At 39.4% G+C, this 72,089-nt stretch overlaps 1 pseudogene; it reads left to right on the top strand.

Moving 5' to 3' along the window:
• The first annotated feature begins 21,953 nt into the window (after positions 1-21,953).
• LOC149209719 (serine/threonine-protein phosphatase PP-X isozyme 2 pseudogene) lies at positions 21,954-70,096 on the top strand (annotated as a pseudogene).
• The last annotated feature ends 1,993 nt before the right edge of the window (positions 70,097-72,089 follow it).

Raw genomic sequence — 72,089 nt, 5'->3', positions numbered from 1 at the left:
TCACAGATGAGGCAAGGATATCTTTGCTTTCTCTTAGAAGCATCATCAGCATATGATTTAGGTGGATCCTGTTTCGAGGTATCAGTTTTGGCTTTACCTTTACCCTTTTTATTACCTTTGGAGGCTTTATCTACTATGGTAGACTAGACAGCATGTACCTCATAGGTTTTACCTGGATTTGATGGATTTTTCGAAGGATTATTGGAACCAGTGTTTGAAATAGATTTCTACTTCAAGGAAGTTGTTAGCTACCTATATCAATAGGTTTCATATTTCATGATTGGTTATAAAAAGGTCCAAATATGCTCTGCTTTGATGATGCAAAGATCCCATATTTTCATAAGGAGACAAGGTGTGTATATATCTTGATGAGGACTCAATTTTGATGGATGGTCCAACAGCCTAATCTGGATCATGCCATGTTTTAAATTTTCAGTTGTAGAATAGAGAAAGAAGTCTGTCCAAACTGTTTAATCTTGGCAGACAAGTAGTGTAGGTAGAGAAGTAAGGTTCCCAACTGCTTAATCTGGGACCTTGGAAGAAATAAGGATAGAAGTAGATAGAAAGTCAAAAGGAAAAAAGCCAAAGAAAGAAAAGGCAAATAAGGGTCTGCAAGCCTAAGTGCACCCTCCAAGAAGAAAACAAAAAATGCTAGGCAAGTAGATGGGTAGGCAGCTGGGGTTGCAGGAATATCATTTCTTACAAATCAAAGGTGTGCTGACCTGTTTCACAAAGCAAAGTCAATGGATTGAGAAGTCCTTTTTCTCTATCAGGATGCAGCAAAGAAAAGAAACATGTCTAACTTCCCAAATTTTCCCCTTTTCCATTCATAACTAACATCCCTTCAGTCATGGAGATTGATGAAAAGATCTCAGGTTTTATGGTGGTTCCTGTTCCTTTAAAAGCCACATTTCTTGTGTAAAAATCTTTTCATTTTGATCTACTCCCTAAGCTAAGTGTTTTTCAAATAAACTTAGTATTGTTTCCCCTAATCCACTCCTTTCATCCATATTAACCCCTAACTCTATTATATAAAACCCCGTGTTACCCTTTCCCTACTATAGTAACACTATGGTGTATAAACCCCCAAGCATTCTATAAATATCCTCCTTTTAGCATTATAGCTAAATAGGTTTGTCTAAGGGAGACTTTAGTCCACCTGGGACTATGCTCAACCCTTTCAAGGGATTACTCTAACCCCTGGTTAGGAGTAATAACCTCTCTATAAGCCCTAACCTCACCGCTGCTAAAACCCTCCATAAACCACTTTTTCACAAATTAACCCAAAAACCCCAAAAAACTCACGAAAACCCTCAATCCTAAAGTTTTCTGCCAAAAGTATTTAATTGAATATTTAAATAAACCAGCGGGCCCCCCCAACCTGCACGATCCGTCGGAGGACCCGCCAGCCGTCCGATCTCTGCCGCCCAGATCTAACGGTGGGCGGTCATTTTCGCTCCCCGACTTGCCGACCTTTAGTGTCCGGGGAAAGTGGTTTTCCACCCCGTACAAGGGACGCGTGGCAGGCGGTGGGGTTGTTCGGAGCCCCCCTCCTCGATACCGCCTTTGCCCAAAGGTGGTGCGGGGAACCCGCTTACCACCATCCCATTACCGCCTCCCCCTTGCGTCATGCTTGCGTCATCTTGACGTGGCGCCCTTCCCGGCCCCTGCGCCGTGTGGCCCTCCACGTAACCCTGCCACCCTATCCACCCGCCACCGTGTCCTGCCACCCTGGCTTACACCTCAGCAGCCACGTCACCTCTGTACCCGGGCCCGCCATGACGTCATGCTGACGTCATCGGCGGAAAGGCGCCAATTACCTTATTTTTCCGAAATTTATCGTTAAAGTCATGTTTGAGGCATTTTCAATGTCATTTTTGTGTGAAGAAGGAGATAGCCGTTGCAGCTGCCAAAGTGATTCCAGACCTCCAAATTCAAATTGCAACCGCTCAGACTCATCACTTCAACCTTCAGAGTTTGGCCCGCAAGTTGTCTAAGCATTCTGTCCAGGTATTCACCGTAATTCCTCTGTTTGGCCCATGCTTACCAATTCTCTGTAAATTGCCATTAGAATACCTATTGAAATTCATATAAGCTCTACACCTATTACCTAAAGTAGGCCAAGGCAATCTGCATTGCCCCAGCTCTGTAATTCGACATAGAAACAGTCAATTTGCGGGTAAAAACTGTCAAAATTACCTTTGAAGCGCCCGACATTGTTCCCTTTTTCCGGGTGTACACACCAGCTGCAGCCTTTCACCTAAATAATTCCTCATACCCTCTGCAAATTTCCCTGAGTAGTTCACAATCCCTCTGAACTTGTCAAAAAACTGCAGAAACAAGACTGTGTGTTTTTCATTATAAGACACAGTTCAGACGTTGACTACAATTGACCTGGCAGTTTGAGCTCTTAAAACTTTGCAAGCCATTTAACTCCTTTTTACTCAAAATCAAATCATATAATGGCTGCTTCTGCATCCTCATCCCTCAGTGTGGCTCCATTAAATCCACCAAATAAAGAGCTGGAGGCCTTGGCATTTGCTGACAAGGACTATCTTATAGAAGACTGTGAGGGTAGCAGGGACTTCTTGCAAACCTTCTGTCAATTGAGAGAGGACTATAAGGATGGTCATGGTACACATGGGATATGGGAGTCAAACCTACCATACTATTGTTTCCCAGCTGTAAATGTCTTCCCTGGAATCATTCACCTATTTGCTGAAAACTATGATGTGCAGCACAGAGCTATTAGCACTCCATCTGGGAGGATCCTTTTTTACATTAATGCTGAGTCCATCAACAAAATGTTACATTTTGATCAGACAGAGTTGCTGATCCCGTTTTCCATGAACTATTTGCTGGAGACTGGTGAAAAGATGACCAGTGAGGAGATTCAAAAGGTCACCAGGACATTCATGAGACCTGAGTGCCAGCCTACAGGGCCACCTCCCTACCTGGATGTCCATTTCAATGATGTAGGCAGGCTTTTACTGGACATGATTTCCTATGTGTTGGGATACAAAAACAGTGAGTATGTGGATAAAACAATGCTGGTATTGCTATCTGCTTACAGCCCATGCCAACCCCCTACCCGCAAATATAACTTTGCTAAGTTCATAGCTAACAAGATTCATGATCAGTTGAGCAGAGTGGACAGACAGGGGGTCTTCAAGTACTCGGCCTATATTTACCACCTGTTCATGTACTATCATTCTGAAGCCTTCCCATGCTACATCAAAAAGCTGGATCACAGAGGGGAAAGAAGATCTGTCATCTTCTGGACCTCTGTATATCACAAAGTCACAAATTCACCCTATACCTACTGTGAATTTGTTGACCAATTTGTATACCCAGTCTCTTGCCTGTTGATGAGGTCCCCTCCTCCCAGAATATCAAATGAGATCAAGAAAGCTCTGCAGCTTTCCAAAAAATATAAATAGGTGACTGGTACCTATATGAGAACCATATTGTCATTAGGATCTATGGCTGTGAGCTCTGTCCATACAGGCTCCCAAAATATGTACCTATGAGGTTATTCACCTTGGAGTATTACAGGCAGTTGATTCAGTCCGACCTCACCCATTTCCACAGCGCCAAAAAGAAGGTCCACCTCAAGTTCAAACACCAGTTGGGCCCCTTAATCATGAACAAGAAAGAAGGGTGGGAAGATGCAGACCTAATCCTTAAGGATAAATACAAGCTGTCCTATAGTTTTCGGTGGGTCCACTATGACCCTGAGGGTTTCATCACTGCTAGGAGAAACAAGTATAGGCTTATAGGCATTAAGCATTGCCAGTACCCACACATTGAAAACTATGCCAACCTGCAAGAATGGCAGATGGATACTTTAGTTGAAAATCTAACTGAGGAAGAGACAATCCTAAAGAATAGGAGGGAGCTTGAAAAAACTATTGACCTAGACTATGTGCAGCAGGTACCTTTCAGACCGCCTTATTCAGTGGGAGAAGGGACCTCGGCCACAAGGACTGCACCACAGGCACCATCTACATCAGCACCGGTGACAGACAAAGGCAAAGGCATAATGGGTGCAGAGGAGGAAGCAGTGAAGGAAAAGTCTGCCCCTGTAACAGAGCAGCAGCCAGAACAGCAGCAAGGGCAAACTGTCCTACCACAAACTGGGCTGCCAGCAGCTCCAGCACTGCAAATTCCACCCCCACAAACTGAGCCAGTAACTGCCCCAATTTTGCAGACCCCAGCACATGAGGAAAGGGGTACAAAAAGAGATAGAGAAGAGTCCACTCCCCTCAGTGGATCCTCCCACCAGCCAGAAGCCAAAAGGCAAAGAGCAGACTCCCCAGAGGTAGAAGACATTACTGAAGATGTCTTGGACAGTGCAAGAAAAGACAGGGAGGGAAGTCAGCATACAGGTACAAGCTCCTTTCAGCAGGAGCAAACTTTACAGCTCAGTTTGGAGGTGTCCTCTTCTTCCCAACAAAGCAAGAAGCCCAAGAGCACCAAGGCTTCTTTCAAACAAATAAAAGCTCAGAATGAGCTGCTGAGGGCCGAGGTCTACAAGCAATTCATAGATGCAACACCAGCCCAGCAAGAAAGGCTAATGTCGGTATATGACATTCAGCAGGAAAAATAATCCTTAGCCACTTTAAGCCCAAAGGGCCGCAGCCTAAGATAGCTACAGATTTTGTAAAGACAAGGGTGGAGGTCCTAGCCAGAGATATACATCCCATGGACCATATTGAACTCCATAAGCAAGCTGGGGAGATGGTCTACGCAACCTTGGTGGAGAAGGCCACCATGGCCCATGAGCTGAAAGAGTCCCTAAAAAACACCAACACCCAGTTGGATTTTGAGAGAATGTCCTCTCAGGCCAAGGACAATAGAATAAAGTCTCTTGAGGAGATCATCATTGATCTAGGACATGATCCTAGTGATCCAACGGGTGTGAAGGCCCTCATGAAGAAGAAGGATGATGACCTCAATGCATTAAAGAAGAGGTTGAAGCTGCAGCCCACAGAGCACCCTCAAACAGCAGAACTTCAAAAGCAAAAACAGGCTGAGGACCAACTAGACCTCCTAATGCAGCAGGACCAGAGGATCAGAGAATTGGAGAAAGAGCTGGAAGGAGCACTACAAGATAAACAGGTAGAGTCCACTTCCCAAGCTCCTTCAACTACTTCGACAACAGCAGCAACGTTAGGGACAGCAGTGGCCCCCACAACAGAAGCAGCAGGAACAGCAACAGCTCCAGATGCCAGCCCAAGTGTAGAGGAATTGACCAAGGCCGTCAAAGAAATGGAGATCCAGGCAGATGAAATAAAGAAGGCCAAGGAGAAGTTGGTAGAACTGGATGCCAAGTATGACAAGTCCAAAGTGACTGTGGCAGAATAGGGCAGAGAAATAAAGGCCCAAAAGGAAAAGATAAAGGCCTTAGAGAAAGAGTTGAATTTGGAGACTGCTATGGCCGACATAAAGAGAATCCTATGGGCCAAAATTGGCCAATCCATCAAACAACAATGGAGGTCAATAAAAATAATGCATGAGCAGATGGATTTAATGGGCCAAGCTCAAGCAGAAATTTAGAAGGCCAAGACAATGCTAGGGAACAGAGCAGAGCAGGCAAACAGAATGATAGACTTCCTCTACAGACAAGAAAGGGAGGAATTGGCAGCTATAGGCATTCCCAACAGAACAGAAGCTATCCTCTCTGCCAAGAAGGTACTAACTCTCAGGAACTATATACAAACAGTGGAGAGGAAGTACTATGAGATGCAAGCAGATGTGGAGGAATACAAAGTTAAAATGGGAGTGCTGCAAGCAAAAGGCTTGCCCAGCTTACTAAATGGTGCAGGAAAACTGATCTCTCCAGATCAAATGGCCAACAGAATGGCAACCACTATTGAAAATTAGATTATTGCATCTGGCAGTTCATCTGAAGAAACAGGGCCTCCCACAGGACAGAGCTTATATGACAAACTTGAAGGCATGTTATTCATTGAGAATGAAGTGAATCACCTGTTTGAAACCCCTCCCAATCTTTATAGACATACAGAGGCCGAGGAAACATTGATAAAGATGCGCAGACATCAAATGCCTAAGGAGGATTGGTGGCAATTTATGCTTCAGATTTTGCCACGATAGCTTCAGTCATTTGGCCACTGCCAGCTCCAGGTCACTACAAGACAAATAACATGACAAGTGTCAATAGTTAAAACAGCTAAAAAGTGACTCATCACTTAGACAACGACAACTATCCAAGTTTCAGACAGCGCATCTCCAGCCGACTCTAACAGCCATAAATTCCAAATATCTTCTGACTATTTTGACAGCTGAGGCATTAAGGAATTACTGCAGCATTCACTCCTTCAGCTACTGCATTCCAGAGATTAGCATATCATAAATGAGATATTAACTCATTCGCTGATATTTTCTTATGTAAATTTTGTATATATACTCCCCTGAGTAACTCATAAGGGGTTGGTGATTTTCTCTATGAGACAAATGTATTGTACACTTCCAGAATTATCTAATACAAAGGGCTGGATGAGCTCAGTGATTTCCTGAAATATTTGATGTCTGGATGATGCCCCATGTGCTGATGCAGAATTCCTGTGCTGTCCGATAAAATAACAAGTTTTTTCCAAACTCTGTTCTTGTTTTACTTATGTTTGTCAAAATCATACTCATCTTATACTAAGCTAGTACTAAAAAGAAAGAATAGTGCAGGACTTGTTTCACTACACCTTGTACTCAATTTTTACTACTGTAAATGTTTGTCTTCAGAATTACTATGCACATGAATTCTTAATTGCTCATGTCTATATTGATTCCATAAGTATGAATACTACCTAGAAATTCTTAATTGCTTCTAGGACAATATTCCCCTTTGTATTTCCTCATCAGTTCACTGCAAGATTCTTCACTGCCTTGCATTAACTGGATACACTCCACTCAATCACTATTATAAGCGTTATTCTCAGACACTAATCTGGCTCTACAGCATCACCACAGCTAATCACTCAACACGTCAAAATAACTAAAGGACCATTGACTCCATAGCCCAATGGACTAGAACACTTTGGAGAATGCATAAGCACCTTGACTGAAATTATCATCCAACCAAAACCGTAAACAAACCTGAACCTATAGCTAGCCTAAAATTCTATCATAACAGAGACAAATCATACAGAGAGAGCCCTCTCTGATTACAGTCTGGCTAGATTACTGTAATCCAAAGATTGGTTAGTGGTTACCCCGGCCGTATTCCCTTGGGAGTCATAGGGAACAACCTGGGTGTTAACATAATTGGCGACTCCACTGGGGAGTTCCTCAAGATTTTCTAATTTCTGTTTATTTCTTGAAAGCTGCTCATTCCCTTTGCTGCTAGCTTTGGAAAATATACAGTAAGTTCAAAATCTTGTCTGGCCTCTGTAGACACAAAAATATCCTGCAAAACACCAAAAAGAAGTTTAGAAGCTGGCTCCTAAAAAGGAAACCAGGCACACTAGGTCAAATCCTGACCCCAATCCACCAGCAGTTTTTGAAAATCCTAATATAATCCCTAGAATCATTAGGAAGCAGCAAAGGCAGGAAAATCCTAGTGATTTCAGTCCTGAGACAGCTCACCCTGAACCTGTTCCAACCCCTATTAAGGTCCTATTTCGTTCCACCCCTGTCTCCCCAGTTCACCATCTACATCTCAAAGCCCTCCTTTCACATCTTCACCCACTGCACATATCCCCTTGAACAGCACTCTAGGTGCTGCCACACCTGTTACCCCTGTAGTACACACCGTTCCTTTTATCCCAGTTGCCCCTATAAATCCCCCAAACCTTGTGAATATGGCTAACAGATATGCACCCTTGCAGATACCAGCTAATGCTGCAGCTCTACCCCAAGACTACCAAACCAAAATCTCATATTTTGACTCTAATGGCCCTTTGACAGCTGTTCAGCATGCCAAAAGGATGCAAGACCATTTTGAGACCTATGAAATAGATGATGACAGTGTTAGAATGAGGATGTTTGTTCAAAGTTTAACTGGGGATGTAAGAACTTGGTTTAGATCCCTGAATGCAAATTCCATTACAACTCCTGATGAGCTGTATCAAGCCTTTACTAACAGATGGGAGAAAAAGAAAGATCCTCTGCACATACTTGGGGAATATGACACTATCAAAAGAGGTCCCCAAGAGACTGTTTTGGAGTATTGTGCAAGACTCAACAATGTATATAACGCAATCCCACAAAATTTAAGACCCCCTCCTGATTTAGCCTTATACAAATTCCCTGATGGTTTTGACCCTGACATGGCCTATCAGTTAAAGGAAAGGGACCCTCAAACCCTTGCAGAGGCCCAAAGGGTTGCTGTCACAGTAGAAGCTAACCTGATTGCCAAAAGAAACAGAGCAAGGTTGGAAAAAAGGACTGCTTTCAAAGAGGAACCATCAGCCTTTGATCAAAAACTGGATGCAATACTCACCGATATGAAGAGATTGGGGGATAGAGTGGAATCGGTTGAGAGAAAATCATCATGGGAAGCACCAAAAAACAACCCTCCTAGGAATCCAAATTTCAGGAGAACTCAAAACCCAGGCATTGGCAAGCCCAGTGCTGATCAAGACATAAGACCCCCTTTCCAAGAGAATTATGCAGAGACTTCCACATCAAGTGAACCCAATGAAGATTCTCAGATTAATTTAATGGGTCTAGATGGTGAAAGTCAAGTCTTTTTGACACAACAAGACCATGAGGATGAGGTAATCAAGCTATTCCCAGTCAAATCAGGTGAATCCTTTGACTTTAAACAAGGTTATGACACTGCTGTGTATGAAGTCCATAAGCAATATAAGCTAAGGAGCAGAACTGTGAATATAAATCAGCCTGAAAAGATAAAGGATAATCAGCAGCCTAAAAAAACCATAGTCACAGAGCCTAATGACAAAACAAATTCACCTACAGAAGAAGTAATTATTGAAGAGATCACTGAACCATTGTCCTTAAATCAGCAGCCTGTGGCTATTTCATCCCCCCACCTCAATCTAAATATCACTCCTCAAGAGTTGAGTAAAAAGGACAAGTCCCAAAATCAAGATAAAAATCAAGAAGAAGATCTAGTGAACAAGGAAAGGACTGTTATCCATAACCCTAAGACCCAATCTGAAAAACCCTTTGACCTAGAAACTGAAATTGGCAAACTAAAGATAGCAATTCCTCTCTCAGAACTAGCCAAGCATGACATCTATAAACAACAGATCAAGAAGTCCCTCCAACTCACTAGCAACAAAGATGATGTCAATGTGTTGGATGACACCCCAGAATTACTGTTTGGCCCAGAAGTGGATGGAAAAACAGTAGTTACAGGGGTATTACCTTTTTATGTCAGCTTACATATTCATGATAAGATACTACACAATGCAATGTTTGACTCAGGCGCCTCTCACAATCTCATGCCAAAAGCAGTCATGGAAAGATTGAATCTAGATATAACAAGACCATACAAGGACCTGTTTTCCTTTGACTCCAGCCAAGTCAAGTGTTTAGGTCTCATAAAAGATTTATGTGTGTCTCTGGTTCAATACCCAAACAAAACAATTCTAATGGATGTTGTAGTTGCTGATATCCCACCTAAGTATGGGATGTTGTTATCAAGATCATGGGGAGCTAAACTCCAAGGTTCCCTACAATTAGACATGTCATATGCCACCATTTCTGTTTTTGGGCAACCAAAAAGACTATACAGAGAAACACTCATGAAATACATGGTCAGCAGTGAAGAAAAGCCTCAAAACTTTCCCATATATGCTGTCCATTCAGACGTAGACTCATACATTCTCTTCAATGATAGCACAACTCTTTCAAATAATGTTGTTGAAACCAAGACACTCATACAAGAGGAAGACACTAATGAACAAACTGCTACCCAAGAAACAATGGTCCAACCATCATTAAGCCAAGCTGCTGCTCTAGAAGTCACATTGATTTCAATAAGTGAAGAGACTGCCCTAGAAGACAAACAAGATGGCAAACCAGAACTTCAACTTGCATTGCCAGCCCATCAACAGACCTTCAAATCTCCTTCACAACAAGATATTCTATGGTTCCTTGAATTTGATGATTCAGTCAACAAATTAGGGGCAGGGGCTGGAGTTTGGGTACACAATAACGAAAACAGTCATGCAAAAGGCAAAGCCTATAGATTAAACTTCAGATGTACTAATAACATGGCAGAATATGAAGCTCTTTTGCTAGGCCTCAAGTTAGTAAAGTTCTTGCAAGCTGCCAGGGTCTCAATCATGGGTGATTCAGATTTAGTTATCCAACAAGTAAACGGAAATTTTGTCACCAATGACAAAAGACTAAGGTCTTATAGGTCTGCTGTTGCTGAAGTACTAAACTTCCTCTCTGAATTCCAAATTACTAAAATTCCTAGGACCCACAATCTGCATGCTCATAGTTTAGCCACATTTGCAAGTACCTGCAAGCTACCTTTTGAGCCCCATCAGTGCTTTACAGCTGAGATAAAACACAAACCCTCCATTCCAAACAATGTCCAAGACTGGCAGGTATTTGAGGATGACATGCAAATAAACAACTTCTTGACATTGCAACAAGAATTTGCAGGACTAAATATTGATATTGAAATAGCAAGTCAATCACAAATACTTGAAATAGCAAGTCAATCACAAATACAGTTTGAACAAACTAACTACCCAATATCACCTAGAACAGCAAAACAAATGTTAAATCCAACTATTTTCAACAAGGAAAACATTCAGCAAATTCAACCTATCAGTTGTGAAGAAGTGACCAACGCTGAAACTGAAATCATAGAGCTGAAAGACAATTTTCTACCAACAGGCCTAACTCCACTAGAGGACATCTTTGATTCAAATGACATCCCCAGAAAACCAAAAATGCAGCCCTTAAATACATCCATTGAAGAATGCAACATTGGCACCATTGACAAGCCCAAAATAATAAAATTGTCTGCATCTTTACCCCGCGAGAAAAAGCCCAAATACATTGACCTCTTTAAAGAATTCCAGGATGTTTTTGCATGGAGTTATGAGGACCTAAAGTCCTATGATACCTCTGTTATACAGCACACAATCCCTCTCAAGCCTAATCAAAAACCCTTTAAACAAAAATTGAGGAGAATCAATCCTATGCTTCTCCCAGCAATGGAACAAGAGGTACAGAAAATGTTCAAGGCGGGCATCATAGCACCTATTAGATTCTCTGACTGGATTTCAAACTTAGTCCCTACAAGAAAGAAAACTGGTGAAATAAGGCTGTGTGTGGATCTAAGAAATCTGAATCAAGTATCCCTCAAAGATAACTATCCCTTACCCAAGATGGATCACATTCTCCAAAGAGTGGTAGGGGCCTCAAGGATCTCATTACTGGATGGATTCTCAGGATTCAATCAAATCCTGGTACACCCTGATGACCAAGACAAAACAGCGTTTACAACCCCATGGGGAACTTTCAAATATGTAAAAATGCCTTTTGGACTGAAAAATGCAGGGGCAACCTTTCAAAGAGCAATGGATATTGCTTTTGCAAAGGAGATTCATGACTTTTTAGTCATTTATTTGGATGACCTAACACCCTTCTCAAAATCTGACCAAGAACATTTAAAACATTTGAGACAGATCTTCCTAACATGCAGGAAATATGGAATTTCATTGAATCCCAAGAAATCCCTGTTTGGTTTAGAGGAAGGTAAATTATTGGGCCACATCATTTCTAAAGATGGCATTAGGATAGATCCAGATAGGATACAAGCTATCCTACAAATGCCCCACCCAAGAAATATCAAAGAATTGCAGGGATTTTTGGGAAAAATCAATTTCTTGAGAAGGTTTATCCCAAACTTAGCAGAACTAATCAGATTACTAAATAACATGCTAAAGAAAGATTCAAAAGTAAAATGGACAGTGGAAGCCAACCAGGCCTTTGAAGGGATAAAACTGGCCCTCACCCAAACCCCAGTCCTAACAAATCCTCAATTTGATAGGGAATTTATCATATTCTCTTTTGCTTCCCAACACACAATTGCTGCTGTCTTGTTACAGAAAGATGACCAAGGAAATGAGAAGCCAATTGCTTTCTTTAGCAGAGCTCTTAGAGATGCACCTTTAAAATATCAAATCATGGAAAAGCAAGCTTATGCTTTGGTCAAAGCCATTAAAGACTTTAGGATTTACATCCTTTATTCCCATATTGTAGCATATGTGCCAAGTCCTATCGTGAAAGACATACTCACTCAAGAAAACCTAGAAGGCAGAAGAGGAAAATGGATTGCCAACATCTTGGAATTTGATATTGAGATAAAACCTACAAAACTAATAAAAGGGCAAGGTTTGGCCAAACTAATGACAGAAGCCAATTTCCAAGCCTTAGACATCAACCAGCTGGACAGTGAACCGGAGCTGGCGACTCCAAAGATCAATGTAGCCTTTGAACAATCCCCTTGGTACTCTGATATATGTTATGTGTTACAAAACCTGTGTGCTCCCCCAGGATTGTCCAAAACTAAATGTAGGTTCTTAAAAATGAAAGCCTCAAGATTTTGTGTGATGGATGGAAATTTGCTTTGGAAAAACCATGAAGGGATACTACTGAACTGCTTAATTGAAAATGAAACTAACAATATCATGAAAGAATTTCATGCAGGTGACTGTGGTGGACACTTATATTGGAAGTCCACTGTGGATAAAATACTGAGGGCTGGTTACTACTGGCCCACTATGTTCTCTGATGTCAAGAAATTTACCACCTCATGTCATAAGTGTCAAGTGTTTGAGGGAAAGAGACAGCTACTGCCCCTTCCCCTAAGGCCTATTGCAACAGAGAGACCTTTCCAACAATGGGGCTTGGATTTCATTGGGGAAATTCACCCCTCATCCTCAGGACAACATAGGTGCATTCTAACAACTACAGACTACTTCACTAAGTGGATTGAAGCTGTTCCATGCAGACAAGAAAATGATTCAACAATCATTCAGTTTTTGGAGAACAACATACTGGCTAGATTTGGCTGCCCTGACAAAATAATAACAGACAATGCTGCTGCTTTCAGATCCAAGAAAATGGTGAATTTCTGCCACAAATTCCACATTACCTTGGGCCATTCTACTGCATACTATCCCCAAGGAAATGGCCTTGCTGAATCATCAAATAAAAGCCTAGTAAACATCATAAAGAAGGTGCTGGAAGAAAATAAAAAGAATTGGCATAAGAAGCTTGTGAATGCCTTATGGGCAGATAGACTAACAACCAAGAGATCAATTGGGACCAGCCCATATGAGTTGGTTTATGGATTAGAAGCCAAATTTCCTTCATCACTAGGGGTGCCTGTTATGAAACTTCTTCAAGAGAGCCAAGCTGAACCAAATGATATGCAAAGAAGGATCAATCAAATAATTTGTTTACAGCAAACTAGGGACCAAGTTTTCAGCAGAGTCCAAGTTTTACAAGAGAAATTAAAGAAGGCCTTTGACAGAAGAACTAAGGCAGAGGACTTCAGCATTGGAGACAAAGTCCTCAAGTGGGATGCAAGAAGAGAGGATAAAGGAAAACATGGGAAATTTGATTCCCTTTGGAGAGGACCATTTGCTGTCCAAGCAGTGCAAGGAAACAACACTTATTTCCTTAAAAGTCTTAATGAAACTGACTTGGATGAAGGTCCTGTGAATGGTAGGATGTTGAAGCACTATTTTGACTACCATCCCTAAGTGCAGCCCGAGTTCCCCTTGTACATATCTACATGTATATATTACTTTCTATTACTTTCTGTTAAGATGTAAAAATGTAGTTTCTCAAAATTTTATTGACTATCAGCAAAAGGTAAAGAGGATCAGAGGTTTGCCAAGAAAGAAAGTACACAATTCTGGCAGTTCAAGGCAGCATACTGCAAGTTTGGTAAAAGCAGTCAAGGGCCAAGGCATTCTGACCTGCTGTTCTTGGTCTTTCAAATGAAAAACCATCCCCATGTGGAGCCACTGTTAGCTACCTATATCAATAGGTTTCATATTTCATGATTGGTTATAAAAAGGTCCAAATATGCTCTGCTTTGATGATGCAAAGATCCCATATTTTCATAAGGAGACAAGGTGTGTATATATCTTGATGAGGACTCAATTTTGATGGATGGTCCAACAGCCTAATCTGGATCATGCCATGTTTTAAATTTTCAGTTGTAGAATAGAGAAAGAAGTCTGTCCAAATTGTTTAATCTTGGCAGACAAGTAGTGTAGGTAGAGAAGTAAGGTTCCCAACTGCTTAATCTGGGACCTTGGAAGAAATAAGGATAGAAGTAGATAGAAAGACAAAAGGAAAAAAGCCAAAGAAAGAAAAGGCAAATAAGGGTCTGCAAGCCTAAGTGCACCCTCCAAGAAGAAAACAAAAAATGCTAGGCAAGTAGATGGGTAGGCAGTTGGGGTTGTAGGAATATCATTTCTTACAAATCAAAGGTGTGCTGACCTGTTTCACAAAGCAAAGTCAATGGATTGAGAAGTCCTTTTTCTCTATCAGGTTGCAACAAAGCAAAAAAACATGTCTAACTTCCCAAATTTTCCCCTTTTCCATTCATAACTAACATCCCTTCAGTCATGGAGATTGATGAAAAGATCTCAGGTTTTATGGTGGTTCTTGTTCCTTTAAAAGCCACATTTCTTGTGTAAAAATCTTTTCATTTTGATCTACTCCCTAAGCTAAGTGTTTTTCAAATAAACTTAGTATTGTTTCCCCTAATCCACTCCTTTCATCCATATTAACCCCTAACTCTATTATATAAAACCCCATGTTACCCTTTCCCTACTATAGTAACACTATGGTGTATAAACCCCCAACCATTCTATAAATATCCTCCTTTTAGCATTATAGCTAAATAGGTTTGTCTAAGGGAGACTTTAGTCCACCTGGGACTATGCTCAACCCTGTCAAGGGATTACTCTAACCCCTGGTTAGGAGTAATAACCTCTCTATAAGCCCTAACCTCACCGCTGCTAAAACCCTCCATAAATCACTTTTTCACAAATTAACCCAAAAACCCCAAAAAACTCACGAAAACCCTCAATCCTAAAGTTTTCCGCCAAAAGTATTTAATTGAATATTTAAATAAACCAGCGGGCCCCCCCAACCTGCACGATCTGTCGGAGGACCCGCCAGCCGTCCGATCTCTGTCGCCCAGATCTAACGGTGGGCGGTCATTTTCGCTCCCCGACCTGCCGACCTTTAGCATCTGGGGAAAGCGGTTTTCCACCCCGTACAAGGGACGCGTGGCAGGCGGTGGGGTTGTTCGGAGCCCCCCTCCCCGATACCGCCTTTGCCCAAAGGTGGTGCGGGGAACCCACTTACCACCATCCCGTTACCGCCTCCCCCTTGCGTCATGCTTGCGTCATCCTGACGTGGCGCCCTTCCCGGCCCCTGCGCCGTGTGGCCCTCCACGTAACCCTGCCACCCTATCCACCCGCCACCGTGTCCTGCCACCCTGGTTTACACCTCAACAGCCAAGTCACCTTCGTACCCGGGCCCGCCATGACGTCATGCTGACGTCATCGTCAGAAAGGTGCCAATTACCTTATTTTTCCGAAATTTATCGTTAAAGTCATGTTTGAGGCATTTTCAATGTCATTTTCGCGTGAAGAAGGAGATAGCCGTTGCATCTGCCAAAGTGATTCCAGACCTCCAAATTCAAATTGCAACTGCTCAGACTCATCACTTCAACCTTCAGAGTTCGGCCCGTAAGTTGTCTAAGCATTCTGTCTAGGTATTCACCGTAATTCCTCTGTTTGGCCCATGCTTACCAATTCTCTGTAAATTGCCATTAGAATACCTGTTGAAATTCATATAAGCTCTACACCTATTACCTAAAGTAGGCCAAGGCAATCTGCATTGCCCCAACTCTGTAATTTGACATAGAAACAGTCAATTTGCGGGTAAAAACTGTCAAAATTACCTTTGAAGCGCCCGACATTGTTCCCTTTTTCCGGGTGTACACACCAGCTGCAGCCTTTCACCTAAATAATTCCTCATACCCTCTGCAAATTGCCCTGAGCAGTTCACAATCCCTCTGAACTTGTCAAAAAACTGCAGAAACAAGACTGTGTGTTTTTCATTATAAGACACAGTTCAGACGTTGACTACAATTGACCTGGCAGTTTGAGCTCTTAAAACTTTGCAAGCCATTTAACTCCTTTTTACTCAAAATCAAATCATATAATGGCTGCTTCTGCATATCATCCCTCAGTGTGGCTCCATTAAATCCACCAAATAAAGAGCTGGAGGCCTTGCCATTTGCTGACAAGGACTATCTTATAGAAGACTGTGAGGGTAGCAGGGACTTCTTGCATACCTTTTGTCAATTGAGAGAGGACTATAAGGATGGTCATGGTACACATGGGATATGGGAGTCAAACCTACCATACTATTGTCTCCCAGCTGTAAATGTCTTCCCTGAAATCATTCACCTATGTGCTGAAAACTATGATGTGCAGCACAGAGCTATTAGCACTCCATCTGGGAGGATCCTTTTTTACATTAATGCTGAGTCCATCAACAAAATGTTACATTTTGATCAGACAGAGTTGTTGATCCCGTTTTCCATGAACTATTTGCTGGAGACTGGTGAAAAGATGACCAGTGAGGAGATTCAAAAGGTCACCAGGACATTCATGAGACCTGAGTGCCAGCCTACAGGGCCACCTCCCTACCTGGATGTCCATTTCAATGATGTAGGCAAGCTTTTACTGGATATGATTGCCTATGTGTTGGGATACAAAAACAATGAGTATGTGGATAAAACAATGCTGGTATTGCTATCTGCTTACAGCCCACGCCAACCCCCTACCCGCAAATATAACTTTGCTAAGTTCATAGCTAACAAGATTCATGATCAGTTGAGCAGAGTGGACAGACAGGGTGTCTTCAAGTACTCAGCCTATATTTACCACCTGTTCATGTACTATCATTCTGAAGCCTTCCCATGCTACATCAGAAAGCTGGATCACAGAGGGGAAAGAAGATCTGTCATCTTCTGGACCTCTGTATATCACAAAGTCACAAATTCACCCTATACCTACTGTGAATTTGTTGACCAATTTGTATACCTAGTCTCTTGCCTATTGATGAGGTCCCCTCCTCCCAGAATATCAAATGAGATCAAGAAGCTTTGCAGCTTTCCAAAAAATATAAAATAGGTGACTGGTACCTATATGAGAACCATACTGTCATTAGGATCTATGGCTGTGAGCTCTGTCCATACAGGCTCCCAAAATATGTACCTATGAGGTTATTCGCCTTGGAGTATTACAGGCAGTTGATTCAGTCCGACCTCACCCATTTCCACAGCGCCAAAAAGAAGGCCCACCTCAAGTTCAAACACCAGTTAGGCCCCTTCATCATGAACAAGAAAGAAGGGTGGGAAGATTCAGACCTAATCCTTAAGGATAAATACAAGCTGTCCTATAGTTTTCGGTGGGTCCACTATGACCCTGAGGGTTTCATTACTGCTAGGAGAAACAAGTATAGGCTTATAGGCATTAAGCATTGCCAGTACCCACTCATTGAAAAATATGCCAACCTGCAAGAATGGCAGATGGATACTTTAGTTGAAAATCTAACTGAAGAAGAGACAATGCTAAAGAATAGGAGGGAGCTTGAAAAAACTATTGACCTAGACTATGTGCAGCAGGTACCTTTCAGACCACCTTATTCAGTGGGAGAAGGGAACTCGGCCACAATGACTGCACCACAGGCACCATCTACATCAGCACCGGTGACAGACAAAGGCAAAGGCATAATGGGTGCAGAGGAGGAAGCAGTGAAGGAAAAGTCTGCCCCTGTAACAGAGCAGCAGCCAGAACAGTAGCAAGGGCAAACTGTCCTACCACAAACTGGGCTGCCAGCAGCTCCAGCAATGCAAATTCCACCCCCACAAACTGAGCCAGTAACTGCCCCAATTTTGCAGACCCCAGCACATGAGGAAAGGGGTACAAAAAGAGATAGAGAAGAGTCCACTCCCCTCAGTGGATCCTCCCACCAGCCAGAAGCCAAAAGGCAAAGTGCAGACTCCCCAGAGGTAGAAGACATTACTGAAGATGTCTTGGACAGTGCAAGAAAAGATAGGGAGGGCAGTCAGCATACAGGTACAAGCTCCTTTCAGCAGGAGCAAACTTTACAGCTCGGTTTGGAGGTGTCCTCTTCTTCCCAACAAAGCAAGAAGCCCAAGAGCACCAAGGCTTCTTTCAAACAAATAAAAGCTCAGAATGAGCTGCTGAGGGCCGAGGTCTACAAGCAATTCATAGATGCAACACCAGCCCAGCAAGAAAGGCTAATGTCGGTATATGACATTCAGCAGGAAAAGATAATCCTCAGCCACTTTAAGCCCAAAGGGCCGCAGCCTAAGACAGCTGCAGATTTTGTAAAGACAAGGGTGGAGGTCCTAGCCAGAGATATACATCCCATGGACCAGATTGAACTCCATAAGCAAGTTGGGGAGATGGTCTACGCAACCTTGGTGGAGAAGGCCACCATGGCCCATGAGCTGAAAGAGTCCCTAAAAAACACCAACACCCAGTTGGATTTTGAGAGAATGTCCTCTCAGGCCAAGGACAATAGAATAAAGTCTCTTGAGGAGATCATCATTGATCTAGGACATGATCCTAGTGATCCAACGGGTGTGAAGGCCCTCATGAAGAAGAAGGATGATGACCTCAATGCATTAAAGAAGAGGTTGAAGCTGCAGCCCACAGAGCACCCCCAAACAGCAGAACTTCAAAAGCAAAAACAGGCTGAGGACCAACTAGACCTCCTAATGCAGCAAGACCAGAGGATCAGAGAATTGGAGAAAGAGCTGGAAGGAGCACTACAAGATAAACAGGCAGAATCCACTTCCCAAGCTCCTCCAACTACTTCGACAACAGCAGCAACGTCAGGGACAGCAGTGGCCCCCACAACAGAAGCAGCAGGAACAGCAGCAGCTCCAGATGCCAGCCCAAGTGTAGAGGAATTGACCAAGGCCGTCAAAGCAATGGAGATCCAGGCAGATGAAATAAAGAAGGCCAAGGAGAAGTTGGCAGAACTGGATGCCAAGTATGACAAGTCCAAAGTGACTGTGGCAGAACAGGGCAGAGAAATAAAGGCCCAAAAGGAAAAGATAAAGGCCTTAGAGAAAGAGTTGAATTTGGAGACTGCTATGGCCGACATAAAGAGAATCCTATGGGCCAAAATTGGCCAATCCATCAAACAACAATGGAGGTCAATAAAAATAATGCATGAGCAGATGGATTTAATGGGCCAAGCTCAAGCAGAAATTCAGAAGGCCAAGACAATGCTAGGGAACAGAGCAGAGCAGGCAAACAGAATGATAGACTTCCTCAACAGACAAGAAAGGGAGGAATTGGCAGCTATAGGCATTCCCAACAGAACAGAAGCTGTCCTCTCTGCCAAGAAGGTACTAACTCTCAGGAACTATATACAAACAGTGGAGAGGAAGTACTATGAGATGCAAGCAGATGTGGAGGAATACAAAGTTAAAATGGGAGTGCTGCAAGCAAAAGGCCTGCCCAGCTTACTAAGTGGTGCAGGAAAACTGATCTCTCCAGATGAAATGGCCAACAGAATGGCAACCACTATTGAAAATCAGATTATTGCATCTGGCAGTTCATCTGAAGAAACAGGGCCTCCCACAGGACAAAGCTTATATGACAAACTTGAAGGCCTGTTCTTCATTGAGAATGAAGTGAATCACCTGTTTGAAACCCCTCCCAATCTTTATAGACATACAGAGGCCGAGGAAACATTGATAAAGATGCGCAGACATCAAATGCCTAAGGAGGATTGGTGGCAATTTATGCTTCAGATTTTGCCACGATAGCTTCAGTCATTCGGCCACTGCCAGCTCCAGGTCACTACAAGACAAATAACATGACAAGTGTCATAAGTTAAAACAGCTAAAAAGTGACTCATCACTCAGACAACGACAACTATCCAAGTTTCAGACAGCGCATCTCCAACCGACTCTAACAGCCATAAAGTCCAAATATCTTCTGATTATTTTGATAGCTGAGGCATTAAGGAATTACTGCAGCATTCACTCCTTCAGCTACTGCATTCCAGAGATTAGCATATCATAAATGAGATATTAACTCATTCGCTGATATTTTCTTATGTAAATTTTGTATATATACTCCCCTGAGTAATTCATAAGGGGTTGGTGATTTTCTCTATGAGACAAATGTATTGCACACTTCCAGAATTATCTAATACAAAGGGCTGGATGAGCTCAGTGATTTCCTGAAATATTTGATGTCTGGATGATGCCCCATGTGCTGATGCAGAATTCCTGTGCTGTCTGATAAAATAACAAGTTTTTTCCAAACTCTATTCTTGTTTTACTTATGTTTGTCAAAATCATACTCATCTTATACTAAGCTAGTACTAAAAAGAAATAATAGTGCAGGACTTGTTTCACTACACCTTGTACTCAATTTTTACTACTGTAAATGTTTGTCTTCAGAATTACTATGCACATGAATTCTTAATTTCTCATGTCTATATTGATTCCATAAGTATGAATACTACCTAGAAATTCTTAATTGCTTCTAGGACAATATTCCCCTTTGTATTTCCTCATCAGTTCACTGCAAGATTCTTCACTGCCTTGCATTAACTGGATACACTCAACTCAATCACTATTATAAGCGTTATTCTCAGACACTAATATGGCTCTGCAGCATCACCACAGCTAATCACTCAGCACCTCAAAATAACTAAAGGACCATTGACTCCATAGCCCAATGGACTAGAACACTTTGGAGAATGCATAAGCACCTTGACTGAAATTATCATCCAACCAAAACCGTAAACAAACCTGAACCTATAGCTAGCCTAAAATTCTATCATAACAGAGACAAATCATACAGAGAGAGCCCTCTCTGATTACAGTCTGGCTAGATTACTGTAATCCAAAGATTGGTTAGTGGTTACCCCGGCCGTATTCCCTTGGGAGTCATAGGGAACAACCTGGGTGTTAACAGAAGCTTTCATGGAAGTCTAATACACGGAACCAATTACACCATCAACAGGTGGTACATCGGGAGACTTTTATGCTGTCAGATTTGAAGATGGTCTTAGAGCATCAGGAAACATCTCATACAACATGACAGATTGTGAATAGACAATGTCTAGATACTGAGCATGGGAAATAGCTTGTGATTCAGTAACACATCCACCCATAGCTATATCCTTACCAATCTTGTTAACGGATGATTTTGTGAAACATTCAGTCAACAACTCATCAGCAATCTCAAATTTTATGAGGCGACGCTGACGTCTCCATTCATGTATATGATCGGAAATGTGGATTGTGGTATCTTGCTTAAGGGATGTGAGAAAATGAATGTCAGTTTCATACTGAACCAACAATTGGAAGTGAGTGAGGAATTCCATAGCTAGAGAGTTAAAGTCAGCATAGGTGGCTCGAGGAAACTCGATATACCATTTTGCGGCAGCACCTATTAAGGTTCTTTGAAAGAGGCGAAGATGGATAGAATCATCAACATATGAATTTGAAGAGCACCATAGGTGATATGTCATCACATGGTCTTCAGAGTCCTCTTTAGAATTTCCTTCGAATTTAGGGCAATCACTTGGAATTTTAGTTGGAACTAGAGGCCAGTAAGGTGAATGAAGAATAGGATCATTTTTTAGCCTCAAGACATCAAGTAGTTCCAACATAGCCAAGAAAGGCAATTACATATTGGATGGCATGTAGGGCCTTTGAGGAGACCCAAACGGTGGGTTCCAACCTTGTTGGTAAGGAGTTTTCCCCCATAGTGGAGGATTTTGTCCATACGGGATTTGATTTTCCCCCCACTGAGGGTTACCTTGACCATAAGGTCGATTTTGTCCAGGGTAGGTTTGTTATTTCCCTACCATAGGCCATTGATAAGAATTATACGTGGAATATGGATTGTAAGGTTGTTGAACTTGTTAACCTTGGATCTAAAGAGTTTGGCCCTGTTGCTGCAGGGGTTGACCATGTGCTTGCAAGGGATGACCTTGTTGATACGCATATGAAACTTGTTGCTGCAGAGGTTGACCTTGTTGCTGTAAAGGTTACCTTTGCTGCTGTAAAGGTTGACCTTGCTACTGCAAAGGTTGACCTTTCTGCAGCAAAGGTTGTCCTTGCGAGTACAAAGGTTGAGTAGACTACTGAACAAACTAAGGTTGTTGCTATAAAGGTTGTTGAGACTGCGGCAAAGGGTGCCCCTGTTGCTGTAATAGTTGCCCTTTGCTACTGCAATGTTTTCCCTTGTTGCTGCAATAGTTTTCCTTGCTACTGCAATGGTTTCCCTTACTGCTGCAAAGGTTTTCCTTACTGCTGCAAGAGTAATTGGACAGTTCCTTGGGATATACTTGCGGGTATTAGTAATTTCCGAATTGAATCTGACCATATCCACCAGGAATAGCGGATTGACCAAGCTGGACATAAGCTCCAGCTTGAGGAATGTAAGATAGATTGACCAAGGCTTGCGAACAATATGGGAAAAAAGCCTGTTGGAGTGGAACCTAAGCCATATAAGGCTATTGATCTTGGATGTTACCTGATCCAGATGGATCAACCAAATTAGGAATACTTCCATAATAAGGTTAATTAAATCCAACCATGTAAGTTTGTAATCCACTCATAGTGGTCTCACCTGATACAAGAGGAATATTCATATTTTGCCCCCTCAGGCAGTGGCACATTATGTGAACTTTACAAAGGGGTAGAAGAACTAACTAAAACCTAACCTGAAACAGTCGGTTGTACCAGAAGAGTCATTTGAAATGACGATACAGGCTGCGATGGAATTGCAGGTTGTACAGGAGTTGACATGACAACAGTTTGTAAAAAAGTTTGATAGGTCACATTTGGAATGAATGGAATGAACGTAGGCATCTCATTTGAAGACCAAATGGGATTTTGATACAATGACGAAGCACTAGGAGTACCCGAAACTACCTGAGCTAAGGTTGTATAATCGAGTGGAAACATATGTCCACTAGTTTCAGGAAACGTGAGACATAGGACTCTTCCTATAAAAGGAAAGCCTTCTGGAGGAAATTCATACCCTTGTTCATCATCGACATGAGGAGTATGGGTAGCGGAAACTTCTGAATGACCCAGAGAAGAGGTTGGGATTTCACCCTCTGACTCCATAGATGGAAACAACTGGTGAGGAGGAATCTGAGATGTGCAAGGAGATAAATCCAAAGGAATACCATGTCGATCATAAGGACTATAAGGACGCTGAGGAGATATCACAACAGAATCGAATAACAGATTCGGCGGATGAATAACAAGCCTCTGCAAACTCTCAGGGGTCTGAATAGGATTTTCTGGGGTCTCAGGATTAGATTCTTAAGGTGGCCAAGAATCTGATGGAGGTGAACGATAAGACGGGGGTTGGATACTTGGAATAATCCCAAGTTCAAAACCTTAATCTTCAAGTGACTAAGGAAGCTCCATATGAACTCCTTGGGAGGACCATTCAGTATCAGACAATGAAGGGGAACTGTGAGATGAACTCAATGATCTAACCACGATGACTTCCTCTCAAGAGAAGAAAAGGAGAGGAGATTCGTTGAGGGCTTATTAAAAATCTTGAAATTAACAGGGAATTACTCAATATTGGTCCAAGAAGCAACTACTTGGGTTTGACATGTTCATCATGGGCAGTTATTTTTAGAAACAAAAACTTTGCCTTTTCATCTTTTAAGATTCGAGAAGAGGACAAAAATGTTACTCTAGTCACTTTCAATAGTTTAGCGAGCTTGAAAGGAAAAGTGCTCGAAGATCTCTTCAAATTTAAGGGGTCAGAAAAGATCGAAATGACCAGTTAGGTAACTCTAGGAAAAAAGGAGTACCAAGTAACTGTGAACTACAATATACATGATCCGAATCGGATCCATAAAAGACTGTCAAGAAACCATGGCTGAGTCAGGTGAGAACAAATCTCTAAGGAAATCCAAAACAACGATCAAAAACACCATGAACCAGTGACAATGGCAACCGACGTGGAACGACGAAGACCTCGGTCAAAGCGCGCTGACCGAGGCCTATGGAGACCCTGCAGGAGGTCAAAGTGGCCCCTAGGAGCCCTGGAATGGGAAAAAGAGGTGATTTTTGATGCGCGATTAGCTAATTGCGCATCACTAGGCGAACAGGGTCGTGAAGGAAAATCCCGAACACTCGGTCGCGTGGGGGGAACGGGAGAACTGCGGGCGGAAAAGCGAAAAGCGCTAACGTACATAGGTGGGACCCGCGCTCTAGAAAATCGGTGGTATTGATCGAGGTGCCCTTGAATAGTAAGAGGTTTTGGATAGGAGCGGAGCGATTCCATACACCGATCGACGTGTGGCAAGCGGAGGTGAGAGAAAATTGCCATTGATCGCGTGTTATCAATCAAGCAGGTTAAATGTGCGGGACGTGCGTATGACGTTGGATTTGGGGAATCTAGATCTGATGGCTGAGTTCGCGCCTGATGGGGGAAGCGGAATCGACAGGGAATACGTTGTGTTTTTGAAGGGATTTGGAATCTGTTTGACTGCCACGGTGGAGAAATAACGCATCCACGACGTAACTAAAGAAATGAACCGACAAAGCAGGCTGGCACTGTTTAAGGAGGACATGTGGCCACTTCCTGAGCATTCATGATGACGCTGAACCAGGGACTCCAAGCGCAGTTGCAGAAGGTAAATCAATAGAAGTGGAAGAAAAACCGAAGAGGCATGTGAGTGAATGGCTAAAAGCCATGAACAGAGGAAGAAGTCGGATTATCAAGAGATAGAGAAAGGAACCAGAATCCCGAGAGGAGGACAGAACACAGAGAAAAGTAAAGCCAAAGAAGAAAGAGATAGAGGGCCAAGCTGACCAACGACAGCATCGAGCACCAGAGAGCTTGAAGATTCAAGCCATCCCATAGAGGAATCTGTCTGGACTGAGCACCTCATTTGGCTCTTTCCACTGTGGACTACAAGGTCACAAAGCTGGTAGGAAGAAGAACAGTCTGTGTACTCTAGTGGCTTGGGGAATCCAAGAACCACCCTGCAAAGCAAACCTGCTTTAGGAGAACTCACATTGAGTCCCTGCACTGTAATTCGCTGCTTAAAGGCACAATAAAACAAAGCCACCACTGAGAGTTGGACCGGAGATGTAGCCCTGGAGAATAGGGTGAACTCCTTATTAAAAATTCTTGTGTCTTTCTGTTTGCTTACTATATTTCTCTGCTGTCTTTCCATTTAATGTCTGTGTATTGGCAATCTTATCGATCCGTTGCTTAAATAACACAGAACGCACACCAGTACAGGAGTCTATAATACCTTTTGTTTAATAAATCTTCAATTGGTGTCACTCATAGGGTGATTATCAGATCAGGTGGTATCAGAGGTCTAGGTTGTAAGATTAGACAAGCTTATGTTGGTTTAGCTGTGAATGCTCACTAGATCAAAGCTCAAATTAGGAGAAAGAGGGTTGGTGGAAACTAATCCTGAAATTGGGAGAGTCTATTCTCAGAAGACAATGTCAGAGGAAGGTTCTGTGGGGCCAGACCCTCAATTCATAGAGAGTTTCCTAGCTATAAATTCTATGGTAGAAGAAATGTATAGGGACTTTAGAAAGCACAAGGATGAAGATTAATCAAGTTCTAAATGAGATAAAGAAGAAGATAAGTCTCATTCCCATGACCACTCCAAAGGAAAAGGGAAAGAGGAAAGCTTTCTCACACCTCCTAATAGCCTTGTGCATAATAAGAAAGCATCTTTTATTAAGCTAGATGTTAAATTTGATTTGCCTATATATGATGGAGTTAAATGTTGAGAAGTCAGACAATTGGATTAGACAAATTGATGTGTATTGCAGGGTACAGAACATAGACTCAGACAAGGGTAAGATTCAGCTGGCAAGCCTACACCCAGGAGGCACTACATTGGTTTGGTGGGAAGGCAGAACCCAAGCTGATATGAAGAAACATGGCAAGACCATCTCTGTCTGGAGTGAATTTGTTGCTGCAATCAAAAAACAGTTCTATCCATTGGCCTACATGCAACAAGGCATGATGAGCTGGCAAACTCTTCGGCAGCTAAAAGGGAAAAGTGTGCAAGGGTATACTCAAGAGTTCAGAAAGAGAGCATTGATGTTGGGTATCTCATTAGACTCACCAGAGACTCTTTTGAAGTACATTGGTGGTCTACACAGCTACATCAGGCATACCATCCTCATGTTTAATCCCACCAGTATAGATGAGGTATCTGTACAAGCTACTCATCTAGAGGTTAGAGGAAAGAATGGAAATCCAGAAGTTGGGGGATCTTCCCAACCCACTATAAGCAAGAGCAAGGAGAAAAGAAAGAAGAAGTGGAAAGCAAGGAAGGCTAACACTGCACAAAAAGGCAAATCTTCATGCACTCACTGTAAAAAGGAGGGGCATGATGTTGAGCACTGTTGGATTCTGCATCCAAAGCTAAGACTTAAGAAGTCCGAGGGCAAGAAGAAGAAGATTGCTGCAGCTATTCAGATAGATTTGGGGTCAGACTCGGGAGATGAAACAATCATTGCAGCAATAGGTATAAAAGGTAAGAATTCTGAAGCATCTACTAGTAATTCTGCTCAATCTGTTATTGATAAAGAACATGAGAGAAAAAGACATGAGCTTTTCCATATTCGAGTTATTTCCAAAAATCAAAAGATTGATACTTTGTTTGATAGTGGCTCACAAGTAAATCTAATTTCCGAAGCAATCGTAAAGAAATTGGGATTAGCAACTACACCTCACAAGAAACCATACCCATTAGGATGGTTGAATGATAAAGCACAACTACAAGTGACTAGACAGTGCAAACTCAAGTTTTCTTTTGGGTGAGCATTTGTAGATGAGGTTGAGTTAGACATAATTCCTTTGGATATACGTGGAATTGTTTTAGGAAGCCCTTACTTGTATGATAGAAAGGCTATTTTCTATAGAGCTGAGAACAAGTATCTGCTTTTTGAAGATGGAATCGAATACTTTGTAAGAGTTCATAAGCTCAAGAATAATTATACTCTCATAAACTCAGGACAGATGAAAAGAATGATAAATTCATGCAAACAGTTCTTACTAATGGTTGTAAAGGAAAAGAAACTTGATAAAGCCAATGTATTTGAGGGCTGTAATGCTGATCAGAAAGCTGATATAGAAAAGATTGTTTCAAAGTATGATGTTCTGTTTCAAGAACCTAAAGGTCTACCACCCAAAAAGGAAATAGTACATGATATTATTTTGCAGCAAGATGTTCCATTGCCTAACATTGGGATGTACAGGTTATCCGCTTTAGAGAATGCTGAAATCAAGAAGCAAGTGCAGGAGTTGCTCGAGAAAGGGTTCATCAGGCCTAGCACATCACCATGTGGGTCACCAATCGTTTTTGTGAGAAAGAAAGATGGCTCGTGGAGAATGTGCATTGATTACCGAGCACTGAATAAGATAACAATAAAAAATCGTTATCCCCTTCCTCGCATAGATGATATTTTAGATCAATTAAAGGAAGCTATTTATTTCACCAAGCTGGATTTACATAGTGGATACCATCAGGTCAGAGTTGCAGAGCAAGATGCATGGAAGACTGCTTTCAAAACAAAGCAGGGATCAAGGAAAATTTTAAGGATGGAAAATTTTCTTGAAGTTTAAAACATTGGCGAATCTCACTAATCCCTAATATGCAAATTATAAATGTTTATTGATATATTTGTAAAATTATTCAAATTTATAATTATTTTATATATAGTCTCTATATAATGTTGGCGATTTTTAAGGTAAAATAATTTTATATTCTAAAATTTGGGCGAATCGTCTTTTATAAAATTGGAAATTGGCGAATCTTTTTTGTGGAAAAATCATGGAAAATTAGCCCACTGGGCGAACATTAGCCCCTAAAATTTTCCATGGCAGGGATTGTATGAGTGGCTAGTTATGCCTTTTGCCTTGACCAATGCCCCTGCTACTTTCATGAGATTAATGAATGATGTACTCAGACCTTTTCTTGATGATTTTGTTATTGTGTATCTGGATGACATTCTGATTTTTAATAAAACGTGGGAAGAACATTTAAAGCATGTTAAGCAGACATTAGATGTTTTTAAAAGAGAAAAACTTTATGTTAAACTCTCAAAATGTGAATTTGGCAAAACATATTTAAATTATTTGGGTCATATAGTAGGGGGTGGTGAATTGAAAATAGATCCCTCTAAAGTGGCAGTCATTGTGAACTGGCCTAAACCCAGGTTTGCTACAGAAGTGAGAAGCTTCTTAGGAGCAGCACAATATTGGAGGAAGTTCATTTCTAATTTTTCCTCAATTGCAGCTCCCTTACATGCTTTGACAGGATTGAACAAGGTGTTTCAGTGGGGAGGCAAACAGCAGAAAGCCTTCGACACCTTGAAAGAAAAAATTAGTATAGCACCTATATTAGCACTACCAGATCTACAAATACCATTTGAGATCCAAACTGATGCTAGTGACTATGCCATGGGAGCAGTGTTGACACAGCACGGTAAACCCATATGTTATCATTCTGAGACTTTTAATCCTGCAGTAGTTAACTATCCTACATATGATAAAGAATTGTATGCATTAGTTCAGAGTGTGAAAAAGTGGAAACATTACTTAATGGGCAAAGAGACAGTAATACATACTGATCATCAACCACTTCAATACCTACACTCCCAAACTAAGTTGCAGCAATCAAGACATTACAAATGGATGGGTTTTCTACAACAGTTTCATTTAGTCATCAGATATAAAAAGGGCATACATAACAAGGTTGCAGACATGTTATCTAGACCCATTATAAATGCATCTACCATACTTAAGCATAACTTTGTGCTACATGAAAGCTACATAGAACAATATGCTCAGGCTATGGAATTTAAAGATGTATATGCAACTTTGAGTCAAGGCAAAAGAGTAGAAGAAATGGACTATCATGTGAAGGACCGACCCTTATATCATTGTGGGAAACTCTGCATTCCACAAACAGAGAGAGTAAAGATAATTAGGGAAGCACGCACTTCTCTGATATCAAGTCACTTTGGGGTAAGTAAAACAGTTGCACAGTTGCAAAGATTCTGCTATTGGCCGAAAATGAATGAGACAGTTTCTAGATATGTAAGAGGGTGTGCCATGTGTGCCAAAAGCAAGCCCAGCAATAGGAAACTAGGTTTGTACACTCCTTTACCAGTTCCTTCTCACCCTTGGGAAAGTGTTTCCATGGATTTTGTTGGAGGACTGCCTAAATCTAGGAAAGGTCATGATTATATATATGTTATTGTGGATAGGTTTAGAAAAATGTGTATTTTGATACCTTGTAATAAGCAAATTACAGTTGAATAGACTACAAAATTGTTCTTTGAACATGTATGGGTTCATTTTGGATTACCCACTTCTATTGTATCTGATCGAGACACCCGATTTGTGGGGAAGTTTTGGTCAAGTCTGTGGGAATTTATGAACACCAAATTAAAGAAAAGCACAGCTTCTCATCCACAAACAGATGGCCAGACAGAAGTAGTTAATAGGACAGTGATCCAGTTACTGAGAGGATATTGCAACAAACATCCTAAGCTTTGGGATGAACACTTATGTTATGTGCAGCATGCTTACAATAGAGCCAAGCACTCTTCTACACAGAGATCTCCTTTTGAGACCTGTTTTGGTTTCACACCAAGGTCTCCCTTGGATTTTGTCTTTGGTAAAGATACCATGGTTGATGGGCACAGTGATATGGATTTTGTCTTTGGTAAAGATACCATGGTTGATGGGCACAGTGATATGGACAAGGCAACTAGGTTCATTGAATAGATCCAGGAGATCCACCAGGTAGTACAGGAACAGTTGGAAAAGAGCCAGGCCAAGTACAAGGCTAGGCATGATAAGCATCAGATGGAGCATAGTTTTCAAGTTGGAGATAAATTTTGGTTGTATATCAGCAAGGATAGGATGCAAGGTGAAGGTAAAAAGCTAAAACCTATCAGGTATGGACCCTTCAGGATACTTGAAAGGATTGGTGAAAATGCTTTTCGCCTTGATCTACCAGCTTACATGCACATCTACTCAGTCGTAAATGCAGATTGCTTGAGATTATTTGAACCTTCAATGATTGAGGACCCTGAAGAGAAAAGTCAATTGCCTTCTATTGATGACCTGCTACCTGAATATTTGAATGAATTGCAAGAAGACACAGTCTTGGATAGGAAGGTGAGGACAACACACAGAGGAGATTTTGAGTACCTCAGGATTAGGCTCAGAGGTTCAAAGCCAAGCAGTGCGAAGTGGATTGAGATTGGACAAGTGAGAAAGCAATACCCTCACTTAGTCGATGCTTGAAAGAAAACCAACTTTTGGTGGTCCAAAAGCTTTATCAATTGGAAGGCCGTGATCTAAATTAGATCCATAAAAGACTGTCAAGAAACCATGGCTGAGTCAGGTGAGAACAAATCTCTAACGAAATCCAAAATAGCAATCAAAAACACCCTGAACTAGTGGCAATGGCAGCCGACGTGGAATGACGAGGACCTCGGTCAAAGCGCGCTGACCGAGGCCCATGGAGACCGTGCAGGAGGTCAAAGTAGCCCCTGGGAGCCCTAGAATGGGAAAAAGAGGTGATTTTTGATGCGTTATTAGTGTTTAGAGCTAATCGCGCATCGCTGGGCGAACAAGGCCGTGAAGGAAAAGCCCAAACACTCGGTCGCGTGGGGGAAACCGGAGAACCGCGGGCAGAAAAGCGAAAAGCGCTAAGTACAAAGGCGGGACCCGCGCTCTAGAAAACCGGTAGTATTGATTGAGGCACCCTTGAATGGTAAGAGGTTTTGGACAGGAGCGGAGCAATTCCATACACCGATCGACGCGTGGCAGGCATAGGTGAGAGAAAACTGTCGTTGATCGCACGCTACCGATCGAGCAGGTTAACCGTACAGGACGTGCGTATTACATTAGATCTGGGGAATCCAGATCGGACAGCTGAGTTCGCGCCCAATGGGGGAAGTGGAATCGACAAGGAATATGACGCGTTTTTGAAGGGATTTGGAATCCGTTTCACTGCCATGGTGGAGGAAGAAGCATCCACGACGTAACTAAAGAAATGAACCGACGAAGCAGGCTGGCGCTATTTAAGGAGGACATGTGGCCACTTCCTGAGCATTCATGATTGCTGAACCAAGGACTCCAAACGCAGTTGCAGAAAGTAAATCGATAGAAGTGGAAGAAGAACCGAACAGTCATGTCAGCGAATGGCTAAAAGCCATGAACAGAGGAAGAAGTCGAATTATCGAGAGACAGAGAAAGGAACCAGAATCCTGAGAGGAGAAAGGAACACAGAGAACAGTAAAGCAAAAGCAGAAAGAGACAGAGGGCCGAGCTGACCAACGGCAGCATCAAGCACCAGAGAGCTTGAAGATTCAAGCCATCCCATAGAGGAATCTGTCCGGACTGAGCACCACATTTGGCTCTTTCCATTGTGGACCAGAAGGTCACAGAGCTGGTAGGAAGAAGAAGAGTCTGTGTACTCCAGTGGCTTGGGGAATCCAAGAACCACCCTGCCAAACAAACCTGCTTCAGGAGAACTCATATTGAGTCCCTGCACTGTAATTCTCTGCTTAAAGGCACAATAAAACAAGGCCACCACTGAGAGATGGACCGGAGATGTAGCCCTAGAGAATAGGGTGAACTCCTTATTAAAAATTCTTGTGTCTTTGTGTTTGCTTACTATATTTCTCTATTGTCTTTCCATTTAATATCTGTGTATTGGCAATCTAATCGATCCGTTGCTTAAATAACATAGAACGCACACCAGCATAGGAGTCTGTAATACCTTTTGTTTAATAAATCTTCAACTGGTGTCACTCATAGGGTGATTATTAGATCAATACACCTCAGCAAATAAACCTACCAAGGACTTGACGTACGTGTAGGAAATCTCCCTGAATGTTGTGTTCAGTGTATCATGTTTACAAGGAAGCGAACTCGGCTTCCTGTGGATAAAGGTTTGAAACCTATGAGGGTCTCCCTTTATATACTCGATGGTATTGGGAGCACAAGTTCGTGCTAGCATTGTCTAATGAAAGAGTGAATGACAGTTGCTAAGTTTTATAGACACTGGAACACGTCTCTAGCCTAGACCACTAAGTATGAACATTGTTTCAAATTCTCCTTAGATTAATTGATAGATTTTAAAGTTGATCTTGAAATTATGTTTTTATTTCAAGGCCTCAATGATGTCACATGTTCCTAAAATGCAGCTAAATGATGAAACTGAAATTCTTTCATTCGATGAAAACTACCTATTCAAGGAAGAGAAACACCCAAAGCATGCATCAAAACAAGAAATAATGCATCAATGACAATTTTCCAATACTAAATTCAAAACATGAAATCTAATCTTTCATATGATAAGCAAATAAAATGCCAAAACAAAATTGTAAAGCATACTACCTTAAGATATAATGATGATTTCTTTTTCACTTTAATGTAATCAATGTAATCCAGTGCAAGAAGCAAAGAGAATGCAAACAACTTCAATAATCATGAAAATATCTTTCACATTAATGATTTTGAGTGCAACAAATGCTTCAAAAACTACTTAAAAGATAAACAATTTCACTTTCGTTTTTAGAAACACAAAATTCAAAGCAAATATTTCCTTTTAGTTCAATCGAAACAAACAATTTTGTAATATATTTCTTGCCAAAGGGAACTAAAGGGACTTTCAAATCATCTACTCAATTAGACACTAATGAAAACAACTTAATACCCAAGAACCAATAGTGATTTGCAGAAGACGTCCAAACACAAAAAGACTCTTTTAAGAAAGGTAATCGATCTTTGAAGAGAAGACCAATGAGTGAATGAAGGATGACCTAGAAGACCTAAAACCCTAGAAGGAATATCAAGCTCCAAGCACACTTAAACCAAATAAAGAGGAAATTTTAATCATACAAACATGTCAAACAAGACAAGGACACTAAAATCACACTAGTAAGCCAGTAACAGAAGGAAAAAAATTGAAAACAAGAAGACTAACCCTAATTTTCTTTAACCTTTGTTATCATCGCACCTGTTAAAAGAAAAGCATCAATCATTGCTAGTGTAATCAACATATCCACGATGTCACCCCGACTGTGAGGGATAAAACCGAGATGGTCAAGAAAGATAAATAAAAAAAAACAAAAAATCTTCAAGAGCAGCACAAATCAAGAACCTTCAAGCAATTACTAGGAAGTGAAAATAGTTACAGACAAGCAAACAAATCTAGCATTGGACGGTTGGTCAAACTCATCACAACAGCGAGGTGAAGGATTGGATGGAAAGGATCATAGGGTCCCCAACGAAGTTACATTTTATTGTCTAGGTAAATCCTCTCTGCGGACAAAGACGATCCCTCTAGCACAATGAGTGGGTCTAGCAACCGAAGTGACAATCTACTTGACACTTTCCTAAGTTGCAATTCAAAAGAGGGATGAAGAAGATGGCCTACCTCGTTCTGATGTTATCTTGATCTCCTTTGTTGAAGACCTTGAATCGCTTGTACCATCAGTTCGTTCCTACTACTCTTAGCATTTATGCACCTGCACAAGAGATCAGGACACAACAAGGCATGCAAATACGAATACCATATCCAAAAGTAACCTACTTAACTGATCAAGGAATGTTAAGCTAAATGATACATGAGAATACACATTTAGGGAAAATGAACCAGCATTTGTATATTAATAGAAAATAAGGGGAATCATACAACCAGGCCTTAATGTTGATAGGCTCTCCTTGAATGAATATCCAAGTCCAAGCTAAGCTCTCCAAGCACTCCTTCTCCAAGCCAAATGAATAGCATATAGGCACAATATTAGCATAAGGGTGCAAATAGGAATAGATCAACCATTTGGGAATGGGAGAGGATGAATATATAGGCTGGGAAAGGGAGTTAGGACCTCTCCAAAGATAGGATTAGGTCCTCATCTCAAGGAGGTATCTCATAGGGATAAAACCAAGAGGTCAAGTTGGGAGAATTCAACCTCATTTATGCCAAACAACCTCCAACTCGCCACTCTGGAAGCTTCTAGATCACAAAGCTTCTCATCCTCTTAAGAAAAGTTGCCTTTTTGAGATCATCATGGGTATACAAGGGAACAAAGCAATACCATTGTGGGTCAAGTTCAGTGCAATAGGTGATCATCACCGTTTTGAGTCTCATAAGTGCAATGATGTTCAAATTAGGGTTTTAGAGTTATTTCTTCCAGGGAAATCTCAAGGCATTTTCCAATCAATGACTTAGGAAGGGTATGACTTGCATATATGAATGAGTACACTGCATAATGGTCACATTTCAGGCACTTCGACGTATGTCACAGGGAAGTGTAGGAGGTGTGACAAAATACTGTGTAACAGAGAGCAAGAGGGATCTTGTAAGTTTCCTTCCCCAAGAATAACCAAGAAAATATCTTCCTATCTTTTTAGGGTAGAGCTACCAATTTCAAATTCTTACTAGATACCAGGGACTTATATGAGAAAAAAAAGGCTTCTTCCACAATGTTGTTACATCATTGTATCATGTAATAAAAAGGGAAGAAGCATATAGTTGTAGTGGGAAGGTTCCTCATTATTTTTGAGGAAATTATGATGATATTAATGAGTATTTTTGGAAAAAGAAGTGTTTTTATAAATTAGGATGGCTTCTCAAGGAAGGGAGTAATATTTGTTCTTAGGAACAAATTTTACACAAAGCGTTTTTGGTGCTTGGAATAAATTTGAAAGTTTTCATCATTTTTATGAGCCAAATAAATTGGATGGAAATTTCTTTTCTGACATGCATCTCAGGTTGCAGTATTTGCTTTCAAATTTTACACCAGGATTGTAGATGATTGTGGATTGTTGACTCCATAATTCAATGAATAGAATGCTGCTATTGATTTATTTTATGCTCAAATATATCAGTTCACAATCCATTGTAGTAGGTCGATGTTTGCAATGAAATTTCAAATTCGAAACAAGATACAAGTTTCAGTTGGCAGGTTGCATGTTGCAGTATATGAATTAGCATCAGTTTGATTATATGAGATTACAAGATACAGGTGGCAAGGGATTTATTATTTTGTGACAATGACTCCATGCCCAACATATTCAAGGAACTTGGTCTACAAGTTCTCTACATCCCACAGGGGGAAGAACTCCCCAATTGGAGCAAATATTGTAGCATTTTCTTGCACCCATTATCAAGTGAAAATGCTTTAAAAATTTTCAAGTTTGTTCCTGGCCATAATCTTGGGCATATGAAAATTTTATGGGAAAAATGGTTATTCTACAAGTCACTAGGTTATTTTCAATAATAATTTTACTTTTAGTTTTAAATAAATATAATTTTCTAAAAATATCATTATATTATTTTTATCAAATTATTAGTTTAAAATATAAAATTGTTTTAAAAGTTATTGAGTTGATCCCAATCTCTAGGTCTAAGTCTATTTCAACACAGAGGATTCATCATCCATGAAGTTCACCTAGAGTTCCACAATGGTGAAAGCCACCAATCACAAGCTAAGGCAGTGTCCAATGCCTCAAGCACCAAGTTGGGGAGAGCATAATTTGCACTACGCATCGAGTTGGCTTTGAAGGGAATGGTGTATATAGACACCATGATATTTGTTTACACAATCAATGTGTGATTATTTCCCATGAGTAATCAAATAAAAAATTTGGGTTTGTTGGAGTTGTTAATAAAGTAAAACACACCCAAATTAGCTCCCATATGGAGTTTCAAATGAACGCCAACAAAGGAATGTTTAATGCCAGTAGTAAGTCACCAATAGATTAATGCAAGATGTCAAGTATGTTAGATAAAATTTCCCAAGTATATTATCCAAATGTCGAGTGTTAAAGGCCAATGGTAGTAGTGCACGAGTAAATTGCAGGCAAGTTTCAACGGTGATTAGATGCACCTGTAAATCAACATAGGTGATTTCACTACGGAAAACCCTGGTGGTTCCACATATAACGTGGCTCAATCTAGAGAAATGCACACCCCCTCAGCAAAAACCACTCACCAGCTAGCCCCCCCCGCAATCCACTTCTGGTTTTCTTCATACCACGTTTTGATTTTGTCAACTTCTACAAGTTTTGAATTATTTGTGAAACATGTGTATTAGTGTTGGTCATAGTAGACCATGCCTCTATGACATCGATATATCCATAGTGATCACACAATGTCTATAAGAAACAACACCTTCACAAACAGGTAAATGAAATTTGATAATGCAGAATTTCACAGGTTAATGGTCAATAAACCAAAAAAATGATGGATTGGATCGAATAGATAAATTAGTTCTCTGAAGATTAAGAAATTGTTGAAGAGAATCAAAGGAGATTAAAAATGGGAAAGACGAAGTTGAAGCAAGAAGAAACTTATCATAAGATCACCTATAGAAGAGGCAAGAAAATCATGAACTTGTGCCAAGTTGGTGGAGCAATCAGGGAGAAAAGGCTTTCCTACAAACTATTGACAAGCATTCTCTAATTTTGAGACGGAGTGATATGACAATCTAAAACAATATCAAATGAAGATGCATTTTGTAAGAGGAATAAGAGGATTTTATAACTATATATCTTAATAGTTTAAGGTACTAGATTTAGGATGAGATCGTTGTGAAGTTCATTTCATGTACAAAATTTAATGTGAAAGCACCCAGTTCTAGACATGAGGAAATCTGGTAGAAGAAGTTGTTGCAATAGATATGAAGCATCAGGAAAAAGACAAAATCATCTGAATTCGCCTAGCTTAATGAAAAATGTGTTCCTTTCAACTTTTTTTGCACAAGTTGTCTTTTAAAAATATCTCTCTTAGATTTGGCTTGGTGGGAAACCTAACTGTTGTAGCGGCTATACCCACCCTCCAAAATTTTGGCTCGCATGAAAATTTTGGAGCCTACCTCAGATCATGCGATTGATTATCCTTGGTCACTTGATTGGTAAGTTGATGATTTCAATCTCCCCTCCTTGATCTTAAGCGTTTTCCGTGTTCTCGTCTTCATGCAACATGTGTCATATTTGGGCACAAGGGTTGTTGTTTGTCATGCAAAGGGGATGTTGTCTTACTTCAAGGGAATTGTGTGCGTATGAGTGGTTTTCATCACATATACATGTTTCACACTCACCTCACGCACTCATGTCATGAAGGTTGTTGCATCAAGAAAAATATGTCTTATGTATTTTGGATGGTCTACGTTGTGTCACTAAGTGTCTATGTGCAATCACAGTCGAGTCCTATCAATGTTTGCATATGTTTCACTGATCTCACACTTAGCCATTTTCCAAAGAAACCTAGCCTCATCCAACTTCCCGAAACTATGTGCTCTATTTCTGCAACCATCAAGCTTGCTCCCTTTCCTGCTGAAACCCCGCAATGCGCAGAGACACAACCCTATCTTTCCTGTTGAAACCCCACAGCCCGCAGAGGCCCCAACTTGCACTACTCTCCAGAAATGCACAGAGAAATCCAGTTGCACTGCATTCAGAAATTTCACAGAGGTGTCCTCCCGGGACCCCCATCCCGCAATAATGCTTTGAGCTGCAAAACTATGCAGTGTTGTTCAAGTTGTCTTGTCGATCTTGCATGCAGAAATTGCATAGACGGGCCTCCTAGGGCCTCATTCTGGCAGTAGTCACTATCTGCTAAAATTGTACAGATATACCTCTCTGTGACTACAGGAAAAGGTGACATGCTAAAATTGCTTACAAGAAGTTGAGGAGAAGGACCAAGGAATAGAGTAATGGAAAAGATCAAGACCACATGCAAACTCCATCAGATGCATGGTCATCTTGAGGGTAATTATGGTAAGTACGGAACATATTTCGAAGTACACTTCTTAGTTGAGTTTATAGGATTACTTGTCATTGTCATATCACCCTGTCCTCAGTAACATGCATGTTCACAAACACAAAAATTCATCTTATGTGTTTCTTCTACATGTCTTGCTTCTTTTTCACTTGTTCGACCAATTGTTGTCTTCTGCATGTTGATTGCTATGTCATGCTTGCGACCTCGTTCTGGTGATGTTGGCGGTTGTGTTTTAGTTGTGTTCTCTATGTAAACATATATCGCACTCATACACGATGTTGTATGCATTGTCATGCAAGCGTCGTCGCAGTCATTCAATGATCTACCATAAGTGTTGCACTTGTCACTCGCACCGTCAATCAGTCACACTGAGTATATGTTGTCTTCATCGTTTGACGTTTATGGTCGTCGAGTCATGTTGAATGTGTGTTCGCAAGATCATGTATGCACAATTTTAGTCGCTCACACACTTAGTCATCTTGCTGAAATTCTGATGATCAGATCACCCTACAACAGTTGGACCTTCGTTGAGCTGCATTGTCCATTTTCAGCCCTTAGTGAACATGTACTGCTACCCAGAATTTCACAAAGCTTGAGGTTGTCTGTTATCACCAAAAAATTGATCATCTAGCCTAATTTACTAGATGGATCGAAGTACACCATGTAAAGCAATTTTACCATAGTAAAATTTCTTTCACTGTGAGAAATTACTTAATAAACCACATTTGTTAAGTAATTTATAATTAAACATGTTGTCCCTTAAGAAACCAATTTCCTGGCTGTGTAGAAATTGTGCTTAAGACATTAATTTTTATTATGCATGTCACTTATTTGTATAATGTATCCTCATGTGAAGGGCCTGAAGGACCTGAATTTTAACCCTTAATATTTAGCTAATATGAAAATCTCAGAATTCCATGTGATGCTGAATATGAATGCTGTGTGAAGAATGCCTTGAGAAGTTAAAGATAATATGTTGTGTTTGACAGGAACTATTATCTGTAACTTAGAAGAAATATAGGGGTAGGAACTTTAAATATAGGAGCGCTCTTTTAAGGAATTTTAACTTCATTCACATAAGTAAACAAAGACCTGCAACTTCATTACCATATTTAAAGAAAGGAAGAAACATGATGACACATAACAGAGAAATTACAAAATCATACCCAACAATGTGTGGAAAACTTTTGATTCTTTCATTAATCATCAATTTATCAAGAATACAACAGCATAGTCTCCAAGTTCTTCAAAATTCAGACCTTTTTTCTATAATTTTGCCTCTTTTTATACATCATGGGACAGTTGGTAACTACCAAAACTATCAAACTTCTTAACTACCTTCTAACTATCTAAAGTAAAAGTCATTACAAAATATTACATTAGAGGGTAAAAGACACCCCATACTTCTCAAAAAAATAAGATAACAAGAAGTAGCAGAAATTAGAGTATGATTGGTGATTGTTGCTCGTTGTTTGAATCTATGGCTTGAGCAGGTGGTCCTGCTGATGCATCTTTAGTCTGCTTTATCATCCATTCCTTGCACTTTCTCCATAATGATACATTTGACTTTGGTGCTTCCTCTAACTTTTCCAATGCTATTCTGCAAGTTGTAATCCTACCATAAGTAGGTTTATATGTAAACAGAGTCTTCACCATCCATAGAAGCTTAAAATCTTTGTTCAAGTAGTTCACAATGGTGTCTCCTTTCAATACTGTTGTTTGGCCATGGTGACTGTAGGTGACAGTTGCTGGTGACAATTGCTGATGACAGTTGTCGGGACGTTTGCTGACTCAAACTGCTAAACTGGATGCAAGGTTGTTTAGTACTAAAACAAAAGACTAATGCAATGAGGTTTTGCTTTCCTTTTATATATATGATAATCCAACGAAGGGAGAACCAATAATTAATGTAACTAATTAATGGAGTGGCAGATGAGGTGACGGGGTATGGTGAATGAGGTGGACGGTAATGAATGAGGGTGGAAAATGACATGGAGGAGATGAGATGGAGTGAAGCGATGGGGGTGACCCGCTACGAGGGTAGGAATTGTATGAGAGGTTCATTGGGCTTGAACCCCCATAGCAACCTCAGGTCGTTGATCTCAGTCAAACACCTTGACGTCATGGTCAACTACGGGGTTGAGCCTGAGTTATAACTCGTGCGCGTTGTTCCCCCGCAGAGCACTTTACCAGCTTCTCGAGTCCATGCTTGCTTATATCCTGTGATACCGCTCGAACTTTAATATATGGGTCGGGGCCCCACCTTATATAGATTTGAATGCCATTAATAATATAAAATAAATCACTGCTTTCATACTTTTACATTCTCTTTTGATTTTTTTAAACAAAATATTTGATTTTTTTTTTTTGATAATATTAAAATGAAATGTAAACGACGATGGATGCGACAACATTTGGCTCCACCTAGGGATAGTGCTTTTTCCATAGAAGAATTAAGAACCACAGATTAGTGCCTTCACCTCAGGCATGGAGTCATATATTGCTTTGCCAAATTTAATTCTATGGAATTTGTACAATAAATTCACTCTGATATCTACAAGGACAAGATGCTTGTGCTTCAGAATTGGAAATAGTGCTTGAGGTACTACCCATTGACAGGCAACTATAAAGTCTCACCAACAAGATTCTCTAGGAAGAATGTATTACTTTCCCTTACTTCTATAATCCTGAATGGGCCATACCAGAGAGGATCAAACTTCCCATGTTTTCCCTTATATTCTCTTTTAGTATCCCACCTTAACACCAGGTCACTAGTTTTAAAATCAATTTCTTTGGATTTTATGTCAAAAATTCCCTTCATTTTTTATTGATACATAATTAAATTATCTCTCACCTTATCTCTGCTCTCACTCAACTCCACTACCTTATGCATCCTTCTTATCAGAGCATTGGGTTTTTCTTTTTCCTCCTGAATCATTGCAATCACAGGCTTCACAAGCTAACTAGGAAAAAGAGCTTGAGTTCCATACACTAACTCAAAAGGTGATTTGCTTGTAGACCTTTTTGTAGTCACTCGAACAGCCCAAAGAGCAAACTTTATTTTTGAATCCCAGTCTTTCTGATTCTCTGCAATAGTTTTCTTAAGAATTTTCATCAATGTTTTGTTAGTGGATTCAGCCAATCCATTTCCCTGAGGATGATAAGTTGTTGAATGAGATAAAATGACATTATACTTCTGACAAAAAGCAACAAACTTAATTGAACTGAACACTTGAGCATTGTCAGTTATGATTTTGACAGGGCACCCAAATCTGCTGAAAATGTTTTCTTCTAAAAACTTCATCACCACCTGGTCATTTTCCTTTTAGTAGGTATAGCTTCTACCCACTTGGTGAAATAATCAGTAGTTGTAAGAATCCACTTGTGTTGTCCACTTGAAGGTGGGTTAATTTCTCCAACAAAGTCTAGCCCCCATTGTCTGAATGGTTCTTCTATGAAGACTGGGATTAATGGCAAGGGAGCTAACCTCTTTTTCTCAGCAAAAAGCTGACACTTCTGACAGCTTCTGACAAACTTATATATATCACCAAACAAGGTGGGCCAATAAAAGCCTGCCTAGAGGATTTTGTGTGCAGTATCTTTCCAACTGTAATTTCCACCACATAAATTCTCATGATAATATTTAATTGTCTCTTGTTGGGCATGGAATCCCCCCACAGCATTTTTTGGGGCTCAAAGCCCAAGTTTTGAGTAATATTATTGTAAAGCTCCGCGAATTGCAGGCGCGGAGCGTGAATTGTATGTTAGAGTCATAGGGTTGTCCACCCTAAGTTTTTGAATGTAAAGTCGGCCTACCCATGGTCCGTGGACCATGGGATTGTATAAATAGAGTGAGGCTCTAAGTTGTAAATGTCAAGAAAAGAATGAACCAACGTATGGATTCTGAAAGATAGCGAAGCATAGAGCAAGAGTCTAAGTGTTTTGGGTCATAGTAGTAGGAAAAGGATCTGCAGCTAAGTGCGCAGACGCCTAGTAGAGTCTGCAACTAAGTGCGCGGACCCCTGTAGCTAAGTGCACAGGGTAGTGTTGAGTCTATAACCAAAGGAAGGGAATAATAAAGAGAAGTTTTGTTACCAATTCTATGTATCTGTTCTGATTTATTACATGTCTGATATTACTTGCAATTGTATTATTTATTTACTATGTTCACTTGTATGAATTGTGAATATTGTTAAATATAACTGGAAGTATACAAATAAGTTCAGTTAATCTCCTAATATTGGGCTTCGAGTAAGAACTTGGGTAATAGCATTGTTCGACCCCCGAGTAGGGCGGCACGAAGGCAGCGACTCAGGCTGTGAGGTACAGGTAAGTGCGCGTAGTGACGTGCGTGCTGGGTCGAACCACCGACCACTTTAAATCATCAGACATCTCCAGGGTGTGGAAACCTGGTTCTAGTAACCTCCCATACTACTTCGGGTGAGACCTCAATCCGCGCTCCGCGGACTATTGCCGAAAGGGCTAGTAGTATTGGGATTTGTTTCGCTAAATCATATTTGAACCTGGGTCAGGCCCCACTAAGCCAACATCTTTGTAGTTTCATCTTTTGTCAAACATAATAATAAAATTCCCACAGGATCCTTCCAATACAATTTGCCCTCCACAATCACATATGGTTGTGCCTTGATTTTTAATGTTCTATATCTTGTTCTATCCATTGACTGGGGACAAGAGAGAAAACATAAATAATGAACTATGTGCTTGTACCATTCTGAACATAAAAATTTATATCGGATCTTCATACCTGAATTTGATTTTTCTTCACCCTCTTCAATTATTTCCTCATTTACAGGTGTTAGCAAGTTGATTCCCAATGCCTAAAAATTTGACTCTGTCAACATCTTTGCCAATCCCTGCCCTTTCACCAGCTTTGTGGGCTTTATGTCTAGGTCATACTCTTGGATCTTAGCTATCCATTCTCCTCTTTTACCTTCCATATCACTCTGGACTAAGACATCCTTTACTACAGCATTTGGCACATAAGCAATGATCTGTGACTACAACACATAAGTTTTGAAGGCTTTTAGGGATTTTACCAAGGCATATATCTGCTTTTCAAGAATATTGTATTTGAGTTCAGCATCTCTGAGGATCTTGCTAAAGAAAGCAACTGGCTGCTCTTTTCCTTCATCATTTTTTTGTAACAAAACAACAGCTATTGAATTGAGTGATGCAAATGAAAATATTTGAAAGGGCTTTTGATAATCAGGGCTAATCAAAACTAGAGTTGCTTGTAATGCTTCTTTGATCCTGGAAAATGACTCTCTAGCTTCCTTGGTCCGATGTACTTCATTCTCTTTATTCAACATGTTGGTAATCTCTTTTACAATTTCAACATAATTGGACACAAACCTTCTTAAAAAAATTATTTTTCCCAAAAAAAAATTAATGTCTTTCTTACTCCTGGGCAGCGGTATTTTTTCACAACTTGCACCCTTGCTGGATCTATCTTTACTCCATCTCTAGAAACAATGTGCCCCAGCAGTTTTCCTTCTTCTAGAGCAAAAATTGACTTCTTAAGATTCAAAGAAAGCCCAAATTTTCTACATTTCTCAAAAGTCTTTTTAAGATGGTCCAAATGCTCCTCATCTAACTTAAAGAAAACAGTGATATTATCCAAGTATATCACTACAAACTTGTCACCCACACATGCAATGTCCATAGCCCTCTGAAATTTTGCACCTGCATTCATCAACCCAAAGGGCATTCGAGCATACATGAAGGTTCCCCAAGGAGTTGTGAATGCAGTCCTTTTTTTATCTTCTTTATCAATAGCCACCTGGTTATACCCAAAGAACCCATCCAGCATTGACATTCTGAAGGATCCCATTACCTTCTGCAGCACATGATCCATTTTAGGTAATGGATAGTTATATTTCAAGGAAGCCCTATTCAAATTTCTAAAATCCACACATAACCTTATTTCTCCATTTTTCTTCCTTACAAATACTAAATTGGCCACCCAATCAAAGTATCGGAGTGGAACTATTATCTTGGCATCGAGAAGTTTCTTAACTTCTTTCTCAATCAATGGTAAAACCAAAGGATTAATCTCCCTGAGTTTCTGCTTAAATGGTTTTATCCCTTCCTTTAAGGGAATATTGTGTTGAATAATGCTTACATCATATGTCTTGAGATCATAATAGGACCAAGCAAAAACATCACTGTACTTCTTTAAAAGCTCAATATATCTCTCTTTATAATTTAATGGAACTCCATTAAACAATTTGACTAACTTGGGCTCCTTCTAGGTTCCAATATTATGATCTTGAACCTACTCATCCAATGAAACTTTCTCTGTACTAACAGCGACATCATTAGAGTTAAAAAGTCTTTCAAGAGGGACAAGTCCTCTTGGCAAAATATTATCTTTCAATTGAATAATTTTCTGATTAACTATGGAATTTTTAAAATCACTTACTTCTGCACCTTCTGTTGTTTCATCCCCATCTTGATCAATTTCGGTGCCTTGAAAATCTTCAATCATAGTCAAGAATTCCTTAATCTGTTGATCATCCTCAAAAACCTGCCAATGTTTTATGTTATCTGGAACAGAAGGCCTGTGCCTCATTTCAACCTCATATCTTAGCCTTGGATTTATAGGAGGCCTAAAGGTACTGGCAGCCATAGCTAATGAGTCTGCTAACCTGTTCCCATCTCTTGGAATGAACTGTATGTTGAAAGCCTCAAATAAATTCTCAACTAAATCCCACACTTCATTTTTGTATGCCCTAAGCCTAGGGTGTTTTGTTTGACAATGATTTTTGATTTGCTTTATAATCAACTCTGAATCTCCAAAAATAGAAATAGACTAGACTCCCATTTGTTTTGTTGTTTGAAGAGAAATGATCAAGGATTCATATTTTGCCACATTATTAGTTGCTTCAAACTCCAATTTAAAAGAAAATGGGATCATATTACCTCCAGGTGTAATTAAAAGGAAACGAACACCTATTCCTTCTTTAGAATAAGCTCCATCAAAGAACCACTTTCACACCCCTTCTGTTTGCAGCTCTATATTTACACAGGTTGAAGTAGGCTACCTCTGGTTATCTTCAGCCAACTCTGCATTGTCATGCAATATGAAACAAGAAAAGTCATCTTTTTCTTGGTTGTACACAGGTGAATTACTTGCTCGGATCTTTGTGATTGTTTTAATGAATATTGTTTCTCTCTATAGCCTTCACTCTTCTCCACCAAAAATTGGTATGATAGCATAAGTAAAATCCAATTTTAGAACTCCCCCCAATTTAGCCCCCCATGACCTAGATAGCAACATTCCAAACCTAGCAGGGATATCTGCTACCACTACATCCATTACCAAGCTTCTAGTTGGGATCTGGGCTACTAACACCACCATATATTTAATGACCCCGAGACACTTGACTTTATTTCAATCAAAAGACTACAGGTCTCTGTAAGGTTTAGTAACTTGTAAGTTTAAATTGTTTCATTACTGATAGTGACATGAGGTTGTGTGAAGCTCCTGAATCAAACATACAATTATGCAAGAGGAAATCATGAATCAATAAACAAATGTAGAAAGGATGTGTTGTAGAATCTACCTCCTCCACATGTGGACCGAAGACTACTACTGGTTTATCTTCTTGTAGATTCACAGTGTCATTTATACTCACATTCTCACACGGGTTGATAAACTTGGCAATCTCTGTTTAATAAACTGGTGTTTTGACCAACTCTGTGAGGGGCACCTGAATTCTGATTTTTTCTATCTCTTTAGTGAGACTAAATACATGAATCTGTTTGGTATTCTTTCCAGTTTCATCTTCAGTTTTCTTCATCACTAAAATCTCTTGTGGAATGGAAACAATTTTTTCTAAAGGAATTTTATCAATTTTATCTTGAGAAGACTCACCTTGAAGTATCTAAGTTTTTTTATTTGTATTTTGTTGTTGCTTTCCTTTATTTAATTGTTTTGTAGGTTGTGGTTCTTGTGGAGTCGCATTTTGTAGGGGAGCAGGAACTTGCTGTTCATCTTCATTTTCTTGAATTCTAGATCTTTTCCTTGATCTCAAGTCATATTTCTTATGTAATTCTGCCTGCATAAAATCAGTAAATTGCTTCCAATATTTATCAATTTCATTCTCATCATAAATGGCATCTATTTCAGTATATTCTTCTCCCTCAACACCTAGTTCATCTTCATCTCCTGCATACAATGTGGAAATATGATCATCATGATCCTTGGAAAACTCTAGTACTTCATTAGGATCTGCCTCTAAGTAAGGTGGTGCTTGAACCTGATCTTGGTCTTTTCTCTCCTTCTGCAAAATTTGCAAAGGTTGTCTTCTATATTGGGGATTAAAGTTTATGTTTTGTTGTACTTGCCTTTGAGATTTCTTACTCTCCAATTCCTATTTAATCAATTTGCTAGACAAATTTTTAATCACATTATTCATATCCTCTAATGTGTGACTTTAAGAGGATTCCACTTTGGCCTTTCCCTCATCTTGGGTAGGCTGTGCCTCTGGTGCTTTACTTGCAGCCACCAAATTTTCTTCTATTTCTAAAGCATTAGTTTGGATCTGATCATGGGTTGTGGATCTCTTCTCCCTTAATGTGAACCCAAAATCTGATTCAAATGCCCCTGCAAAAGTTATTTTTGCACCAGTAGGAGGGGGCTTGATCTCCACTGGAAAACTATTGTAAAGTTTATTGAACCTTCTGATGAACTCAACAACACTTTCATCAGATTTATTTTTAATGGCATTGAACTCTGTAAGTAAATACCCATGATCATGTTTCTCTCCCCATCTCTGGGTGAACTGGCATTTCATCTCTTCCCATGTAGGAATAGAGTTATTAGGAAGCCCTTTAAACCACTTTTTTGCTTCACCATCCAAGGATTGCACAAAAAGTATTCAAAACAACATCTAGGTGTTCAACATTGAGATTATTTGCAAAATTACAAAACACTGCTATATGCTTCTCTGTTGTTTTTTCATCCTCCCCTGAGAAACGAGGAAGACTTAAGTATTCTTGAGGCATTGGATTCAACTATTGTGGCAAGTGAATAGGTGCATACCTATTCAACAAGAATGCAGGTGCTACCATGTTTGCACCTAAACTTACTGAACCTTAAGTACCAGCAGATGTAGAACCTGTCTAAGGAGTAAATGGAGTATGAAAAGGTGGTAATGTAGTTATAGGTTCAAGTTGAACAACTATAGCAGATATATTTTTGAATACTGAGAAAGAAACAAACTCTAAAGATTGTTCTTGACAGTTGGGTTCTTGAACTGAAGTGGATGTAAAAGGTAGTTCCTGGTCAATAAAAGGTGAATGTTTGGATGAAAGATGTGTTGAACCGCTACCAGGTGCAGACAATGTAGGACTTGGTGTAAATGGAGTTTTTGGCTTTCCAACCCTCTTGTAAACTAATCTCTCAGGGTCTAAAAGGGCTTGAGCTTTCTGCTGTGAGGTATCTAACCTCATGTGAGGCCTTTTTGAAGCTAGAGTTATTGTTTTTTTTTTAATACAGCCAAATATTTCCTCCTCATTGAACAACCAAAGGAAAATATTAAAAACCCAAGGAAAAATGTTCTTGATTTCGATCCCCGGAAACAACACTAATTAATGTTGTCCCTTATGAAACCAATTTCCTGGATAAGTAGAAATTGTGCTTAAGACATTAATTTTCATTATGCATGTCACTTATTTGTATAATGTATCCTCATGTGAAGGGCCTAAAGGACCTGACTTTTAACCCTTAATATTTAGCTGATATGAAAATCTCAGAATGCCATGTGATGCTGAATATGAATGTTGTGTGAAGAATGCCTTGAGAAGTTAAAGATAATATGTTGTGTTTAACAGGAACTATTATCTGTAACTTAGAAGAAATATAGGGGTAGGAACTCTAAATATAGGAGCTCTCTTTTAAGAAATTTTAACTTCATTCACATAAGTAAACAAAGACCTGCAACTTCATTACCATATTTAAAGAAAAGAAGAAACATGATGACACATAACAGAGAAATTACAAAATCATACCCAACAATGTCTGGAAAACTTCTGATTCTTTCATTACTCATCAATTTATCAAGAATACAACAGAATAGTCTCCAGGTTCTTCAAAATGCAGACCTTTTTTTTCTATAATTTTGCCTCTCTTTATACATCATGGGACAGTTGGTAACTACCAAAACTGTCAAACTGATTAACTACCTTCTAACTGTCTAAAGTAAAAGTCTTTACAAAATATTACATTAGAGGGTAAAAGACATCTCATTCTTCTAAAAAAAATAAGATAACAAGAAGTAATAGAAATTAGAGTATGATTGGTGATTGCTACTCATTGTTTGAATCTGTGGCTTGAGTAAGTGGTCCTGCTGATGCATCTTTGGTCTTCTCTATCATCCATTCCTTGCACTTTCTCCATAATGGTACATTTGACTTTGGTGCTTCCTCTAACTTGTCCAGTGCTATTCTGCAAGTTGTAATCCTACCATAAGTAGGCTTGTCTATAAAATCTTTGTTCAAGTAGTTCACAATGGTGGCTCCTTTCAATACTATTGTTTGGCCATGGTGACAGTTGCTCATGACAGTTGTCAGGATGGTTGCTGACTCAAACTGCTAAACTGGATGCAAGGTTGCTTAGTACTAAAACAAAAGACTAATGCAATGGGGTTTTGCTTGTCTTTTATATATATGATAATCCAACGAAGGGAAAACTAGTAATTAATGTAACTAATTAATGGAGTGGCAGATGAGGTGATGGGGTATGGTGAATGAGGTGGACGGTAATGAATGAGGGTGGCGGATGACGTGGAGGAGATGAGATGGAGTGAAGCGATGGGGGTGGCCCACTGCAGGGGTAGGGAGTGTACGAGAGGTTCATCGAGCTTGAACCCCCACAGCAATCTCAGGCCGTTGATCTCAGTCAAACACCTTGACGTCATGGTCAACTGCGGGGGTTGAGCCTGAGTTATAACTCATGCTCATTGTTCCTCGCAGAGCACTTTACCCGCTTCTCGAGCCCATGCTTGCTTATATCCTATGATACCACTTGAACTTTAATATATGGGTTGGGGCCCCACCTTATATGGATTTGAATGCTATTAATAATATAAAATAAATAACTACTTTCGGACTTTTACATTCTCTTTTGATTTTTTAAGACAAAATATTTGATTTTTTTTTATATAATATTAAAAATGAAATATAAATGACGATGGATGCTACAACAAAACCCATGAAGAATAATTAAATAAATCACCGTTTATTTAATTATCTTCTAGGAATAATTAATTAAACCATTGTTTAATTAATATTCTTTGTCATATTTGACCCAGTTATGAAAAATAAACAAATAAATCATTAATTATCTTATTTTTCTCTAAGGATAATTAATTAATCAGTGATTAATTAGTATTATTTTTCAAGTTTGAGTAAATACCATTGTTTCCCTCATCTCGATGAATTTCGTGATTGCCTTGAGGCACTCCGCGAATACGATACCACTCGTAGTGGATCACCTGCTCCTCTACCATGCATTCTGGTACCACTAGTAAACCAGAACAGGGGGACTCTGGTCCCACTATCGTGGTCCCTCCCCCCGATGTCGAGATGATGGGATCCACGATAAATATCCTTTATCTAGCTTCATCCTTGAGTTCCTCGTAGGAAAACCTTTCTGAGGTTTCTGCGCATACTTCTATTGAACCTCTTTTGACAGAATCCCAAGTCTCAACATCCATAGATCCTCCATCTACTATCTCGTCATCTACCATTCAAGATGATGCATATGTGAACCTTATTTCTCAGGTTGATGCACTAGGTACCTCTGCCGCATCATGTAGTCAACCTTCCTCCCATCCGCCCATCTTCCATTCTGATGAGGACATCATGGAAGTTATGTCTACCCCTAATTACCCTTGCACTTAGGCAAGGGGGCATATCTTTTGGAGGATTCTGAAGGCCATTTCCTTCCTAATTCTCCCAATGCACTCTACCTTAAGAAATGTTTCTCATAGCATATCCCTATGATTTGCATGTCTTTATTTCTATCATGAAGTTAGGTAGGTTGCATCATTTCATCTGTTGTCTTTTGCACCTTTCAAATGGATCCATCATTCACGTCATATATTGGTCATGTCGATGGTGCGAGTCGCTTCTCTAGGAAACTAGCCTTGGCAGCCTGGGCCATTTTTATCTCCATGCATATGTTAGTCCTTTTGAACAGCATGTGCATTGGATCTGCCACCAATAACTAGGTTGAATATGATGTAGTGATAGGTTTGTTAGTCGATTCCCTCGCTCATTGCATCCTTCATCTTCATGTTCATTTAGATTCCTTGCTACTTTTCATGCAATTGAATGGTGTGTATCATGTGCATAACCAAGTCCTATTTAGAAAATATCTACGAGTTAAGCTATTGGTACGTGAATTTGAAACCATTACTTTCAGTCATGTTCCTAGAGCCCAAAATAACTATGTAGATACCATTGCAAATAACATTCTAGATTGGAATTTATCACATGTATACCACAAAAGGCAACCATAAAACACAACACATGGTGAACCATCATCGTCATATAAAAATGCATAATCATATTATGTATCACATAAAACATATAAGTGTTTGGAGTCCACCACTCTAAATACATCCAATACGCCCATAACATACTGGGGGCACATAGGCCCCTACATCTCCTTATCATCCTTTGGAGGATCTCATGCCAAGTTGGGTCGAGATGCTTGAATCCCTTTTTAGATCACTCGGAACACAATGGTGCTAGCGGGCATCATTCCCACCTTTGCATACCAGATCAATCCCCTCCATAACCTATGTTTGTGGGCAATATCCCATGCTTGGGGGCATTGATGGTTTTCCCTTGGCCATCTTCTTAATTGATTAACATAATTCTTGGCCTAGATCCCACTGGATCTAGGTATGGTCGATTATCCTCCCATTCCTTGGATATTTTGTCCTACCGACCTCTCCAACGAGCCATATGCACATCACATATCGTAGACGTTTGATACCATATCTTCAAATATTCTACTCTATGTCCACATAGTCCCCATGTTTGACTTATTAGGTGAGAATGATTCTAGACCTCCTCTAGTAGTTCATTCTCGTTTTCCTCTTCCCTTAATTCTTCACTAGGAACCATCGTTCCAAGAAGCATTAAGGCCATCTTTAGACAAGTAAGGCCACTTTCCTGAAAGTTGCAAATCCTAATTTTGATGGTCGGTTTGTCTGCTACAATCTCCACAAGATTTAGGGCCTCCTCCTCCACTCCAAATTCACCACAGCTCACTTAGAAAATGAATTAAATTGGAGGGAAAAAGCCCTTTTCTAGGAAAACCCATAGTTTTTCTGTCACACATTGTGAGTAGAGCATAGCTTTGTTTGATGAACTCTCAGCACCATTGGAAATATCTCACTGATTACTATAATGGGTCTCTCTTCATTTTTTATGATTTGACACTTCACCCGGAAGCCATTTTTCCAAGAAGGGTCACTTTGTCGCCTCTTAAAATTGAATTTCTTCATATACGACACTTGTACCTTAGGGACCACCTTCCCTTAATATTTGTTGCCCCACGTGTCGATTTTCGTCATGAGTAACCATCAGTCACTCATGTTTTCATGGTCCCCACCGGGCCTATTTTGTGTGGAAGCATCATCAGTCACCCTTGTTCAGAGCATCTGCGATGAGTCACCTTTACATCCATGGAGTTGTTTCACATCCCATTATATCATGTCACATTATTCCATCCATCTTTGCATATCGTTCATCCTATATTGCCCATTTTGGCCTCCAGTCATACTGTCACCCATCCCCTCCGGAGTCAAGTTAGTCATTGTCAGGTCAACCATGTACTTTATGCTCTAACAAGGGAAGTCATTTGTTTGTCCCTCAATCCCATTTTCTCCATAGTCCCTGGTGGCAGTCCATCAATCACATTGTTATTTTCCCTCATGCCTTAGTTGAGGATCCCCATTGCCTCACCTATCGCGGGCCCTATTTTTTCGACATTAGCTCATTTATAGAATTTAGGCTTCTGTGATCCATCATAGTTATAAGAAGAATTTTGGCGTAAATCACATATAGAAAGAATTGCCTAGAGGGTTGTGTATCTTGGTTCCAGCTTTCATTCTTTTCCAGTGCCTCAGATAAATCAAAGGGACTCATCATTTCCCCTTGAGTTGGTTGTTTCATGTCCGTGATTCATACACTAGATGGTCTAGTGATGTAGCAGATTGTACCAATGATTCTCGGGTGTGTGTGAGATGATTCATACCTCATGAGGGGGTGGCCCTTCAGGTAGTCCCCAACATGCTCGGATGCCTTCATATTATTTTACAACCTTAGATGTAGTTCCATAGATTTGATGGGTTTGGTTCCTACCGATCACACTGTTCATAGCATGCATGTCTCCTTCAGATGATCCATTCAGTTTTGCAAAACCTTTCCCTGTTCAGCAGGGCTTCTTTGATTGTTCTAACCTCCCTCCCACCCATTCTTTTAAGGGAAGGGGCATTATATCTCATGTACTCACATATTATTATATTCAGTCATGGCTCATGTTTTTCTAGGTGCATTATGTATATGGGACACATTGTATTATTTTATGGCTCAGTTATGACAGTGTGTCATGTACCATTCAACATGTACTTCATTGCTCAATTTTATGTTTATGGGCGCATCAATATTTTTTTACTAAGTTATCTCGGTAGGTATATGTATGCCTCCCCCGCCTCACTGAGATCTGGTACCACAACATGAAAGGATAATTGCATTGGTCTCGCTCCCTCTGTCCCTATCCTCTTTTGCTTTAGCTCTCTCTCTCTCTCTCTCCACTTTGTTGTCTAGTGATTGTATCTTTACAATGTACTTCGGTCATACATTTTGATCCTAACACTCGTACGTTGGGGGGAAATCTGTTATCACCAAAAAAATGATAATCTAGCCTAATTTACTAGATGGATCGAAGTACACCATGAAAAACCAATTTTACCATAGTAAAATTGCTCTCACTGTGAGAAATTACTTAATAAACCACATTTGTTAAGTAATTTATAAGTAAACCCATGAAGAATAATTAAATAAATCACTATTTATTTAATTATCTTCTAGGAATAATTAATTAATCACTAATTAATTATTATTCTTTGTCAAGTTTGACTAAATCCATGAGGAATAATTAAATAAATCATTATTTTTTAATTATTCCTTAACCAATTTCTTGAGATGATAAATAAATCATTTATTTATTTATTATTTCTAAATAAAAGTTTAAATACTTTTTCCCTCCTAACCAGACATACTAAAATATTCCAAGTGGTTATTCCAAGAATGGGGTTAATAATATTTTATTATTGCTCATTATTCAAGGATAACTCAATATTTTGTTATAAATAGAAGGGTTTTCCATTCATTATTCACTTTTGATTATTTTCATTGTTGCACTCACAGTTGTAACTCTGATTATTATCATTGTCGCACACCATTTTTTTTCCATTTTGAGTTCCCATTGAGCTCAAACATTTTATTTGTTGGGTTTACACATTATAGAGGAGAGAGACTCTACACAAGATGAAGACGTTTGAGGATAGCCAAGAACCCATCCCATAGAGGGGGACTGGTAACATTTATTTGTTCCCTTCACAAGTGTTATAATAAAATATATTCTTTGTATATCTGGTTTCCATTGGATTATTGGAGTTATTATTATTGTTTCATTTTGTTGTTTAACTATGATTGTGGCATAAATCAGGACTTTGGCAGGTTTTGTTTCTATCAGTTGTTACAGATCTACAATGTTTAGCAGCCATTTATATTGTTGAGACTGTTTGTCATCCACACTCTTAGGTGATTTATTTTCGTACACCTTTGAGAAGAAAACACTACAACACTATCTCCCAGGCAGCCTACACTACGCAATCCTGAAATCGACCGAACTGACTGTCATCTAGAAAAGCGCAGAAGTTCCTCAGCAAGCCATCTCAATCTACGTTACCCGCAAGAAAATCAACCAACCCTCCTGCTGGTCAACCGGAGAGTTTGACCAGGTAGTCACCTGGGACTCACTCCCCTAAAAAATTGCGCAGAAACTGTAGACCTTGCCCACTCCGCTAACTGAGAAAATTGTGCAGATAGGCTAGATAGACACCGAGTGCCCATCCCTGTCTCCCTCTAGAAATTATGCAGTTTTTCCAGCCAGCCACCCAGACAGTCGGTCGACTGCTCACCCAGATAATTGCACAGAATTCATGAGCAAGCCCCTCAGTAGCCCAACATCCTGCTCAACTCAAAAATTATGCACAGGTGTTCAGCAAGTCAGCCTCCCAGCGATTGTGCAGTTTTTGTCTACAACGATCACGTAGCCCACTACTAGCTCCCTCCAGGAATTGCACAGTTTCTGCTACCAAGCCATCCCATAGCCCGCTACTAGCTCCCTCCAGGAATTGTGCAGTTTTTGCTGCCAAGACTCCTAAAGCCTGCACTCAACTCCCTCCAAAAATTATGCAGTTTTTGCTGCCAAGACCCTCTACTGCCCGAACTACTTCCCTCCAGAAATTGCACAGATCTTCCCTCCATCCAAGACAAATCCGACGGATAGTCACTACTGATCCGGATTTCCCATCTCAGTCCCCTAGTGACCTCTACACAATTTTCACCAGCAGTGCTCGGAGCTCACATCCCAGCTTGAAACTTGCCTCACACAGTTTTATAGCCTTGTCCTCTCTCCCGATCACCTGCATCCGAAAGCGAATGACCATGCATCATGGTAGACTAGGAGGTTTATGGATTTGATGTCATCTCGTCATGAGTGACTGCAGATACATGTACATGAATAAACATGATGCGACGACAGATGGGATGAACAAGGAGAGTACATGCAAAAGGATGTGTTCGCGAATAGACGAACATATGATTGATGCAAGGAGATGTTTTCATGAACGGACAAACAAACAATACATGCAAGCAGATGTGTTCACGAACAGATGACTATGGAAGGATGTGTTTGCAAATGGACGGACAAACGAACATGAGAGGAGATATTTTTGCGAACAGACAGACATGTCAAGCATGCCAAAGTACAAGCAAAGAGAAATACGCACATGCAACATCAAGTGAACCCAATGACCATCAAGGACTCCACACACCTTTCCATGTGGAGGTGAAGTTGTGATACACTAAGAGGGCATCCATCACTCAACAACACTGCAACTCGACATGCACACCAGCAACAGCATGAACATGCTAGCATTGTCATGACGAGTCGTGTCATGAGTCATGTCGGCCATATCATTATTATGGGCCATATTGTTGTCAATCAATGTAATGTAACATGGAAGTCCAAGAGACCCACTTGTAATCTGAAGAGTCATGTAATATGAAAAGTCATGAAAGTCAAACAGTCATGAGGGAAGTCGAACAGTCATAAGGGCCAGTTTCACCCTTCGCTATAAATACCCCCTCATTTGTACATGCAAAGGACTTTTTTCACCTTGGCTCTTCCCACATAGCCTTGAGAGTCTGTAATATTTTTTTTGAGGAGTGAGTAGTGGCTCCAACACCACGCCTAAAGGGTTAGTGATGGATTGTGTACCGATGTGTCTTGGAAATTTCACTTAATTCAGAAGCCTGCTCACAGGCCAGAACGTTTTCACACATGTGTTGTAACTGTTTGTAAGAATTAATATTGAACACTTGTAATACATGTTTCTTTAACCTGTGTTAAACAATTGAACTCATTCAACTGTTCTAATGCATATATTTATGAAAATGTGTTGTATAAGTTGTTAACTATGTCCTTCCGTGTTGGTTACCTCCCCGAACATCAGACAAAACCTTTCACGTAAACTTGTTATAATGATTGTCGCACTCGTGTGGACTGCCCCGCTGGGTGTTGTACGTTCTATCTTCCTTTGTGTGTTGTGACTGCCGCATTCACATGGATTGCTCTTCCGAAAGTTGTGCATGTCCTGTTGTGTTGTGTGTCTCTGACAGAGTTGGGACTTCCTCCCTTTCGACTAGAGACTCACTCCCACCCTCTCTCTCTGTTGTGAAAGAACCTTGACACAAGTAACACTAACACTCACCAGGCACGTGAACCTCGTTGTTCAAAGACAAAGCAGACCACTCTCACATGCTGACAAGCAAGAACTAAGGCATATCTTTAAGATAATGGCAACCGGTCCATCGTACCAGATGGGACTCCTACACCAAACGGTGTGAGTTCTAGTTGGGACTTCATACCAGGGAGATCCCCTGATGTTGGCAAGTCCAACACCGTCAACACTAACCAAAGATGATTTGCAAAACGATTCATAGACAAGGTCAAAGTGAAAGAATTGGAAAATGTTCTTGATACTCAATGTCAAAGTGAAATATGGGAATGCGTAAGGGTGAAAGACAAGAAATCTATGAAATACTCAAAATAATAAGAAGACAACATATGTGGAGAGTTAACTTTTTTTTTATGGTATTGTGTTCTTGGATTTCAGGAAAATTTCATTTCAATGACTATCAAATACAATCAGAATGCTAGATTAGAAAATTGATACAGAAAAGAGAATAACAACATAAACATTGCAGTTGTTATGGCTATAGATGGAAGCTAAATATTGTTTAGAAAGGAAACAAAATGGTTGGTTTTTCAGATAAGCAGGTTGCATATCTATCAAAGGATATATATGTGTAACTTATGTGTTAATGGATTGGGTTGGTTTATCAGATATATCTAATGACCAGAAATCATATTTTTCCTCTGAGGTGGAACACATTTCATGGTGGGCAAGATGGCGTATCAAGGTCATATGTGACCAATTGGAATTCATAATGAATATATGACAATAATACATTTGGCATAAGAACGCCAACAACCCTTTTGTTAATTTGGAAAAAGAGTATAAGGTACATGGGATCATGCCAATTTTCTATGATGCACATGGATGGGTTCAAAATCTCGAAAGAAGAGCATGCTCAAGTCTCAAGGAACAATTTACCATTGATGCATGATTCTTGATAATTGTTGAATTGAAATGGCATTTACTTGAATTCAATGATGAAACATTCACTGCAAAATATTGAATCCTTCAATTCATCTTGCTAATGACAATAATGACCATGTTTACAGGTGTGTTGGGTATTCAAATGGGAGCTCTATGGCAATAAAGTGGATGTATCTTTAGAAGTGAATAATAATGAGAAGTACTCAGAAAGGAGTGCCCATTTTTTTGAGAGAATTAACAAGATTACAAAGCTAGGTTTTTTCTTTTCAAATCCAATCAAGATTAGAGGCTGGAAATTATAGAAATGATACTAAAAATTGCAATGAAAGATAGTTTTTGAAGCAGTGTTAGAATCAAAAACTTGGAAAATCAGGGTTGTTCCCTTCTTGGTCTAAATGACATATGGTTTTAGATCAAACCATATCATTTTTTACAGATTATATGATATGATTTATAGGGTTATGTGAAAAAATCCTCAATTTTTCTACATGAAACAACTTCAATTGGAAATTCTTGTAGGAGATATAAAGGAATGTCTCCATAAAAGTATAATTAAAGACTTGTAGAATATCTAGCAAAAGAAGTTGCATATATTTACGAGTGTGCACGTTAAATGAAGGGTGGAAAATAAATCATATATTGATGATTAGCAATTGGGGATTAAATCCAATTTTTTAGGGATTTTGTGAATGTCTTCAGGGAGTATTAAAGATTCAAGAAATATCTGGCAATAACATAGTATTCCAAGACACAATATGAAATACCATATTCTTTAACAAAATATTAGCATTCAAGGATCAATTTAGCATATCCAGGAAGAATTTTAAATAGTTAGAAGGTTTATTCAGGATTCGAGGATCAGTTCAAGAACATGAAATCTAGTGGATGTGGTAGCAGTCAGTTAACATGTGGAATAGGTTGTCAAGGTAGGATATCAGTGAAAAAGTGTTAATCCCATATTCTCATGCACAAAATCACCGTTAGTCGAAGGATAAGTGGAAGAACATTCCTATTTCAAATGAATTTGGTTCCATTTTCAACCATTCGAGACACATTGTAACCATTTTATATTTAGTTTTATTTTTAGTCTTTAATTGATTTTATTTCCAGAAAGTTTGTAATAAATTAGATATTTTTTTAGTGCATTGTTAAGATTTTTATTCCCAAAAGCTTGAAATAGATTCAGGAGTGTAATTATCTATATATACTTTCATTTTAATTGTAAAAGGCACCCTCATATTTTTCTAAACCAGGATATTACAATGTTTTAATTCAAGGGTTCTTGGCTTCGGTTTATTGACAAAAAATGTGTACATGTGAATGCTACGTGTGATTACATAATATTTTATGCATATATTTGAGGTAGTATAGGACACGAGGAAGGGCCAAGATGAGTATCAACCTCCCTAATGTCCCTAATGCAGTGTTATTTTCTATACTGAGTAAAATATTGAACAATCTATTTAATTGGTCACCCAAAAATCATTAGATTGTTGCTTCTATGCTATACTTGGCTGTATTTATGTTCAATATAGAGGTTCTTTTATATGTTTTGGATCCTATTAGATAATTGAATATTCAGGGAGGATATCTAATTCTCTAATTTCTCCTATATTCCTCTATCAAAACCTTTTTAGCTATGTTTTTATGTCATGGCTGAACATTGGCACTTTGATTAGGCCTCAATAAGAGAAGGCCTTATTTGTTAAGTAGGGATTTGTGACTCATCAACAACCACCTATACAACAAACCCTAGATTTGGAAATTGTGATTCATAGGTTTTTATTCAGTGACAATGAACAACGTTAAAGCCTCGTAACACTTGAGGGAGCCCCCTTTGGTTCGAGGGCCAGCTTGAACCTAAATTTGGTTGAGTTGTTTTCTCGGCGCAGTTTCACAGCTAGGAATTGCCTTCGAGAAACATATAAAATAGAACTATTTGTTACAGTTAGTACCTCCTTTGAATCTGTGTTGAAAGTCATAATTTTTTTTTGTAGATGAACTATTGATTTAGGGATTAGGTTTTTTGGTCTAGTTTAATCTAGAAAATCTTAATTCAATTGGGAATTATGTTGATCCTCATCTATTATAAAACATTTAAAGGTATCCTCTATAGTGAGAAAATCCTTATTTGGACATCATCATCAAACACTCTCCATTTGGAGATGTTATCTGGAATTGATGACTTGAAAAGGATTTCCATGGCAAGAAGTCTAGAGGCTACATTAGCTAAGAGATCAACATCTAAAATTTGTGAACAACGTACAAAATTTGACTCAAAGCTGTTGAAATTTCGAGTTAAATTCCAAACCTCCTAACTATACTTCTTTAGGTGATTAGAAATATGATGAATGGTTTTATTAACTTTGTTATAGACATGTTTGTGCCTTACAGCATGAAGCATGAAATGTCCATAATCTAAGGGATCCAAAGTCCCTAAACATGTTGTTCCTACCCCTAGAGGAACAAGGTCAGCAAACCACAGCACTGAATATCAGTTCTCCACCTGAAAACACTCAAAAACAAGCAATTTCTGGATCATGTCAACTGCTCCACTGAGCATCTGTGCTGAATGTCAAGTGCTCCACTCTGTACCTGCGCTGAATGTCAACTGAAAAGAAGGCCACCTGCGCTGAGCGTACTTGGACAAGTGGCACAGTCATTCCTCAAGGTGTCAGCGCCCAGGAAGCTTCCAAAATGACACTTGGATCAAGGAATTCGCCTAGTGATGAGTCAGAGGGTCTAGATCTCCAAGTGGAAGCAAGAACCTCCAAGTGGACTCAAGAACTGAAGAATAACTGAAGTGAGAGAGGACACTAGTCAGCTCTCAAGTTGACTCATCCTTTCTCCAAAACTCCTATATATAGAGCTCTCTCATGAGGTCTAAGGGGGTTGGAATCTGGTGAATGTAAGGAAGTGCTGTTGGTTTGAGTTTAGAGCTATTGGGTGATTTGCTTTGAAGGAGGTGAAGAGGAGATTTCTTTCTGCTGGGATGTGTTGCTGGATTGGGCCTCTTATGGTTGTAACACTTCCTAAACTTTACTTCTTCCATTAATAAAGCATTTGAGGTTCTTCTATATGCATGTGTCTCAATGGTGTATTGTTATGCTTGTGTATTTGATTTATTCTAATCCTTGAATCAATTATGAATGTATGCTTCTTGTAGTTTCCTCTTCTTGCCATTTTGCAGGATCTTGGTGTAGCTGGGCCAGTGAAAGAGCAAGGAGCTGGGAGCAAGCAGCAAGGAGAGAAGATTGGATCAATCATTAGCGAAAGACATCGGTTAGTGGATCCATTTCTCCCCTATTTTACTTTCATAAAGAAGAAATCTTAGATAGCTTTGCTTCGGTTGTTGCTGAGGTACTATCACCCTTAGAGTGGGATAGGGTCATTCCGTATTGGACACTTTTCTGAACAACAAACTTGTCTCACTGTGATTTTAGAATCACCTACTTATTTAAGTTTTTTAACTTTCATTTCTATAGATTTTCCAAGACCTTGTAACAAAACTTCATATTCAACAACATTATTAGTGCACTAAAAGTCAAGTCTACAAGATAAAAGAAATTTATTACCTTGAGGGTCCAAAAATACACAACCGACATTGATGCCTTCATCTGACTTTGAACCACATACTATAACATCCAAATATACATCAATAAAAGAAGAAGAAGAAGCAACTTGCATTGAATCAGAAACCCTTACTGTAACAAAATATAATTTTTTTGTTTCTAACTCTTCTACAGGAGATTATTTAGATGCATATTTGCCAAGATATGTTTCAAAAGAATAATTGTTGAGTTACGCTTTAGTAAATATAATGGGTTCATTTTGATTTTGTAGATCAGTCACAATATATTTTATGTTTTTTTTCTTTCAATTTTGATTCTATTAGGTTTACTTTTTAGAGGTAACCATAAGTGTGACCAATATATTGAAAAGCACCCATTTAGCTTTTCGAACCAATGTCAACTCAACAACAAATCATATGATTCTGGAATACCAACAACAATTATATCAATAATCTAATAAATTTTGGGATTAGAAGAAGGCCTAATCAATACATGTTTAACTTCACCAAAAACCCTGACATTAGATCTATCGAGTTACACAATTTGTGTAACAGATTTTATGGGAACTAAATTTAATTTCTTGGCCATTGAGTATGGCATGACATTAGAAGAAGTCTTAAAATCTACCATACAATTGTTCAAATATGGCAACAAGAATATTCCAATTTAATTTGTCCTTGAATTCAATTGTGATTTAAAATCGAATTTAGTCTTAACAACTACTTGGAAATAATTTATTTATTTATTTTAAAATAATTAGTTGGATAAATTCAAGTTAGAAGTCTTTCTGAAGTCATGCAAGAGCTATCCCTTAAATTAAGGAGATAAGATTGAGTTATATTTGAGTTGTAATTAGTTAACTCAGTTTACTGAGTTAAGCCCAATTAAATTAGTTCCAAACTATTTGAGGAACTAATAGTGAGTTAACAATCAGTTGATGCATTAATGCACTCAACTAGTGCTACTCCAGTTAACTGAAGATTCCCTCATGAGAAACTCATGCATCTCTATTCTGAGAAAGACCCAGTTGAGATTAATGTTCAAGGACAGTCTATCAGTTGCATGTGCTTTCTCATGGATAAAACTCATGCATGCAGTCAAGGATTCATCCTTGAGGATTACGCAATTTTGAAGGCTTGTTTTTCAACTTGGTAATAGGCTAATCATCCACAAGGAACAACGCAAGGAAATAGGAGCTTGGAGGGCATAAAGTAAGGCTAGAGAGAAGCCAAGATTGTCTGTGAGCATTTGTGAGGATTGTACTGAGAGCTGGCTAGCTGTGAGAGATAAGGCTTTGTATAATTCCTATGCATTTCCACCATGTATGATAATACAATATTGTGGGGTTTTTATCTGAGACTTTCCCCAAAGTATTTTCATTTGTATTGTGCCATTGATTCTTCTTCTTCTTCTTATATTGTTCAGCTCGATCTTTAAGCTTCCGCAAATTGATAGTAGAAGTAGGTTATAGTATTCTTCTTTGATTTATATTGCATTATCGGGTTAACCTATCACAGATTTTCTACATGGTATCAAAGTTGTGAACAGTATCCTGAGAAGAGAATTCAAAGTTTGAAGTTTAGGGTTGTAGGTGCAAATCAAATTCATATCATACTTCAGGGTTGGCCAATGGCGTTCTATGGCTTGAGATTCGAGTATGCCTTGGAAGGTAGCTCAAATTACATAGCATGGAAAGATAGAATGGAGACTATATTAGAAGACAATGGCTTAAAGGAATTCATTGATCAAGAAATCCAAAAGACAACTTCAACTAATGCACAAGAATTGGCTGAGTGGAAGAAGTGTGTGGCGAAGGCGAGATGGATCATCCTTGAGGGAGTTTGAGACCATATTGTCTCAAGTTTCCATGGGAAGGATACTCCATTTTCAATGTGGAAGACATTGAGGGACCTCTACCAGAATAGTAGCGACTAGAGGAAATTAATGCTCAAGGATAAGCTTCGAAGAATCAAGATGGAGAAGGGCGATACTATTTCCACATATCTGAACAAGCTCACCACCTACAGGGATGAGCTTGGCAGTGTGGTAATAAATACTGTCGATGATGATATGGTGAGCCTCGCTCTCCTTGGCCTTCCAAAGAGTTGTAATAGCTACCAGGACTCTGTGTTTGGAAGGGAGAAACTGTCGGATTGAGAATGACTGTGGTCGGATATTATGCAGGAGAAGATCAGGAGGAGCACATGAGATGGTTCTTCATCCAAGAATGATAATGAAGAAAATCTAGCCTTACCAAGTAAGGCAAGGAAAGGGAAGGGGAAGGATTCCCATTTCAAATCGAATTCTTCTCATGGAGGGAAGAAGGGTGACATGTCTAAAGTAAGATGCTTTAATTGTCACAAGATGGGACATTATGCAACTAATTTCCCATCGAAGAAGTCCAAGAAGGGATCCTCAGAAGGATCGGAAGGTGAGGCATTAGCCTCTCAGTTCAAAATGGACTTTACCCTCATCGCATGCATGGTGTCATCGATGATGGGTTGTGTCTGGTATCTTGACAATGGAACCTCATTCCACATGACCAGTGATAAAAAATTATTCAGTGCCTTGGAGGAGAAAGACCTCAAGATGCGCATAGAGATGGGTGACGATGGAAGGTATAGTGTTTCAGGAGTGGGCACGGTTGCTTTTCAGAGGGAGCATGGAGCTCCTCTCACCTTGACAGATGTGATGTATGTGCCTGGACTGAAGAAGAACTTGGTATCGGTCGCAATGTTGGAGGACAAAGGCTACGATGTTGTCTTTAGTAAAGGAAAGGCGTTCCTAAGACACATAGCCACGGGTCAGATCAAGAGGATAGGGATTCGAGTGAAGAATCTCTATAAACTAGAGCTAGATGATTGTGCAGCATTGAGTACGAAAGAAGAATTGGTGCGAAACCAAGACATTGGCGAGTTGTGGCACAGGTGGTTGGGCCATTTGCATCATGGGGTTTTGAAGATAATGCAGCAGATATCTATAGGACTTCCCAAAGGTAAACTTGAGCAAGTTGACACATGCAAAGGTTGTACCTTGGGAAAGTACACCAAGTCTTCCTTTCATGATCAAGACAGTCGAGCAGAGGCTATCTTAGAGTGAGTTCATACTGATTTGTGTGGACCATTCTCGACGGCATCCATAGTGAAGCAAAGGTATTATATGATTTTCATTGATGACTATTCTCGTAAATGTTGGAATTATTTCATGCAGAAGAAGGATCAAACCTTCACAAAGTTTTGTGAGTTCAAATCTTTGGTCAAGAAAGAGTCAGGGAAGAAGATCAAGGCCTTGAGAAGCTGAAATATTGTTGGAGGATGTAAGAGAGAATGTGGGAGCACCATCTTCTCAGCGCAGACAGAGGAGGTCACCTAAGAGGTACACTGGATACATGGCCCTTGCTGGGGAATGTGTTGAGACCAAGCCATCTTCCTTTGAGGAAGCAGTGCAGCAGCCGATTTGGGTTGATGTTATGGTGGAGGAGTATGACTCCATAGTTCGTAACAGTGTTTGGGACATGGTTCCGAGACCGGAGAACAAGTCAGTTGTGAGTTCCCGTTGGCTTTACAAGGTAAAGCAAGCTGCTGATGGTAGTGTGGAGAAGCATAAGGAAATATTTGTTGCCCGTGGCTTTTCACAGGTCAAGGGGATTGACTATGATGAGACTTTTGCTCCTGTCACAAGGTACTCATCTATCAGATCTATGTTGGCACTATCAGCACAGATGGGTTGGAATATCCATCAGATGGATGTGAAGACTGCATTCCTCAATGGCCAGATTGAGGAAGAGGTGTACATAGAAAAGTCGAAAAGTTTTGAGACCTTCGATCGTGAGTCACATGTGTGCTGACTCAAGAGAGCGTTGTACAGGCTGAAGCAAGCACCTCGTGCTTGGTACACTAGGATAGACAACTACTTCATCGGGTTGGGCTTCACAAAGAGTGAAGCATATGTGAACCTGTACCACATCGTGGTGAAAGGCAAGTTGTTGATCATCATACTTTATGTTGATGATTTCATATTGACTGGTGATGATCAGTTGATCGTGTCTTGCAAGGAGGACCTTGCAAGAGAATTCGATATGAAATGCATGGGTCTCATGCATTACTTCCTTGGCATGGAAGTGTGGTAGAAGGATGGGGAGTTGTTTGTGTCTCAGGGCAAGCATGCCAACAAGATACTCAGGAGATTCCACATGGAGAAGTGCAAGCCCATGCAGACTCCTCTAGCAGGTAACTAGAGGAAGGATGTTGCCACTTCAAGAGAAGTGGTAGAGGCTATTGTGTATAGGCAACTTGTGAGTTCATTGATGTACTTAATGAACACATGACCAGATTTGTGCTATGCGGTGAACCAGTTGAGTCAAGTGATGGTTCAGCCTACCAATATGTTTTGGAAGGTGGCAAAAGCATGTATTGAGATACCTCAGAGGCACATCTCAGTATAAATTATGGTATAGACAGACAAAGGGAGTGAAGCTACAGGGCTTCACTGATGTAGATTGGGCAAGGAGTCCATCAGATCAGAAGAGCACATCAGGAGGGATTTTCAACCTTGGGTCAGCGACAGTTTCTTGGTACAGCAGGAAACAGAGGTCGGTTTCACTCAGCTCGGCAGAGGCAAAATACATGGTTGCAAGTCAAGCAGCATGTGAGGCAATCTGGATGCGTAAAATCCTAGTTGGTTTGTTTGATCAGAGGATGGATCCAACTGTGATCTATTGTGATAATCATAGTTGTATCAAACTCTTCGAGAATCTAGTATTTCATGATAGGTCCAAGCATATTGACATCCAGTATCATCATCTCAGAGACTATGTAGCGAGGAGGATCATGTTGCTGCAGTATATTTCGACTGAGGAGAAAGATGTTGATATTTTGACAAAGGCATTGTCAAAGTGTAAATTCGAGTTCCATAGAGATAGGATCGTGGTGGCAGATAATCCTTTTCTTGTTGAGAGGGAGTGTGGAAATATGCAACAAGAATATTCCAATTTCATTTGTCCTTGAATTAAATTGTGAATTAAAATTGAATTTAGTCTTAACAGCTACTTGGAAATAATTAATTTATTTATTTTAAATTAATTAGTTGGAAAATTTCAATTTAGAAGTCTTTCTGAAGTCATGCAAGAGTTATCCCTTAAATTAAGGACATAAGATTGAGTTATATTTGAGTTGTAATTAGTTAACTCAGTTTAATGAGTTAAGTCCAGTTAAATTAGTTCCAAATTGTTTGAGGAACTAATAGTGAGTTAACAGTCAGTTGATGCATTAATGCACTCAATTAGTGCTACTCCAGTTAACTGAAGATTCCCTCATGAGAAACTCACGCATGTCTATTCTAAGAAATACCCAGTTGAGATTAATGTTCAAGGACAGTGTACTATCAGTTGCATGTGATTTCTCATGGAGAAAACTCATGCATGCAGTCAAGGATTCATCCTTGAGGATTGCGTAGTTTTGAAGGCTTATTTTTCCACTTGGTAATAGGCTAATCATCCACAAGGAACAGCGCAAGGAAATAGGAGCTTGGAGGGCAAAGAGGAAGGCTAGAGAGAAGCCAAGATTTCCTGTGAGCATCTGTGAGGATTGTACTGAGAGTTGGATAGTTGTGAGAGCTAAGGCTTTGTATAATTCCTATGTATTTCCACCATGTATGATTTGTATAATTCCTATGCATTTCCACCATGTATGATAATACAATAGTGTGGGGTTTTTATCTGAGACTTTCCCCAAAGTATTTTCATGTGTATTGTGCCATTGATTTTTCTTCTTCTTGTTATATTGTTCGGCTCGATATTTAAGCTTCCGCAAATTGATAGTAGAAGTAGGTTATAGTATTCTGCTTTGATTTATATTGCATTATTGGGTTAACCTATCATAGATTTTCTACAACAATTTTGTACATTTTGATTACAGATTTCAAAAGTTAAAAGGAAAGGTGGAGTATGAGAGATAGACCTTTCTCCAATCAAAGCTACATTTATATTAGATATTTTCTTTGATGAGACATTCTGAATGTTTCCTATAGTAGTAGGTTGATTTTTAGGGTTATTGACCTCTAAAACATTAAAAAGTTTATTCTTTTGTTGAGTTAATTTGGATAAATCAAATAAATAAATGTTTTTTTTCCTTTTTTATATTTTTATATCCTTTACTAGGTCACACTTAATGTTCTCGGCCTATTCTTTTGTTGAGTTAATTTGGATAAATCAAATAAATAAATGTTTTTTTCCCTTTTTAAATCATACTTAATGTTCTCAGCGTATTCTTTTGTTGAGTTAATTTGACTAGGTCATACTTAATGTTCTTGGCGTATTCTTTTGTCGAGTTAATTTGGATAAATCAAATAAATAAATGTTTTTTTTTTTCCATTTTATATCGTCATACTTAATGTTCTCAGCGTATGAAACTTCTTTACTTGACGAATGCAACTTTACTGTTCTCAGCCTAAGCAATTTTGTACTTTTGGACTTCATGAGCACCGAGTTCACTAATCGACAGACTAATCGACATTCACTAATTTGGACAAATCAAATAAATCAATGTTTTTTTTTTCCATTTTTACTTTGTCATACTTAATGTTCTCAGCCTAGGCAACTTCTTTACTTTGTCATACTTAATGTTCTCAGCCTAGGCAGCTTCTTTACTTGACGAATGCAAATTTACTGTTGTCAGCCTAAGAAATTTTGTACTTTTGGACTTCATGAGCGTTCTCAGCCTATGCAACTTTACTTACGAATGCAACTTTACTGTTCTTAGCCTATGCAACTTTACTTGACGGAAGCGTATTTTTTGAGTTAATTTGGATAAATCAAATAAAAAAATGTTTTTTTTTTCCATTTTTATATCGTCATACTTAATGTTCTCAACCTATGCAACTTCTTTACTTGACGAATGCAACTTTATTTTTCTCAGCCTAAGCAATTTTGTACTTTTGGACTTCATGAGCACCGAGTTCACTAATCGACAGACTAACCGATAGTCACTACTTTGGATAAATCAAATAAATAAATGTTTTTTTTTTCCATTTTTACTTCGTCATACTTAATGTTCTCAACCTAGGCAACTTCTTTACTTCTTCATACTTAATGTTCTCAGCCTAGGCAACTTCTTTACTTGACGAATGCAACTTTACTGTTGTCAGCCTAAGAAATTTTGTACTTTTGTACATCATGAGCACCGAGTTCAATAATCGACAGTCACCAAGGGTAGTACCCATTACTTTTGGACTTCATGAGCATTGAGTTCACCAAGGGTAGCACCCATTACTTTTGGACTTCATGAGCACCGAGTTCACTAATCGAGAGTCACCAAGGGTAGCACCCATTCAAAGCACTAAGAGGAGAAACTCACAAGAACTTGCATGACACATCAAAATATAGTGTCGACATGGGTGTTTATACACCCAACAAATCACATTGTATTATGAATATGGGATATTGGTATTCCAAAGAAAATATGTATATCAGGTATAACATTGAAAAGAAGTCTACCAGTATCGACTCATCACGAAGCTAGGAAACCCTAGCATTAGTGGAAATACTTAGTTACAGGAACCAAAGACTAAAGATACAACCTTTATCCATTGCATCTTGCCCCTGTGGAAAGAAAAAGATCACATGTCAGAGCTGCATACACAAAAACATATTTGTAATATTGTTATTTATCTTAACAAATTAGATAAGATCCATCGCTTTCCATCAGAGACGAACTATAAATGAATATGGATTCACCACTTGATTTGAAGGTGCCCTTTTAAATAGTGTGCTCATTTTTTAATTATCGGATTATTGCTCTGCCAAATCAATACAAGCTAGCTCTTTTATCGGCATTTAATTCGTCCAATTAGTATAACACCATTATGGATATAAATAATACCATATGCTGACAAGAGACAAAGTTGTATATTAAAACTTATACTCTTGGCTTCATTATATTAAGTAAATGGTGGGTTGATTTGAACTAAAGGGGCAACTATGCAAAATATAATCTTAAACAAAGGGTTGTAGTAGTGTTCTTCAACTCGCATTACCTCCTTTCTATTCTAGACTATTCTGGATACTCGTTTTAGTGGCAGATTGGTTTCATAATCAAGCGGCAACCCATCGCAATGATATAAAATGGAAAAATTTTGATTCATTGGTGGGACATTAGCGTAAATGAATAACAAAGGTTAACATCTAAAGATCATCGCATATTGTTTCATATTGAAAGATGGTTGCACATAAGAAATGTCGCAGAAGATGAATTCTGTGTAACAACGAATAGTTTGTTAGAAATTGTAATTACTCTGGCATGTGGAGTTGGCTAAAATTAGAGAGTCAGTGAATTGAGTCTTAAGAGTTGAGTCATGGATAAAGAGTTAAGTGCAGTCCATATTTAGAGTGTGCGTTAACTGAGTTAAGTGTGTGTGCATGTCAAGATATTTAAAGAGAGTAGCTAGTGGAAAAGATGAAATACCTTGTAAGCATCAAGTTTTGTGTGATCAATAGAAAAATTGTCGCTAATAAATTTGTGTGTGAATAATCTATATTTTGTCTCCTCCACCTTTTCAATAAAATCTTATTCAATATATTGATTAGTGAATAATGCAAAAGCAGGATATGCAAGAGGCATGTAAGATTCGAAATGACTTGCATTGGCTCAATTTTTATTTTGATGTTGTTACATTGTGTACATTTCACATAAGCAGTAAGGAATATGGTCCTTTTACTATCAACTTATTAAGATATCATCTACTTGCAATTTTCTTCCAATGATGTGAGCCTTTGAAGGAATTGGATGTGAAGGTCATGAAGGTATTAGTCTAAGGAGAGCAATTTCCAAAGAGTTGATGCTCCCGTCACTATTTGTGGAGACATCCATGGTTAATTTTATGATATGAAAGAGTTGTTTAAAGTGGGGGGAGATTATCCGAAGACCAATTATTTATTTTTAGGTGAATTTGTTGACAGAGGCTTTTACTTTGTGGATATTTTCTTACTGCTTCTTGCGTTGAAGGTTCAATATCCTGATCAAATCACACTTATCAGAGGAAATAATGAGAGCCAACAAATTATACAGGTATACATATTCTATGATGAATGCCTTTGGAGGTATGGATCAATAAATGTGTGGCAGTACAGCACAGATATATTTGACTACTTGATTTTATCTGCACTTATTGAGAACTGTATATTTAGTATGCATGGCGGTCTTTCTCCTACGATATCAAATTTAGAGCATATTAGAACAATTGATAGAAAGCAAGAAGTTCCTCATGATAGTGCTATGTGTGACCTTATTTGGTCAGATCCAGAAGACAGTGTTGACCGTTGGGGTCTAAGTCCAAGACGCTCTGGATTTCTCTTTGGAGGAAATGTTGCCTCTACATTCAATCATAACAATAAGATTGATTTCATTTGGCGTGCTCACCAGTTGGTCATGGAAGCGATATAAATGGATGTTCAATAATCAGATAGTGACAGTTTGGTCAACTCCAAATTATTGTTACAGATGTGGCAATGTTGTTGCAATATTGGAGTTAGATGAAAAAGTTAATAAGAAGTTTACTGTCTTTGAAGTAGCCTCTCAGGAATCCAGGGGCATTCCTTAAAAAAAACCAGCACCAGATTACTTTCTTTAGATTCAAACTCTGAAATTGTTTTGCATCTAGTTCACTAATATGATCATATATAACTGCTTTGGTACCCTGACATTGAAATTGAACTGTATATCTTGCAAGTTGGCATCATACTGAGTACCTGGCAGGTGAATTTCTGAGGTCACTATGGCTATTTACAAATTGAACTATGGACATTTCCACTCTTAGCAATAAATGTCTAGTATTCTTTATACTAAGATGGTCATGAACAAGTAATGAATAGATTATTGAGAGGGTTCCCATCACCAATTTTGGCTTTTGGTGTTTGGAATCGATTTGCAAAGAGTCTCACGCGTCACCCATACGCTGGTAGTGTAGGAAAATACAAGTAATAAAAAAGCAAGTCCCATCACCAACTTCAACTGAAATTTTGGTGTTTAAAATCAATGTGGCAAAAATCACACCCGTGTTCTAGTATGTGATACCTTAATAATACAAAGGTTTTGGGTTATCTGTTGAGACTTTGATCTTTATATAATACTTTGACTTTATGTTCCTTGACAATGCACAAATGCTACAAGCACTACAAACACACTTTCTACAAGTTGAAGATTTTGGTGCAATAGAAAGATTGTTGCATTCAATCTCTAGTTACTCCCTTTGGAGTTTGTATTTAGTGTTTACTTGATTGTATGGAGAATATTTGTAATTTTTCGAAACGTCATTTTCTAGAGTCAATAAGCCAATTTATTGACATAAATATTTGTTATACTGAATTTTGAATAAAATCCTTTTGGGGCTACAAGTATTTGATCTCATTGCTAATAAATAATATCATTTTTATCCAAAACTGAAAGCGGAGGTATAATTTGGGACATTGGAAGACTATTTTAAAAGTCTTTGAGCAAAGATAGGAATAAATATTACTAGAGTGGATATTATGTTTCATGACCATTTTTTAAAGCAGACGATCGTATTCTAGAGGAAACTCTCCATGGTGTGTTGGAATCCAGAGGCACAACAAACAAAATAAATAAACACACAGCAGAATATCAAGCACATATGACACAGTATTTAACGTGGTTCACCCAACCAATCTGGGTTACGTCCACCAAACATAGGCATCAGGAATTTATTAATCAAATTGGAGATTACATAATGAAAACCTCATAAAACTCTCATCCTCTTAGCAAACCATCCGAATGGTTGCCTGTTATATAGCATAGAGAATATAACAGCCTCATTAACTCACTCACATCAAATATAGGAGGCATTAACTCCCTCCCAACAACCTGGAGCTAATCTAGGAACTGAATTTCTATTGTTGTCATCAGCTGAGATTTTTCCTATTTTGCTCCAAAACAGAAAATCTCAACAATCTCCACCTTGACAACAATTAGCCTGATGCCCTGTTATTATTATTTTATCTTTTCTGCAAGCCAAGAGAAGCCAAACACCAGCGTAGCTTCTCCAACAAAACTGGTTTCGTGAACATGTCTGCACAGTTCTCCTTTGTATGCACCTTTTCAAGAGAGACTCCCCTTTCAGTGATAACCTGTCTTACAAAATGGTACTTAATTGGAATATGCTTTGATTTACTATGATAGGCCGGATTCTTAGCCAAATGTATTGCACTTTGACTATCACAAAGTAACCTGATGTTGTCCTGTAACCTACCAAACTAACCAAGCAAACCTTTCAACCAAACCGCCTCTTTGCAAGCATGAGAAGCAGCAATGTATTCTGCTTCAGTAGTGGATAAAGCAACAATATTCTGTAGCTTTGACATCTAGCTTATAGCTCCACCTGCAAGAGTAAAGACGTACCCTGAAGTTGATCTTCTCTTATCCAAATCACCTGCAAAATCAGAATCAACATATCCGCAAACAAATTCACTACTCTTATTGTAAGAAATACAATAACTACTTGTGCCTCTCATATACCGAAGCACCCATTTTACTGCTGATCAGTGCTCTTTACCCGGATTTGCCATGTACCTGCTGACAATCCCAATTGCATGTGAAATATCTGGTCG

This window comes from Pinus tabuliformis, chromosome 1_2 (assembly GCF_031772625.1).
Source record: "Pinus tabuliformis cultivar Carrire ecotype Pingquan chromosome 1_2, CPIR1, whole genome shotgun sequence".
Classification (NCBI taxonomy): Eukaryota; Viridiplantae; Streptophyta; class Pinopsida; order Pinales; family Pinaceae; genus Pinus; species Pinus tabuliformis.
The sequence above is the reverse complement of the archived record's forward strand: the minus strand, read 5'-3'. Positions and strand labels throughout refer to the sequence as shown.